General features: G+C 50.9%; 1 protein-coding gene across 1 annotated transcript; it reads right to left on the bottom strand.

The window, feature by feature from the left end:
• Positions 1–31,074: 31,074 nt before the first annotated feature.
• Positions 31,075–53,878, bottom strand: LHX2 (LIM homeobox 2). Its single transcript, XM_008006305.3, has 5 exons — positions 52,686–53,878; positions 50,988–51,190; positions 49,647–50,050; positions 43,745–43,950; positions 31,075–31,871 (listed from the first exon to the last, which is right to left on the bottom strand). Exons 1-5 carry the CDS (start codon positions 52,803–52,805, stop codon positions 31,584–31,586), a joined length of 1,221 nt encoding a protein of 406 aa, XP_008004496.1. The 5' UTR covers positions 52,806–53,878; the 3' UTR covers positions 31,075–31,583.
• Positions 53,879–70,861: the final 16,983 nt, after the last annotated feature.

The raw sequence follows: 70,861 nt of genomic DNA, 5'->3' as shown, positions 1-70,861 counted from the left end.
TCTCTGCCCTCAAGAAGCCCTCGGCCAGGCGCGGTGCTTCACGACTGTAATCCCAGCACTTTGGGAGGCTGAGGCGGGCAGATCACGAGGTCGGGAGATCGAGACCATCCTGGCTAACATGGTGAAACTCCATCTCCACTAAAAACACAAAAAATTAGCTGGGCGAGGTGGCGGGCTCCTGCAGTCCCAACTACTCGGGAGGCTGAGACAGAAGAATGACGCGAACCTGGGAGGCGGAGCTTGCAGTGAGCCAAGACCGCGCCACTGCACTCCAGCCTGAGAGACAGAGCAAGACTCTGTCTCAAAAACAAAAACAAAACAAACAAAAAAAGAAGCCCTCACAGGCCGGGGTGACAAGTGCTATGAAAATATGTGCAAGGGGCCTCGGATGCCTGGCAGTAGCATGAGCGGCAGGTCATTGCCGGCTGAGAGATGTAAGCTGTTTCTGATCCTCCCAGTAGCCTTGTGAGGTGGGTCCGGCGGGTGTTATCTTAACCAGCCTGCACTTAACCAACTCGCTGGACCAATGACTGCCCTCCATCCCCCTGCCAAGGCACATGGATGCTGCCCAGAAATGCTGATGGCTTAAGCTTCTAGAGCATTCTCGACCCTGCCCAAGCTCTCCTCCCACTGACTCAGCTGTCAGCTCCCAGAATCAGGAAAGTGTGTACTCAAAAAGCTTTGGCTAATTTGTATCTATTGTCGTAATTATATTTAGCTAAACAAACAAAAAGTAATGAAATCTGACTGCAAAAGAAAGTAATGTTTTGAGAAAAACTAAATCTAATGGTTTGGAAATATGCAATAGAGATGCATTGCTAAAAATAAATCTGTAGATTTAGTTTTGGGAGAGATTTGGGATGAGAGGAAGATAATAACAATGTGGAATTCCAGATTCAAACTGCTTTGCCAGTGTCCTTGCATTCCACTTACAAATGATTTTAAAAAGGACTGAAAATCGTCAGCAAGGCCAATGGGTACAGTCAAAACAAACAAAGCAGAACTCCAGTAAGGAGACTTGAACCCAAAGCAGTAGCTTTGGCCTGCACGGATTGTTTCATGTTACACCAAATGGTTAAGGTATTTGTGAATCTATTTTTTAAGATTCACCCCCAACCTTTTTTTTTTTTTTTTTTTTTAGACAGACTCTTGCTCTGTCACCCAGGCTGGAGTGCTATGGTGCTATCTCAGTTCACTGCAACCTCTGCCTCCTGGGTTCAAACGATTCTCCCACCTCAGCCCCTCAAGTAGCTGGGATTACAGGCATCCACCACCACGCCCGGCTAATTTTTGTATTTTTAGTAGAGACGGGGTTTCACCATGTTGACCTGGCTGGTCTTGAACTCCTGACCTCAAGTGACCCTCTCACCTCGGCCTCCCAAAGTAATGGGATTACAGGTGTGAGCCATGCACCTTGCTATCTTTTCTGCCAATCTTTTGATTACCTGATCAAGGACTTGGAACCAATCAGGTTCACTGAGAGGTTTCTAGTGGGTCATTATGCCCTATTTATTTATTTATTCATTTATTTATTTATTTTGATATGGAGTCTCATTCTGTCTCCAAGGCTGGCGTGGCACAATCTTGGCTCATTGCAGCTTCTGCCTTCCAGGTTCAAGCAATTCTCCTGCCTCAGCCTCCTGAATAGCTGGGATTACAGGCATGGGCCACCATGCCCAGCTAATTTTTTTTTTTTTTTTTTTTTTTTTTTTTGTAATTTTTAGTAGAGACAGGGTCATTTCAGCCCAAGAAGACAAGAGGTGGTCAGCCCTGCCGGATCCTAAGGAGGGGCCCATGTTGGCCAGGATGGTCTCAAACTCCTGACCTCAGATGACGCCCACCTCGGCCTCCCAAAGTGCTGGGATTACAGGTCTGAGCCACTGTGCCGGGCCTCATTATTCCCATTTTACAGATGAGAATAAGGCTGAGAGAGACCAAGTGTCTCGTCCAAGGCCACATAGATGAGAAGTCCTGGTGTTGAACCCTGGCCTGGGCGGCTCCTGAGCCAGGATCTTCCTGCCCCAGTAGTGGCCTCTAATAGTGGGTTTATGAATGTGAATCCAAGACTGAGGGTGAGGGTGTGCCAGTCGTGTGGTGACTGAGAGTGTCTGCGGATGACTGCATGAGAGTACGTGTGAGTTTGGGGATTGCGTATGAGGCTCAGAGGCCAGTCCTGGTCCCTCCAGCATGGCCGCCATCCCCATGGCCCTATGACATCTGCTCTCTGCAGAGACAGCTCTAAATAACCCTGTGGGAGGAGCTGCCGAGATCTGGGGTCCAAGGAGGAGGCTTGTGCCTAGACAAATAGGGCACAGCCCAGAAATGACCCCACCTCGCTTGCCCTTCTGGTCCAAGAGGGCAAGAGGTGGTCAGCCTGCCAGATCCTAAGGAGGGGCACAGCCACATTGGCAATCTCAGGCCCCGTTCCCTCCTCGGCCCCAAAAAGGCTGTCCACATGGGCCCCCCAGACATGTCCAACCTTCCAGGTGGCAGCCTCACCCTTTCCCAGAGGGCAGTGGGTCTGCATTGTGTCTGGTTCCTGCAATCTGGGGCCCCTGAGTCTGCAATTCTTCCCTAGAACATGAAGGGCCCAGGGCGAATTGGGATGGTGCCTAGGGAGAGGCAGGGTTGAACTCACCACCACCCACTCGTGGCCTGGGAGACATGGGCTCTTGTCCTCTCCAAGGCTCAGCCTCCCCATCTGTGAAATGGGAGTGGCAACACTGGCCTTATGAAAGGCAGGACAGGCTCACACTCAGGGCTACCTGGGTTCAAACCTTCATTCTGACATTTGCTAGCTGTGTGAGCTTGCGCAAGTGACTCACCCTCTCTGTGCTTTAGTTTTTCTCATCCACAAAATGGGGAACTAATAGTATCTACTTCTTAAGGTGCCTATGAGGGTTAAATGAGTTCATATGTGTAAAATCCTTGGAGGATGCATGCCCACAGGAGGTGGAAGGGTTTTGTGTATTTGTTATTACTCTTGTTCTTCTTCTTCTTATTTTTTACCTTGCAGGGTTCGAGTGAGCATGACACAGAATGGATGCAGCAGTGTCTGCTGGAGCCCAGGACATCTTGGCTGCCGCTTCCAGCCTCGGGGGGAAGGCAGGGAAGACACAATGAGGACAGACCCAGGAACCTCCCAGTCACTGTGCCAGCCTCTACACATGCATCCCTCCCACGGGCTCAGTGCCATCGGCTGACAGTGTGTTTTGTATCTCCTGTCTCCTTTAGTCTGACAGCGGCGTGGGAAGGCACAGAGAAGCCTCATCCCCATCTTCCAGATGAGGTAACTGAGGGCTACCAGGATCTTTTTCTGCTCCCAGGAGGTTACGGTGGAAAAGCGTTCAAGTCAGAAAGACCCTGAGTGCTCCTCGCTCTGCAGCCCAGGAAGGTTTCCCTCTTCCCTGAGGCCGTGGGGCAGGTCTCTGAGACCTGCTGGAGAAGGGCTTGGAAACTGCATGGAACCTCAGACAGAAAACGTGCTGTGATTGCTGAGCAATGCCTTCCACGGATGCAGGAGTGTGACGTGGCAACGTGAGACTTTGGTCAACCTGTTCCCAGTCATCTGCCTGACCTAGTGTGTGGCTTAGAGACGGGAGCCACTTGCTTATGGCCCCAAAGGAGACAGTGTTCGGCAAGGGCAGACCCTGCCCAGCCCAGCTTTCTCCCTGCCTGCCCCTGGATCGTTTCTGCTTTCTTAACTCGGTGCCTCTGCCATTGATGGTCTTGGCTGCTAGGAAGCCAGTCATTCAGAGGGGACTGAGGAGTTGGTCAAGAGGCAGCCCCTGGCCTTGCCTCTGCCCCCATGGCCTCTCACTGTGGTATTTGTGTTATCCAGGAAACTCAAGAGCTGCGCCAGAAAGAGGTAGGAAGAAAGCAGGCCTTTGGTACACCATCTAGCTCTACTCCTCACCCACGGTCTCTGGGTGCAGACCCAACAAGGCTGCTCCCACCTCACGTGGGGCACCACGCGAGTTTATACAGCCGATACCAACAAGACTGCCAGAGCCAGCAGGAACCCAGGAAATACACACAGATGCACACACCCATTGGGCAAATACTGGAAATTCACTTTTGTACACAGATACCTATATGGTCACAGACAAATATAGTAACAGAGAATCCAGAGAATAGAGTGTAACAAATGTCCATGCACCCACCACCGGAGTCAATACATGTTAACAATTTGTTAGTTTTGTTTTAGACGTTTTTAAATAAAAGAAACAGATGTTGAAGATTTTTTTTTCTTGAAACGGAATGTCCCGCTGCTACCCAGACTGCCATGGTGCAGTCTCAGCTCACTGTAACCTCTGCCTCCTGGGTTCAAGTGATTCTCCTGCCTCAGCCTCCTGAGTAGCTGGGACTACAGGCACACACCACCACATCTGGCTAATTTTTGTATTTTTAGTAGAGATGGGGTTTCACCACGTTGGCCAGGCTGGTCTCGAACTCCTGACCTCAGGTGATCCGCCTGCCTCGGCCTCCCAAAGTGCTGGGATTACTGGCATAAGCCATTGTGCCCTGCCGAAGATATTTTAATTGAAGTCCTTTTTATCCCTCTTCTGTTTCATTTCCCTTCTCTACACAGAGGCAGAGGCAGAGGCTGGAGTGCCATGGTGCGATCATGGCTCACTGCAGCCTCAATCTCCTGGGCTCAAGAGATCCTCCTGCTTCAGGCTCCAAAATAGCCGGGACAACAGGCACATACCACCGCGCCTGGCTAATTTTTTAATTTTTTGTAGAGACAGGAGTCTCACTATGTTGCCCAGGCTAATCTTGAACTCCTGGGCTCAAGCAATCCTCCCGCCTTCGCCATCTAAAGTGCTGGGATTACAAGCGTGAGCCACCACACCCAGCCTCTAAGTTCATTAAAACCATAAACAACATATAATACTGCTATTTGTGTGCTTTAAAATTTTACATAAATGGTGTCTGATATGGTTAGGCTTTGTGTCCTCACCCAAATCTCAGCTTGAACTGTAATCCCCACATGTCAAGGGAAAGACCAGGTGGAGATAACTGAATTGTAGGGGTGGTTCCCCCATGTTGTTCTCATGATAGGGAATGAGTTACCATGAGATCCAATGGCTTTATAAGGGGCTCTTCCTGCATCACTAGACACTTCTCCTTCCTGCCGCCTTGTGAAGAAGGTGCCTTGCTTCCCCGTCTGCCGTGACCGTAAGTTTCATGAGGCCTCTCCAGCCGTGCTGAACTGTGAGTCAACTAAACCACTTTCCTTTATAAGTTACCCAGTCTCGGGTATTTCCTTATAGCAATATGAGAACAGACTAATACAGTGTCAGATTATAATCTTTCAACTCACTTTTGTATTAGTGTCTTAGGGATGCCGTAACACAGTATCACAAACCAGGTGGCTTCAAATAACAGAAATTTATCCTGTCCCAGTTCGAGGAGTTAGAAGTCTGAAGGCAAGGTGTCACCGGGGCCATGTGCTCTCTGAGACTCTGGGTAAAATCCTTCCTAGCCTCTTCTGATTTCTGGTGGTGGCCGGCAATCCTCGTCATCCCTTGGCTTGGAGTTGCATCACTCCAATTCTTGCCTTTGTCATCACATAGCATTCTCCTCTCTGTGTGTGTCCGTCTCTAAACATCTCTCTTCTTATAAGGATATCAGTCGTATTGGATTAGGGTCTAATCCAATGACCTCCTCTTCACTTGAATACATCTAAAAAGACCCTCTTTCCACATAAGACCACATTCCTAGGTATCTGGAATTAGGACTTTAATATGCCTTTATAGAGGACATGGTTCAACTTGTAACACTTTTAAAAATCAAAATTATACTTTAAAATAATTAACCAGTGTTCAAATATGTAACTCAATTACAAAACTCAATGTAGCTCAATTTAGTTTACTATATGGTGTTCTACTTTATAAACAGATAACACAAGCCAGGTGCGGTGGCTTATGCCTGTAATCCCAGCACTTTGGGAGGCCAAGGCAAGTGATTTGCCTGAGGTCAGCCTAGCCAACATGGTGAAACCCCCATCTACTAAAAAAATACAAAAATTAGTTGGATGTGGTGGTGCACGCCTGTAATCCCAGTTTCTCATGATGCTGAGGCAGGAGAATCACTTGAACCTGGGAGGCAGAGGTTGCAGTGAGCTGAGATGACGCCACTGCACCCTAGCCTGGGCTACAGAGTAAAACTCCATCTCAAAAAGAAAAAAAGTAAAAATAAAAATAAATAAATAAATAAATAAATAGGTAACACAGATTTATTTAATTCCTCTGCTGATAGACATGTGGGTTATTCCAAGTTTAACATCCATAATGTTTCCTTGACCAATGTGCTAGGGTTTCTTTAGAGGTCATTCTTAGCAGCAGAACTACTGGTCACATGGTATGCATATTTGTGACTTTTATAGGTATTGTCAAATTGTAGTATCTTCAAATGTAGTAGTTCACCCTTCCCAGCATCTTCACCAACTCAATAGTGTCAAACCTTCCAACTTTTGTGAATCTGAGGGGTATAAAATGGAATATCTTTGTTGTTTTGTGGGAGTTTTTTGTTCGTTTTATTGAGACAGTGTCTCACTCTATCATCTGGGCTAGAGTGCAGGGGCATGGTCTCGGCTCAGAACAGCCTCAACCTCCTGGGCTCAAGTGATCCTCCCACCTTAGCCTCCGAAGCAGCTGAAATTACAGGCATGCACCACCATGTCTGGTTACTTTTTAAAAATTTTTTTGGAGACAAGGTCCCACTACGTTGCCTAGGCTGGTCTCAAACTCCTGGGCTCCAGTGGTCCTCCCACTTCGGCCTCCCAAAGTGTTGGGCCACCTCGCCTGGCCTCTCTTTGTTGTTTAATCATCAACGAAGAGGGGTTAAGCATCTTTGATTCTTATGCTTATTCACTCTCCCTGTTTCCTTTTTTGTGTTCAGGTCCTCTGCCCATTTTTCTACTGGGCTGTTTGTCTTTTTCTCATTGATTTATAGGAGTTCTTTGTATCTTTTGGATGTTAACCCTGTATCTGTTACATATGCTGCAAATGCCTTCCCACAGACTATTGTTGGAATTTTAACTTTGCAAGTAGTTTATCTATTGTATAGAAATATTTGATGTGGCTGAGCTTAAACTTCATATTTTCCCCTATGATGCCTAGCTTTTGTGACTTAAGGGCTCCTTCCGTATCCCAAGACATAAGGAAATTTTCCAACTTTTCTTCTGTAAGCTGTTTTTCACATTTAGGTCATTAATGTATCTCAAGTTTGTTTTTGTCTATGACGTGAGACAGGATCTAAGGTTAATTTTTCCATAGGGATAGCTACTTTTCTAAACCCCATTTTTGAATAGCCCATTCTTCCCCTCCACAGATTTGTAATGCCTTTTGATCATACATCAAGGTCCCATATAACTTAGATCAATTTCTGGGTTCCCTCTTCTGTTCCATTATTTGTCCATTGCTGTGTTAACAACCAGGATGTGTTTATTATCAAAGCTTTATCATAAATTAGTACATTGGCTAGGCGTGGTAGCTCATGCCTGTAATCCCAGCACTTTGGGAATCTGAGGCAGGTGGATCACCTGAGGCCAGGAGTTCGCAATCAGCCTAGCCAACATGGTGAAACCCCCCTCTCTACTAAAAGTACAAAACAATTAGCTGGTCGTGGTGGCAGGTGCCTATAATCCCAGCTGCTTGGGAGGCTGAGGCAGGAGAATCGCTTGAACCCAGGAGGTGGAGGTTGCAGTGAGCCGAGATCGTGCCATTGCACTCCAGCCTGGGCAACAAGAGCTAAAATCTATCTCAATAAATAAATAAATAAATAAATAAATAACCGGGTGTGGTGGCTCATGCCTGTAATCCCAGCACTTTGGGAGGCCGAGGTGGGCAGATCACGAGGTCAGGAGATCACGACCATCCTGGCTAACACGGTGAAGCCCTGTCTCTACTGAAAATACAAAAAATTAGCCAGGTGTGGTGGCGGGTGCCTGTAGTCCCAGCTACTTGGGAGGCTGAGGCAGGAGAATGGCATGAACCTGAGAGGTGGAGCTTGCAGTGAGCCTAGATTGCACCACTGCACTCCAGCCTGGGTGACAGAGCAAGACTCCATCTCAAATAAATAAATAAATAAATAAATAAATAAATAAATAAATAAATAGGGATATTGGTTTGGTGAAGACCCCTACCTTGTTCTAACTCAGATTGGCCTTCACTATTCTTGCCCTTTATCCTTCTGTGTTAATTTTAGAATCAGCTTAACAAGTTTGATGACAAATCTTATTGGAATTTTAGTTGATTGCACTGATTTTATGAATCAATCGGGGAAAAATTAAAGTATATTTGACAATATCGAGTCTTCTTTTCCATGAATATGGTACATACCTTCATTTATTCTTGAGTGTGTGTGTGTTCTTCAATAATACTTTGTATTTTATCCGTAGAGTTGTTACACACCTTTTGTTAGTTGATTATTAGGCCCTTACAGTTGTCATATCCTCTTTCTTGTTACATTTACATTTTCTAATTGGTCATTGCTGGTAGGACACTGTGGATTTTCTAGGTTGATTTCATACCCAGCAACCCTAATTTCCTCACTTTATAGTTTCAGACAGAAGGAGAGGGAGTTTTGAATTTGAGGAGTTTGTAGGGTTCCGAGGCAGAATGCAGTGTAGACAAGGGGTTTAGAGCATGGATTTTGCCATCTGACAGGTAAACCTGGGTTTGAATCCTGGATCTGCCACTGACTAGGTGGATAAGTTACTTAACCTCTGAATTAATAAGCATTCCCACCCTCAGGTTACTGTGAGGAGTCAGGGAGACAAAATGCATTCAAGTGCCTAGCATGGTGCATCACACAAAGAAAGTGTTTAATTGATGCTGGTTCTTGTAATTGCTACTAACTGGCTTCTCCTGCATAGCTGGGGAGATCATTATCCATAGTCAAAGAAATCAATGCCTACATCTACTCATCATTAAGAAGCTATCTGGAGTTGCCAGTCATCAGCAGCTTGATCACAACTTAACACCCATATTGTCTACCGATTTGGAGCTCACATTAAAAACCCACTTGTTTTCTTTGTCTATGCCATTTTAATATACACGGTCTCACAATCAACAAATAAATAGCCTGTCATCAGCCATCAATTTGAGAAACCCTGGAGGACCCCTGCCCATCTATTTGGCCCGCTCCCCTTATATCCTGAGCCACCAAGTCAGATCAAACTAAACATACCCTTCAAGTAATTCCTCCAGCTATTTGCTCACGATGTGGAACCAGACAAATGGGTGGACAGAAATTTATCTGTATTTATATTATCAGTAGACTCACTACATCTTCTAATGTGTTCTAATCACCTGTTTTCACAGGGTCCACGTCCAGTATCTCTGAAGCCCAGTATCCAGAAGAGAACTTGACAGTGGGTGAGGCTGAGAAGGGAAGAGTGGGAAGGCAGGAGGAATGAATCTGGCTGCGAATCAGGGCTTTCTAAAACACAGCTGACAGAGGGCCAGAGCGAACACTCTAAAAGGATTCTGAGCTGGGCGCGGTGGCTCACGCCTGTAATCCCTGCACTTTGGGAGGCCGAGGTGGGCGGATCACCTGAGGTTGAGAGTTCAAGACCAGCCTGGCCAAATGGCAAAACCCTGTCTCTACTAAAAATACAAAAATTAGCTGGGCGTGGTGGCAGGTGTCTGTAATTCCAGCTACTTGGGAGGCTGAGGCAGGGAGAATCACTTGAACCTGTGAGGTGGAGGTTACGGTGAGCCAAGATCATGCCATTGCACTCTAGCCTGGGTGACAGAGGGAGACTCCGTCTCAAAAAAAATAAATTAAATAAATAAATAAATCAAAGAATTCTGAAGGCACACATAATGTTTCAAGTCATGACTAAAGCTCATGCATTTTGTTCATAGAAACTGTCCCTGCCCAAAGCTCCGCCTCCCAGGACTGCCTCCCCAAGTACCGCAGTAATTGCAACAATAGGATCTGGCTTACAGCAGGCCCTCGGTAAATATCGCTGAAAGTCCACTGCGTGCCAACCACTACGAGAAGCCCTTTCTAGACATTAGCGCATGACTTATCCCAACAAACCACAAAGAGAGTGGACATCCCTACAAGGAAACCACAGCAAAGAAGGGCCAGGGCCAAGATAAGGACTCAGAACCATTCTGTGGTTATTGGTTTAGTTTTGGGGGTTTTTTTCCCCCCCAAATGAATGAATGCTACCCTAGACTGATAGGCATTACTCTAGTTTCAGTAAGTAACTTCGCTGGCCCTCTGAGTACTGCCGCTGGGCTGCTGAGTCATTTAAACACACTGCTGAGCATTTCCACCAGACTGAGAAGTATTCAATTGGGCTGCTAAGTGCTTCTGCTCAGCTACTAGGCATGGGGGCAAGCCCTGAGCTCACTGGGGGTGATTGGATCACCCGGCTGTGCTCAGGGCCCTGGCACTGGTATTTCCCTTGGGGAACCCCACTGGCAGAACAACAACTTCCCAAACTCTGGGCAGCAGCTGCTCCGGCTTCATGAAACAAGCTGAGCCTGGCCTCCCTTGTCTCCCCCCAGTTCTCAGAGAGCCTGAGGCACAGCTGGGGCCAGGCTGGGGGTGGGAGGAGGTTTCTGGAGCCCTGATCCACAGGGTTCTCCCTGGCAGAAACTTTGGGGCTCAAGGACCTTCCCCTGATCCTTAAAACCTGCCAGTGTCGGTATTGCCACAGACCGTAATGTAGGGGCTGAAAGAGGAGGCTGAAAGAGGAGGCTCCCAGGCAGATGCCCAAAGCCATTAGAGGCTCAGAAGCCATTGAGTCCACCATGCCCTAGCCCATTGCACAGGTGGGGAGAGTGAGGTCCCCAGTCAAACTCTTTATAGGAGCACCTATCAGATCTCACCCTGGTGAGAGCATCCTGGAAGACCTTACCCTCCCTTCCCTGGGAGGGGCCTGAAAGGGCCCAGGTGTAGCCCATTCCCTCCCTGCCCCATGCCCAACTTGACCTTCCCCTCAGTAATCCAAGTCACACACCCCAGAAGCTGCCACTGGGGCCCCAGAGAACTCTGGGCTCACCTCCCAGACAACTTTTTGTATGTACTCCTTTTAAAGTTATAACAAATCACTTGTTGATTTTTCCAAGTTTCTCTTATAATGAAAGTATAAGTGCAGGCTTTGTTAAATATACACCACAGCTATGACCTAGCAATTCCACTCCTGGGTATATACCCAAGATGTGAGTGCCACCAAAAGGCCTGACACACATGTTCATAGCAGCTTTGTTCATAATGGCCCCAAACTGGCAAACTGGAAACAACCCAAATGCCCATCAACAGGAGACTGGATCAATGATTCGTAACACATTTCTACAATGGAGAACTACACAGCAGTAAAAAAGGAACAAACCACTGATACATGCAACATCATGGGTGAATCACACCATTATAATGATGCTGTCTTTCTGCTCCTTAGCTCGGCTAGGTCCAGGGTCTTGTCTCACGACCAGGAGGAATTAGGCATGCAGACACCGGAGAGTGAGTGGAGTAGAGTTTATTAAGTGAAAGGAAAGCTCTCAGCAAAAAGAGGTAACAGGAGGGATGGTTCTTCTGCCCAAAGGCAGGGAAGTCCCCAGTATGGCTGAGCCCAGAGCTTTTTATGGGATCATAACAGGGAATGCATGATGACTGGTTTTTGAGTATGCAAAAAAAGGTTAAAGCAAAGACACCACTCAAAGGTGGGCATGACAGTGTAGAAAACCAATTAGGAAACGGTAGGTAAAATAAGTGAAGGACTGGGACCAATCAGAGGAAAGCATGCCAAATGGTAAGGTGGGCTTTCAATCCAGTCTGAGGATTTACCCAGGACTGTCTCTGGCTTGAAGGTCAGGTGTCACTGGAGACCCACCCCTATCTGCCTAGGCATTTGACTGCCTCCTGTCACTATCAATAACACGGAGTCAAAGACGCCAGGCACAAAAGAGCATTTGCTGTATTATTCTATGTCCACGAGGTTCAAGAACAGGCAAAACTATTCAAGATGATAAAAGACAGGACCATAGTTATCTCTGAGGGCAGATATAGACCAGGAACGGGTAAAAAGAAACTTCCTGGGGCGCTGGAAATGTCTATGCCTTGATGTGGGTGTGGTTACATGGATGTGTATATATATATATGTAAAAAATCATCAAATGTTATATGCTACTTTCAAAAATAATCCTGTAAAGTATATATCAGCCAAAGCAAAACAAAATACAAGCTCGCTGTTAGTCAACAAGTACAGAGGCCTTTAAATAAATTCCAGCTCTCCCCACCCCCAACTCCAGCCATTTCTCTCTCTTATTCCTATGTGTCCATCCCCAGCTGCAACCTGGAGAAACTTCAGGCCCTGATGAGACACCCTGCTGGGGACCTGCCCCCCGACCAGCCCTCCCCTGAGAGACTTGCCTATCCTGCTGCTGCGATCCCCGCCAGGAGAGTTCCAGGGCCTGTGCCGGGGACTCTGCTAAGCTTAAAGTCCACTTCGGGTACTGGGAGATGGACCAGGTGGGTTTTCCTGCCTCGGAGTGGCTCCTGTCCCCAGGTATCCACCGCTCAATTGATGGAGGTGGGCGACTCAAGCTTCTGCTCCCCAGCCTACCCCATCTCCTCATTCATCCCTCTGAGTCACAGTTTTCTGTTCCTCTTTCCTGGGTCCTTTCCTCAGGAGGGCTATTAGGAGGAGGAGCTCCTGGGCTTGGCAGGAGGTTCACATGACACACGTTGTCAACTCTTCCCACTTATACACCTCCTAGGCCATCCAGAGGAGCATTCAGCCACCAAATGGTGAGCAACTGGGCCTTCAGCCTGTCTCAGTCATTTCCAGGAACCCTCCAGCTTGGAACAAAGCAGAACCATTCTGGGAGCCCACACCCCAAGTTAAGATCACCCAGGAATTCCAAAGAGATGAGGGGGAAATATGAAAGTGAAAGTGTTCTCCTGTCCTGTTTTTATACCTTGCATGACAGGGAGCTCACTCTCTGCTAGGGCTGCCTCCCCCCTCCCTAGTTAGTCCTGACCATGAGAAGCCTTTGCTCACACAAACGGGAAATCCAGGGCTGATGGCTGCACCTCTTGCATGACCACCTCATCCAGGTTTGGCCAGGGCTTTTCTAACTTGAGCACTAGAAAGTCCAGTATTCCAGGAAAACCCTCAGTCCTGAGCAAACCAGATCAGATAGTCCCATTATCCCACCCCTGCCCCGACTTCTTGCCCCACCCTCTGGGTCACTTAAGAAACATCATCTCAGCTGGGAACGCTGGCTCACGCCTGTAATCCTAGTGCTTTGGGACACCAAGGTGGGTGGATCACCTGAGGTCAGGAGTTCGAGACCAGCCTGGCAAACATGGTGAAACCCCCATCTCTACTAAAATACAAAAATTTCCCGGGCAGAGTGGTGCATGCCTGTAGTCCCAACTACTCGAGAGGCTAAGGCAGGAGCATCGCTTGAACCAGGGAGGCGGAGGCTGCAGTGAGCTGAGATCGTGCCACCACACTCCAGCCTGGCAACAAAGCAAGACTCCATCTAAAAAGAAAAAAATTCATCATCTCATCATCAGACGTAGCAGAGCAGCTCCCTCACTGCAATCTATTGAAAGTCAGCCCTCGACACGAGGGTTTGTATTTAACAACAACAAGAAAAGAATCACCATCTCAGGGCTCCTTTCCATGGCACTTGGACAGGTGCCATGTCCAAGCCCAGCACCACTCCACTCCCCCAGGCCTCACTGTGTTCCATTTGTTCATTCATACATTTACCGTATTAGTGGCTATAAAAGCTAACATTTGTAGCCATTCAGAATGGCCTAGAGACTTAAATTCTCAGCCCTGGAGTCAGACCAACCTGAATTCACTTCCTGGCTGTGTGACCTTGCATATGTTCCTTAACCTCTCTGAGATTTAATTTGCTCATCTCAAGGTGGAGACAATACACCTCTACCTCACAGGGTGCTGTATTAAATGAGACAGTGAGTGGGAAGTGCTTACCCTGGAGCCTGGCACTTACTGAGTACTTGGTAAATGTTAGCTTTTATTTAGTATTCATTCATCCAAAACCACCGTGATGATGTATTTACTCTATCAGGGCCCTAATCCAAGCACACAGAAATAACCCAGACATGTCACCCCCATCCCCCCACACACACACACCAGGATGCTCACAAGCTGGTGTGAAGAGCGGAGGTGAACGCAGGCAATTATATAGAGGTCATCATGAGAAGGGCTCGGAGGAGACAAGGTCGAGGGAAGAACTGCCTGGGAAGCTTCCCAGAGGAGATGATATTTATCTGCACCTTGCCTGAGAGAAGCTTGGGAGAAGGGTATTTCATGAAGAGGGACTAGCAAGGGGTAATGGCTAGACAACACGGCGCACTGAGGAGGTGAGTGACTAACTCAGTACTGAAGGGTCTGGGTTGCACGTGGAGGAGGCCAGAGAAGGAGACAGCCTAGAAAGTTTAGAAAGAGCTTTTCTTTCTTAATAAAATAGGAAAATGTTTAAACACGATAAAATATTCATTTCAACCTAAAACCCAGCATCATGCTTAAAGAGGAAACACTGAAAGCATTCCCATTATGATCAAGAGTAAGGAAATGTGTCTGTATTTTTTGTTTTGTTTTGTGGTTTGTTTGTTTGTCTGAGATGGAGTCTCGCTGTCTTCGGCCTGGGCTGGAGTGCAATGGCGGGATCTCGTCTCACTGCAACCTCTGCCTCCCTGGTTCCAGCAATTCTCCTGCCTCAGCTTCCCGAGTAGCTGGGATTGCAGGCGCCCGCTATCATGACCGGCTAATTTTTGTATTTTTTAGTAGAGATGGAGTTTCACCATGTTGGCCAGGTTGGCCTTGAACTCCTGACCTCAGGTGATCCACCTGCCTCAGCCTCCTAAAGTGCTGGGATTACAGGCATGAGCCACCGTGCCTGGCCATCTGTTTTTAACACTATTACTTAACATTGTTCTGACAAAGTACCAGCCTACACATTTAGACAAGGAAAAGAAATAAGAAGTATAAGAATTAGAAAGGAGGAGAAAAATGGGTTATTATTTACAGAATCCACTGAAAAGCCATTATACATAATATAAGAGGCCTTGTATGGTAGCTCATGCCTGTAATCCTAGCACTTTGGGAGGCCAAGATAGAAGGATTGCTTGAGGCCTGGATTTCAAGACCAGCCTGGGCAACATAGCAAGACCCTATCTCCACAAACAATTAAAAAATTAGCGAGGAATGGTGGTGCACGCTTGTAGTTCCAGCTACTCAGGAGGCTGAGGCAGGAGGATTACTTGAGTCCATGAGTTCATGGCTGTGGGGAGTATGACCATGCCATTGCACTGCAGCCTGGGCAACAGAGTGAGACCCTGTCTCAAAAAATACATAATAATAATACAAGAACTCAGTATGGTGGTTGATTGCAAAATTAGTATATTGTAATTAATAGTCCTCATCAAAGTAAAGAACCAGTTAGAAGAGATAGTGAAAGAGAAGTTCCTATTTATGATAGCAGCCAAAAAGACAAAATATTTAGAAATCAATGCAACAAAAATAAAATGTATGAGATTTATTGGAAGTAAACACTAATAAATTGCTGAGGGGCACAAATGAAAACTTGAGCATATAAAATGGTTGTGTGTGTTGTGATAAAAACGCCAATAGGATTTTTAAAAATAAGCAAGCCAATAAGTTGATTCTAAACTCCATATAAACAAGGAATATGATATAAACAAGGAAAATATAAACAAGAAAATTTTGAAAGAAAAGAGTAATGACTGGGTACTAGTCTAACACATATTAGAACATAAGATCAATCTATGATATTTTAAATACTGGTATTGGCGCATTTTAGGCAGATGGATCAATGGAACAGAATAGAAAAATTGAAAGTGGCCAGGTACAGTGGCTCACTTCTGTAATCCCAGCACTTTGGAAGGCTGAGGCAGGCAGATCATCTGAGGCTGGAAGTTGGAGACCAAACTGGCAGCGAAACCCCATCCCCGCTAAAAATACAAAAATTAGCCAGGCGTGGTAGAGCATGCCTGTAATCCCAGCTACTCAGGAGGCTGAGGCAGGAGAATTGCTTGAACCCGGGAGGCGGAGGTTGCAGTGAGCAGAGACACTGCACTCCAGCCTGGGTGACAGAGCGAGACTCCATCTCAAAAGAAAAAAAAAAAAAAGAATACATAGTTGTAATATATAGAATTGTGCCCCTCCAATAAAAGATACATTTAAGTCCTAACCCCTGGTATTGCAAACATGCCCTTAACTAGAAACATCATTGTAGATGTAGTTAAAGCACGATGAGGCCATACTGGATGAAGGTCATATTGGATTAGACCTTAATCTAATGGTTGGTGTCCTCACAAAAGGAGTGAAATTTGGACACAGACATAAACACAGAGAGGAGGCCATGTGAAGTCAGAGGCAGAGATTAGAGTGAAGCTGCCACAACCTCAGGAATGCCAACAGCAACCGGCTGCTAGGAGAAATGCGTGGCATGGTCTGTTCACCAGCATTACCAGAAGAAACGTGGCCCTACAGACACCTTAATTTAGATTTACAGGGTCCTGAACTTCGAGAGAATGAATTTCTGTTGTTTTCAACTACACAGTTTGTGGGAATGTAGCCCACAAAAATAGCCCACGAAAACTGCTAAAGCACTCAAATGCTGCATACATTACAGGAATTTAGTATATGATAAAAGTGGCATTGCTAATCAATGACAAAAAGATAGATTATTTCATCAATAGTGTTGGGACAACCAGAGTCACCCAGAGAGGAAGAGCAGAATCCCTACCTCACATCTTCTACAAAAACAAATTCTAGAATGAAGAAAACCTAGGGGTACTTTACATTCATATAGTAAAGAAGGACTTTTAAAGTATGGATTTTAAAAAACTGAATCCAGCAATAAAAAGATTGATAAATTTAGCCACATAAAATTATTTTTAATTCTGCATACAAATAATATAAATAAAGTCAAAAGACACATATAGTATAGACATATCATATGTTATCAACAAAGGGCTGATATTAAGAGCTCCTGCATATCAGGAAGAAAAAAAAAACCAACCTAATTAAAAGATAGGCAAAGGATATAAACAAACAGTTCCCAGGAAAGGAAATGTAAATGATTCTCAGTCATATGAAAACATGGTCAACCTCTCTTGTAGTAGGAGAAATGAGATTACAGCTACGAGACATTATTTTATATCTAACAGATTGACAAAGATAAAAAGGTTCGATAACACGCTGTGTTGGCAAGAGTGTGGGAAACAGACATTCTCATTCATTGCAAGTGGGAGGGCAAATTGGTGCAACCTCCCTGAAGAGCGATTTGGCAATATCTAAGTAAATTCAAAATCCGCATACCCTTTAACCCAGCATTTCCATTTCTAGGAATTTACCATACAAATACACTTGCACACGTGCAAATTGATATAGGAATGTGGATATGTGTTGCAGTTTTGCTTATAATAACAATAGATTGGAAACAGCCTAATTTCCTGTCCATAGGGCACAGTGAAATCAATTATGGAACATCTGTTCAGTGGAACACTACGCACTGGTTTAAAAGAAAGGAGAATTTTATATTTCCAGTATGGAGAAGTCTCTGTGATACCATAGTTAAGAGGCAGGCAGCGGGGAAGCAAAGTACAGAAAAATCTGTCCAATGCGATATCATTTTGTAAGGCTGGCTACAGTGGCTCACACCTGTAATCCCAGCACTTTGGGAGGCTGAGACAGGAGGATTGTTTGAGCCCAGGAGTTCAAGACCAACCTGACACGTATAGCTAAACCCCGTTTCTACACAAAATAGAAAAGTTAGCCGGGCACGGTGGTGCACTCTCTGGTCCCAGCTACCAGGGAGGCTGAGGTGGGAGGATCGCCTGGAGCCTGGGAGGTGGAGGCTGCAGGGAGCCATGATGGTGTCACTGTACTCCAGCCTGGGAGTAAAGTGAGAAACCCTCTCTCAAAACGACAACAACAACAAACACACACACACACACACATACCATTTTGTGAAAAATACTTTATGGACATGTCTTCACAGGCATAGAATGTCTCTGGAAAGATGGGCAAGAAACAGGTAACAGGGCCTGCTTTTAAGTAAGGAACTAGGATGTCCGGCTAGGGAAACTGCGTATTTTACACATACTATGTGTATGTGGTAACCGCTCAGAAAAAGAGAGAGAGAGAAATGTATATAACTCAGAAAAATCACCAAGAAAGCAAAAGAGTAAAAGTTTTCATCTGAGATCTGAGATTATCTATGTCAGCTTCGATACTTTCTTGGACAAGTTATATTCGCTATCTAAACCTTAGTTTCCCCACCTGTAAAATGGGGACAAAAATATTGTCCACCTCAAGGATATACGTGGGGAGGGGATGGGGAGAGACAGCAAGCGTGCAAAAGCGTCAGAAGTTTGACACTTGGTGAATCTAACAAGGGCCTGTACCAGTTCATTGTACTATTGTGCACTTCCGGAATTTTGAAAAAAATTCAAAATAAAAAGTTTCTCCCGCCGCCCCCTTCCCCACCCCTACCGCGCTGATTCCTGGACCCTTTTTTCCAAGCACATTGTACTCTGAGCACCACTAGCCTAGCACAAAGCTGGAGTTGGAAGCCAGGGGACCCTGGTGACGAAGCCACCCCCGCGTCACTGCAGGCTCCTTACCCCTCTCTGTGGGCGAGGGTGAAGGGGGTCCTTTCCCTGCTGGACACCTGCAGATGGGAGGTTGAGGACCACTGCCCCTGGTTATGTCTTGCAGGGAGACGACCCAGCTGTCCCCTCTGGGACTGGGACGACGGACCCCCAGGGGTGCCAATCCCCGCCCCCAGCCCACCGCTGGGGCTCTCTCCGCGGGGCCTGTGCTGGGACACGCAGGGAACCCCGGCCCTGGCACAGCCCCTATCAGATTAGACCGCCTCCCCCGCGCTGGCAGCCCCGAGCCGGCGAGGAGTTTACGTAAGCCCGGTTGTTGATGGAAAAACAAAAGCAGCAACAGGCGTTTCCCGGCCTGCTAGTTGGGAGCCGCGGGCCCCAGACGCTGGCTCACCCCAGAGAGGACCCGTCCTGACAGCTCCCCGGGGGCTCGGGCTGAACTCTGGGGGTCCCATGTGTTGGAAGACCAGCTCTCAGGGGGCCACCCAAAGGCTCCCTGAACCCTAAGCCCAGACCACCCTGCACGTGCGCTCAGCAAGCAGGAGGCAGTTAATGAGTGCTTGTTCTTAACCCTTCTCCTGCCAGCCCCAGCCGCACCGCCTGCGCACCCCCAACCCGCACCCCCTGCGCCCCTCCCCTCCGCGCCCTCCCAACCCCCTGGGGCCCAGCTATGGACCCACCCCCGCCCCGGGCTCAGAGCCCAGGGGACCCGGTCCAGGCATCCATCAGCAGCACGCCATGAACGCCTGCTGCATGCCCGGCCCTGCTCAGGGGCGGCGGTGAGGGAGGGATGGGAACCAGGAAGGCACCGCGGACTGGGCCTGTGCTGAGAGAAAATTAGGGGAGAACTCCTCTTTACATGGAGCCTGCTTTCCTCATTTCAAATTAAGGAGAGGTAGCTACTCAGGAGGCTGAGGTGGGAGGATCGCTTGAATCCAGGAGGCGTAGGCTGCAGTGAGCCGAGATGGAGCCACTGCCCTCCAGCCTGGGCCACAAAGTGAGACTCTGTTTCAAAAAAAGAAAAAAATAAAAAATAGGAGAGCTAAGGCAGACCTTCACAGAATTGCAGGACGAATGAAAGGGGACAAGTGAGGGTGCATCTCACCCCCACCCCACACCCATCTTTGCTTGGAGGGAGGCGGATGGCCAGGGTTCAAATCCCAACTCTGCCAGCTGCATAATCTCACACCTTATACCTAAATCTCTTTATCTGTAAAAGGAGACTAATATTTGTACCAACCTCAAGTTTTGAGAATTAAGTGAGATGTTTCCAGGATTAAAAGAGATAAATACTACACCCTTAAATCATAACTAATGTCTGGCACAAAATATCCCACAGGACCGAGTCTCCATGAAATGTCAATAAGTCATGGCCACCTGACTTTCCGTCTCAGCACAGACATGTGCCTTTCAGGGTGGCCTCATGAACCTCCCACCCTGAGTCCACTGGTCCAGTGGTCCAGTTATATTCCCTCGCCAGTTCCCATCAACCCCCTCTTTTCTTCTTTTTCCTTTTTAGAGGCAGGGCCTCAGTCTGCCACCAGGCTAGAGCACCGTGGTGTAATCACAGCTCCCTGCAGCCTTGAAGTTCTACAAGTGATCCTCCTGCCTTGGCCTCCTAAAACTCTGGGATTACAGGTGTGAGCCACCACACCCAGCCTCCCATCAACCCACTTCTTTTGATAACCTCTCTTGCCTGTGGAACCATGTTTTCCCTGCCAGCCTGGGCACCTACTTTGTGCCAGGCCCAGTGCTGGCCCTAGGCACTCCATGGTAAATCACATTTTGGTCTGGTCCTCTGGAGGTCCAGGTTGAGAGGGGTGGAGATACATGTACACACAGAGCCAGGACCAGTGAAGAAACCCAGTAGAATTTGGAATGACTAGAGGATGTTATAAGAATCACAAAGGATCATGTGGGCACAGTGTTAGCAAGCAGCCCGACACACAGTAGCACAGTGGGCACACCCCCAAACCATAATTGCCTAAAATCATGCTGTTTATTAATGGAAAGACCTAGAATGCTGACTCTGCCATTTACTTGCTGTGTCACCTTGGAGAAGGCACTGTCCCTTTCTAGGCCTCAATTTCTCCCATTCACCCAAGGGAGATGCTAATATTAAATACTCATCTTAAGACTAATGAGAGTTGCCAGGTGCAGTGTCTCACGTCTGTAATCCCAGCACTTTGGAAGGCTGAGGTGGGCGGATCACCTGAGGTCAGGAGCTCAAGACCAGCCTGACCAACATGGAGAAACCCCATCTCTGCTAAAAATACAAAAATTATCCGGGTGTGGTGGCACATGCCTGTAATCCCAGCTACTCAGGAGGCTGAGGCAGGAGAATCGCTTGAACCCCAGGAGGCAGAGGTTTCGGCGAGCCGAGATTGCGCCACTGCACTCCAGTCTGGGCAACAAGAGAGAAGCTCAAAAAAAAAAAAAAAAAAGATTCTGATGAGAGACAAAGTCAATGCACATGGAAGTACTTTCTGGACTATTAGAGGGTTAATACTATCAGCAATGACCTAACCTATCAATGTCAGCGGGAGAATACAGCCTGGGATACAGGACCTGGCATCAGAATCCAGCCTGGACACCGCTTGTTTTGTGACCTATAGCAAATGGCTCAGCCTCAGTTTTCTCATCTGTAGAGTGGGGATAACAATACCTACCTCCCAGGTCACCACAGGAAGGGAGCCAAGAAGATCGCAAAAATAAGAGCAAATACTTGCTATACTTATTCAATGGCAGGAAGGGTTTTTAAGTATATACTTTAAAGTAAATACTTGACCGAGGTAACACAGCTGGATAACATTGCTGGGAAATAATCCTGGCTCTGGCTGACACTGTGGTCCAAGGTCCTAACCAGCATGCATCACTGCCTCCCGGAACTTAGCAACAGCACATAGTCAGGCCTCAGCAAACAGTAGCAATCATTCTGTTTCTTTTAATATGTTGTATTGATATCATCATGATCTTAATCAATCCTTTCCCAGAGCAGGACAAGCTGGAGCGCTTTGAGAGCTGGCGCCAGGATCATCAATCCCTTCCCAGAGCAGGACAAGCTGGAGCGCTTTGAGAGCTGGCGCCAGGATCCTAAAATGTGGCCAGAGCTTTGTTTCCTTGTCACACCCAACCAGAGTCAGCCCTTGGGACGGTGCAGGGCGCAGGTGGGTCCAGTCCTGGGGCTGGGTGCCCACGTGAGCATGAGTATCACGTGCCCCTCTTTGCCCAGTCTGGCGTTGGACACCCACCCGGCTCCTGGAGCAGGGCAGGGCCAGGAGGGGGAGGCAGGGGCAGACACTGGGCCTTTTGTGTCCTGCTCCCCACGCAGCCCAGCCCAAAAAGCTGTCCTCACCCCAGCCTCAGGCTGGGCGAAGGGTGCACAGGGCCCTCCTGGGAGAGGAAAGAATTCAGGCTGGAGTCGGGAGTCCAGCCAAGACCCTGGCTCCACTGCTTTCTGGCCAAGTGTTCCTGGGCCAGTGCCCCCGCACTTCAGCCTGGCTTTCTTGTCTCTAAAATGAGGCATAAAGAGCTGGCCTTTGGTGCAGGTGGGGGTCGGGGGAGGTAGGAAAGGAAAATATTGGGCCTGATGGGGTTGAGGGAAGCGGACAGGACAGGGGGTCCGCCACCCTTCTGGTGGGTGGAAACTGATTAGGGCTTTCACTCCCTCCTCAGAGAGGCCCAGCTCACCCCTCAGCCCCAACACACACTCCAACCTGCATCACACGAGCCCAAGCCACCCTGAACAGCTGTGTACACCTGAACAATGAGCACACGGACTCACACAAAACTCTGAACACAAACAGACACACATCTGAGTACACACACATCTGATTACACACACACACACCGCTGATCACAGACACACTCGCAGACATACTTGTACACATCCCCCTAAAAACCTACACAAAAACACACATCTCAACACATACAGATGCTCCCACACTAACACCGCAGCACAGCCACACTCAGATTCGCTGACAGCAGCACACACCACAGACCTCCACCCAGCCCCACAGCAGCCCCACCCCCACTCATCACAGGCCATACACAGGGTCCAGTCCTCCGAGGGCCCCGCAGGAAGAGTGAGCCCTGGGGGCACCCAGGATGGGGGTGTGGAACTGCACAACCCTCACCCCTTCCAAACCTCTCAGGTTTGAGCCTAACACCCCTGCCCAGAAGCCCAAGGAATGAGGCTAAAGGAGAGGAGGACCCTGGGGGACCCACCGCGCCAATGCCTGTGCCGTGGGCTGCCACCTGCTTAACGCACTACGCGGCACACATGAGGGCTCAAAAGCGTCACTCCCAGTTTTGGAGCCCAGGAAAGCGTCCGGAGCCCGAAACAGCTCTCCGGAGTCCCCGACACCCCTCCCTGAGGGGAATTTCCTCTGCGAAGACCCCACCCAGCCTGGAGAGGACGAGAGGGAGAGACCCCGGGCGATGCCGCGGTGCCCCGCCAGGGGGCGCCCTCATCCGGCCCCTGCGGCGGCTCTGTTGCCCCAGACCCGGCGTCCCAGCTCCGATGGCCGCGGTGCCCGGGCCGGCTCCCCCGGGACCGTGCGGTCCGGGCGGGGGTCGCCCCCGCAGGATGTCTGCTCTGCCCACCTCGCCGGATCCGACCTCGGCTCTGGCTTCCGCCCCTGCTCCCCAGTCCCCAGGGGCCTCCTCTGACAGCTCCAGGCCCGCGGCCACCCCCCTGCCCGGAACCACCCCAAGCTCTGAGAACCACTGCGGCCGTCCCAGAGTGGGAGCCCTCCCTCGCCTCTTTTCAAGGGGCAAACACGCTAGAGGTGCCTGAATGGAAAGACAGGAGCTGAATAAATAGCAACAGCTCCCAGGAACGGAGGACTGTGATGAGCCAGGCACTCTGCTAAACGCTATGGCTGCGTGAGTTACACCATTCAACGTTCACAAAACCCTAAGAAGTAGGTGGCATCACTACCCCCGTTTTACAGACGACAAATCCTGGAAGCTCAGTACTTTGCCCAGGATCCCACAGCAGTAAGTGGCAGGACAGAATCCAGCACCCAACCTCTAAGGACTAGATTTCAACCATAGTGAACGCTCAAGCTAACATTTACCCTCTCTAGGACTTAGGAACTATTTAGGAGGGATTTATCCGGGCCAGGAGTAATATGAAGATGGAGAGGCTGAGTCATGGAGCTTACAGTAGCAGGAAAGAGAGGGGATAAAATACTTTCAAAACATATGCACCCACAGATTCATACTGAGCCGGACAGTCACAGGCCAGCCCCATGTGACCCTGTTGATGTTGGGGTAGGGATGCGGGGAGAATAGACAAGTACCGCTGGGGTTATTCCCTCTGCCTCCACCTCACCAGATGTCCCGTTACCTGGTGGCTTTAGGAACCCCCTCACATCCACCCCTGCCCCCTTCAGCCCTGCATGGTGAGAAGGGAGGAGGTGACAGCAGAGAAGGTTCCAGAGAGGAGGGGACACTTGAGCAGAAGTTTTTGGGAAGACCCCCAGGTGGAGAGCCCACCCAGCACGCAAAGTATTGGTGAGTTTGGTGCACCTGGCTGGCTTTAAGCCCAAAGATGGGTAGGTGGGTCCCAAGTCCTGCACCAGAGAAGTGGGCAGGGACTAACTTGTGACCAAGCCTCAAATGCCAGTTTGAGGACACGCTTGCTCAGGAGAGCTGGGAAATTCAAAGAAGAGAAGCACTGGATAAGTGTCCCAGGTCCCTTTCAGGCCTCCTCCGTCTGACTGGGAGCCCCTTGAGGGGAAAGAACAGGCCAGCACTTGGATGTCTCAAAGCCGTCAAAAACTCAGCAAATCTAAACCACAAATCCCCAATCATCTTCCCCTTTCCTCTTGCTGATGACTTTCCTCATTGCAGTGAAGGGCCACAGCATCCACCTGGTTATGATCCTAATCCCTCCTGGCTCTCCCTCCCCCCATAGCTGGTCCATTCCCTCTGCCTCCACCTAGCCCGATGTCCCATTACTAGGCAGTTTTAAGAGGCCCCTCACATTCACCCCCTGCCCCCTCCTCCCCTGCCTTCATTTCTATCTTCCTGGTGCTCTTGGAATTGAGACCCAGACATACTGCCTGGAAAGCCCCTGGCTGTGTCCTCAGCCCCACCTCCCGCTACCTTGGCCCTTGCTGTGACAGCTCCCACCACACTGGCCACCTTTTAGAGCTGTGGACCTCTAGGCCTCAGGACCATTGCACATACTATTACTCCTTTCTCCCCTCCTCCCACTTGTGAGTTAATTTCCATACACTTAGCTCGTTATTGATAATTTTCTCCAAGAAGCTCTCCTTTTTCTTGCTGGTGTCTACACTCTCATGGTCTCACACAGGCCTCATCACAGACATCAGTAAGTACTTTTGAGGTTGTTTGGCATTTGTCTCCCTTGGTAGACTCTGAGTTCCATGAAGGCGGGGACCATCATATTCACTCATGACCCCACTGCCCAGCAGAGGGCCTGGCACTCACTAAGTGTCCTTCAGTCAGACAACCCCCTGTCTGCTGCATCCCAGCTAGGTGCCCATAGGTAAGCCCCTTCTCCTCTTTGAGCTTACCCTGATCATCCCTAAGATGAAGGATGTGCCTGTCGGAATCCTTGAGGGACTTTTAAAAAATGCACAGGTCATCGCCATCAATCATCATCATCAAGTTGGAAGCAGGGAGTGGGTGGAGTATAGAGGTTACAAGAGTGAGTGGATGTTGGCCAGGAGCGGTGGCTCACGCCAGTAATCCCAGCACTTTGGGAGGCCGAGGCGGGCAGATCACAAGGTCAGGAGTTCGAGACCAGCCTGGCCAACACAGTGAAACCCCGTCTCTACTAAAAATACAAAAAAATAGCCATGCGTGGTGGCAGACACTTGTCATCCCAGCTACACGGGAGGCTGAGGCAGGAGAATCCCTTGAACCCGGGAGGCAGAGGTTGCAGTGAGCCAAGATCATGCCACTGCACTCCAGCCAGGGTGACAGAGCAAGACTCAGTCTCAAAAAAAGAAAAAAAAAAAAAAAAGACTGAGTGAATGTTGATAACTGGAAGCTGAGCAGGGAGTACATGAAGGTTCATTGTACCCTTCTGTTTACTTTGTATATGTTTGAAATTTTCCACAATAACAAGTTTTTTATAAGACACACTAGCCTGCGCTCCTCCCCAGGAAGTGGTGGTGAGCCAGCAGGGGAATGTGGAAACGCCGCCGGAGTGGTTCTGATGAGCAGCGCCAGCCAGAGGCTCTTCTCGGCTGCTTCCAGTTCCAAAGAATTGGCAGTGATTCTCTTTCTCCTGTCCACAAGGGTGCTGTTCACTAGTGGAAAAATACCACACCCTGAGCATGTGCTTCTGCCCTCTCCCCTCTCCCCCCATCCCTCCTCCCGACTCAAACACTTCTAGGTCAATTGCTTGCTCTTCCAACTCTAAAAGTCCCCCCAAACCCCAGTCTGTGTTGGCAGCCTCTCCTGGGCTTCTTGATTTCTTGAATGCCCAGTCCCAGCTGTCCTCGCACCTAGTCTGCATCTGCCAGCCCCTAGCAAGGATTGCAATTGCCTAGGTACCCCTAGCCACCATGCGTGGCACCAGGGACAAATTGACTCATGCTGGCTGAATTCAATTGAATTGTCGTGGAAATGTCTCTGTGGGCCCTGAACTGTGTCATCCTGGGCAAGTGGCTTCTCCTTGGCTTCCTTCTGTGTGAAACAAAGTGCTCATCCCTGCCTCCCAGAGGCAAGGATTCAATGAGATAATGACTGTAAGAAATCATCGCCGGTTGCAGAGTGTTAGATAGGATTTCCACCATTTGCAGAATGAGACTCTCCAACCCTGGGCTTCCGTAACTCCCAGGCTTCCTTCCTGCTGTACCGTAGCTGGCTATTGTACCTGTCTCCCAGAGAGCCTGGGAGCCAGAGGGAAGGGCTGTTGGCCAAATCATCTCCACATCACCAGTCTCGGGTGCCCGGCACTGGGTTGAGGAGACAGGGAGGGACAAAGGCTAAAAAGGAAGGTATAAAGGGCCTGCTGGCAGGCCGGGCACAGTAGCTCACGCCTGTGATCCCAACATTTTGGGAGGCCGAGGCAGGCAGATCACTTGAGGTCAGGAATTCAAGACCAGCCCAGCCAAAATGGTGAAACTCCATCTCTACTAAAAATACAGAAATCAGCCAGGTGTGGTGGTGCATGCCTGTAATCCCAGCTACTGGGGAGGCTGAGACAGGACACTTGCTTGAACCCGGGAGGCAGAGGTTGCAGTGAGCTGAGGTCACACCACATAGAGTCTCCAGGAGCCAAAGAGCCCACAGTGGCCCTCCCTGGGGCAGCGGCTGGCAGGCGTAGCCTGGAGTTGTCCATCCTTGCCAGCAGGTCATGTAGTCCACAGCAGCAAACACTGCTCTCCAGGAAGCCAGTGCTGCCATGTGGGACTCCAGCATAAGTACGGGGAGGAGAAGGGGTTCTGTCACCCAAGAAAGAGCAGGAGAGTCCTGCTGGACCTCCAGGCCCCCGGCCTCATCACATCCCCCAGCCTTAGATAAGGTCCTCCTCGAGCTGAGCTTCACCAGCCTCTCCAGGGCATCCCCAGCTGGGAAGCTGCCCTCCACTCCTGAGCTTGCGGCACATCCTCTTGCCTGTGATCTGGCCTGCTCCTCAGCCAGGAATCCTCCCTTGCTCACTTCTCCATCTGATCACCTTCTGTTCATTCAAGAGCCCAACCCAACCCATCTCCTCCTTTGAGTCTCTTTCAGCTTTGAGACAGTGCCTCACACCATCACTGCGGCCCCCCTGGGAGTTAGTCACACCATGAATAAAGCAGGTGCACAGGCTTTCACTGAATCCCCACAGCATCCTGCAAGTGAACACCATTGGTCCCATTTTACAGATGACGAGACTGAGATTCAGAGTGGCTGAGTACCTTGCCAAAACTCTTTCAGAGCAGAGAAGAGTGCGAAGCTCTCTTCCCTCTGCTCCAGACCTGCCCGCCCTGGAGGAAGGCAGACTTGGCAGGGTGGGGTAGGGCTGGGGTGGAGACCCCCGGCCCTGAAGACTGCCTAATGCCAGGCCTGGGTGTGGGTCTCAAGAACAAGGTATTTCTCCATATTTATGGAGGGTTGGGTGGCCCCCAATCCCCACTGCAGTCAGTATGTGGGGAGGTTTGGATAGGTCCCCAGAGCTGCAGGTGGCTGTGGTGACGCTACTGTCTCCCTCCCTCCCATTATGGTGGACAGAGCTGGCCTACCAGCCTCAGCACCTGCCTCCCCTTACCTGCTGTCACTCAGTCTGAGTCGCTGCTGATTTATCTGTCTGGCATTTTTTTTTTTTTTTTTTTTTTTTTTTTTTTTTTTTTTTGAGACCTAGTCTCGCTCTGTCACCAGGCTGGAGTGCAGTGGCATGATCTCGGCTCACTGCAACCTCTGCCTCCTGGGTTCAAGTGATTCTCCTGCCTCAGCCTCCCGAGTAGCTGAGACTACAGGCGCTTGTCACCATGCCTAGCTAAGTTTTGTACTTTTAGTAGAGATAGGATTTCACCATGTTGGCCAGGATGGTCTCTATCTCTTGACCTCATGATCCGCCTACCTCAGCCTCCCAAAGCGCTGGGATTACAGGCGTGAGCCACTGCACTCCACCTCTGTCTGGCTTTTGAGCTCACCTCTCCCTCTCCCTCAGCGTCTCTCCTTCCCAGTCTCACAGGAGCCATCTCTGTTTCTCCTGCTGTCTCTCAGTCTTGGTTTCTCTCAGCCTCTGAGTCTGTCCCAGTGTCTTCCTTTACCAAGTCTTCCTTCTCAATCTCACTCTTTCTGTCTGTGTCTCACCATCTCTCCAGTGTCTCTGACACTCTCTTCATCTCTGTCTCCATCCCTGTGGGTCTCTGCCTCATCACTGTCTGTGTTGCTGTTTTATTCCCTTCCTCTCTCTCCCTCTCTATTGCCTTTCTGCCTCTCTCTCTGCCTATGTCTCTCTGTGCCTTTGTATCTCTGTCACTGTCCCTTTCTGTCTCTGCCTCCCAGTCTCTGTCCCTGCCTCTGTTCCGATCTTCCCAAGTCTGTGTGTGTCTTAGTCTCTGAGCCTGGGGAGAGCATTGCCCCCTCCAAGGCGTCCCCACCCCTGGCCCAACAGCAGCCCTGGCTTCTCAACGTGCTCTTATGCAGGGGTGGGAGACCCCCGGGCATCATTCCAGGGCCCTCTCCAAATGGGTGCCAGTGCTGACTGACAAGATAGGAATCAGACTCAGCTTTGTTGGGGCCTGAGCAAGGGGCACAGCGGGCTACGCGGGGGCGTCTGGGTGCCTGTGAGTATCTGCATGTGTGTACACCCAGGTTTATGAGCGGGGCTCCCTGTGTGGGGTGGTCTGGGTGTCTGTCTAGGTAGATTGGTGAGCGTCTGGGCCTGTTTATGTCTGTCTGCAAGCATCTGTGTGTGTGTGTGGCTTTGTGTGAGGACCTTAGCCTGTGGGTCTCTCCATCCATGAATGCCTCAAGAATGTGCATGCGTGCGTGTGTGTCTGTGGGCACCCGTATGAGTTGGTGGGGGTAACTGGCGTCACGGTGTCTGTCTGTCTGCAGTCTAGGCCCTCTGCTTGCATTCCCTCGCGGAGTCATCAGTGGGAGACAGATTCCATGACCCCATCTGGCAGGTAGAAAAGTTGAGGTTCTTAACCCCCTTGCTTGGATGAGTGACTATGAACACATGTCTGCTTGAGGGTAAGAGCCTTTGATCTGAGGGCACAGACCTGGCTCAAATCTTGGCTCTTCCACCACTAGCCGTAAGTTGGCTAATCTTGCTAAGTCTCCTGAATTCATTCAGCGAAAAATGTATTGATCAAAAACAGATTTTTAAAAATAGGAGCTATCTTGGGAGAGATTGAAGGAAGCGGCCCTGAGGGAGACTTCTGGGTGCTGAAAGTGTCCTACACCTTGGTCTGGGTGGTAGTTAAATGGGTGTGTTCGTTTGAAAGACACTAATCAGGCTGTTCATTACAAATGTGTGTACACTGTATATGCAATATAAAAGTTTACAAAAATGTTATTGGGGTCCTACTGTTTGCCAGACATTATAACAACAACAATAGTTTTTTTTTTTGTTTGTGTGTGTGTGTGTGTGTGCGCGCGCGCACGCAATGCGCTTGGGGTTTTTAAAAAACATTTCAGACAGTGAGTCAGTCTGGGCTTGAAGCACACTCAGCCCATTCCTGCCCCACTCCCTCCCTCCACCCTGTCCCAACAATGATGGCAGAGGGAGGAGAGAGAGACTCCAGTCCTGGACTGGATGGTGCCTCTGCCACTCTTGCCTGGCTCTTTCCTCCTGCCAGTGGCCATGATTTTCCATCTGGATGATCAAGTTGGTGGAGTCATTGCGGGGACATTTGGGTGGGTAACTGCTGACATCCAATGAAGCTGGTAGCAGAGTACTCCGAAGCAGGGCTCACGGTGAGAAATGAGGGGTGTCAGATGTCTGGGGGACAGACACCACACCTGCTTGGTGCATTCAGCAATGCCAGAGGATGCCTGGATACACACATTCCTGCTCTCCAGCTGCGGAGTCCTCACATCACCTATCTGTCATTTACTACAATGCATCGAGCCCTACTCTATGTCAGGCCTTCTGCTGGGCCCTTCAACACATCTTACCTTTGCCCCCACTACAACTGCCGTGCAAGGGTCATTCCTTCATCTCATAGCTGAGGAAACTGACGCCCAAAGAAATGAAATGACTTCCTTCAGCTCACCCGGCTCAATAGTACGAATTCCAACCTCATTCTGCCTGGCTCCAACCTTCCCTCCTCTCTGGGTGTGTCTTTTCTCTGGGTTTCTGAGGTTCCCTGAAACTTTAGGAAAGGAACAGAATTCATTTGCTTTTGCCCTCTCTGGCGATTTTCAGATTTTGTGTCATTAGGAAAACTGGAGCTTAAGGTGCCCTTTGGTAACTGCGTTCACTACTCATAGGGAAAAGCTGCAGGTTTTTCAGGAGGCCTGCCTCATGGCCTGACATGCCTTCCAGCCCAGCCAGGAGCAGAAAAGAGCCTCTGACCTCTGCATCATGAGCATCTGGCAGGGTGTGCTCATTAAATATTTGAAAGAATGAATGAATGAATGAATGAATGAATGAATGGGACTTTGCATATCCTCCACTTGAGGACATATCACACCCTGTTAAGGTATCTTTTGTCTGTCCTGTGTCACCACTCTGATTCCTTGAGAGCAGGAACTGGATCTTTGTCTCTGCATCTCCGTAATCTGTCCAAAGCCTGGCATAAGACAGGAGCCCCAAGAATATCTGATGAATATGTGAAGACCTAGAATTTATCTCTGGGCTTCGGTAAAGCTCTTAGGTCCTGTGAATTTCACACCCAACCAAATGGCAGCAGGACCAAGTAGTTTCGATAAGTGGTTTTATTACTGGTTAGATTTTACAAATTCTGATATTCGAACAGACTTCCACCTTAAAATTCTAAAACAACAAAGCGACCGTTGGAGGGGGTTTGATTTTTCCTTTTTTTTTTTTTCTTTTTTTTCTTTTTAGGACTATTCAAAGTAACAAACTTTTTTTTGTTGTTTTTTGTTTTTTACATTTTTGCTCTGGTCATAAATATACAGAGAAAAAGAGGGAGAGAAAAATGAACAAGTCATCCAAAGTATGGAGATAAAACAGTATTCCTAAGGCACGTGGCAGTCTTTGAAAATACAGAAGCTCTAGCCAACTTAAATTATTTGTTGTTTTTCCTCGCTCAGTCCACAAAACTGTACAGTGACACAAATGTTGTGTTGCAGGTAGATCTTCCAAGTTGTTCCTCGGTCCACACCGCTGCATTAGCTGGGTGCACACTTGGTTTTTTTTTCCTCTGTTTCCAGGCGAGATCCTAAAATGTGGTTAGTTAGTTGCTCAAAGCCTCTATTTTAAAATACACTTGGAATTCAACTAAAGATAATTTCTTTTTTAAAGAAATTGTGGGGTGGGAGGGTGCGAGTCATTAGAAAAGGTTGGTAAGAGTCGTTTGTGAGGGGCTGTGAGGCTCATGGCCCTCCAGGTTGCCAGGCACAGAAGTTAAGACGGACGTCACAGTTGGCAGGGTGGGGCTAGTCAAGTCTGTCAGGGTGGTGGGCGTGCTGGAGGGGCTGAGGGAGGCGTTGGAGAGCTCCGAGGCCGGGCCTGATGGCGTCCCTGTCTGCAGCGCCGTGTCTGTCGACTTGTCCACGCCCGTGTTTTCCTGCCGTAAGAGGTTGCGCCTGAACTTGGCTCGGGCGTTCTGGAACCAGACCTGCAGGGGACAACAGGGAAGGACTATTGAGCAGAAGGCAGGCAGAGCATACCCCCAACTGCTTCACTCAGAGCTCTGCTGCCTTTGGGGACACTAATCTGCGTTTTGCGAAGAAGATCCAAAAAGTCAGGTTGGCGATGTTTTGCTTTTTGGGTTTTTTTGTTTTTGTTTCTGTTTAGAGACAGGATCTGGCTCTGTCCCCTGTACTGAAGTGCAGTGACACAGTCTCAGCTCACTGCAGCTTCAAACTCCTGGGCTCAAACGATCCTCCCACCTCAGCCTCCTGGGTAGCTGGGGCTATACAGGTGAGCATCACCGGCCCCACTAACTTTTTAATTTATTTTTTGTAGAGACGGGGGTCTTGCAACGTTTCCCAAGCTGGTCTCAAACTCCAGGTTTCAAGCGATCCTCCTGCCTCAGCCTCCTAAAGGGTTGGGATTACAAGTGTGAGCCACTGCACCTGATCAATATTTTGCTGTTAATAAAATAAAACAAAAATTTCACTTTATCTAATGGGCTATGGCTGGGCTTCTCTTTCTGATAGGAGGTTCCAGAGCTGAGCTTTACTCCTGAATGTCACAGCCACGAGTCACGTATGGTGGCTGAGCACTTAAAATGGCATTAGACCAAATTCAACCAGTCTGCAGGTGAAAACACACAACCTATCTGGAGGCCGAATATGGAAAAAAAAGCAGGTAGAATGTCTCAATAATTTTTATATTGATTACATGTCGAAATGATAATAGTTTGGCTATACTGAGTTAAACAAAATACATTATTAAAATTAATTGTACTTGTCTCTCTTCATTTCTTCAAGGAGGCTACTAGAACATTTAAAACTTAAAATTAAATGTGTGCCTCAAGTTGCATTTCTATCAGACACACCAAACACACACACCAGACAAATCTTGATCCTTTTCCTAATGGTTGTTTGAGACATTCCTTTTTTTTTTTCTTTTTCCTTTTTTGGCAGTTGCCTTTCAGCAGACAATAAACCCCACAAGTTCTTGTTGGTAAAATGTTTTAAATGTTTCGTGGTCAGTAAGTCTGGGAATGGGATAAAGAACACATGAGAATCAGGCAATAATAATGAGTTACTAAGAGGAAGTGAAAGACACAGAACCTATTCCCCATCATCGGTTGGAGAAGTCACCAGGTACCCTGGGCCACTGGGTCTCAGGTCTTAGGGTGGAGGTGGGTGGAGGTAGGCAGCGTGGGAACAGCAGCCAAATTAAAGCAAGGCCAGGGAAATTGAAACCCGCAGAGTCTCTCTCCGACCTGCTGCATCCCCTATTGGCTTATGAGGGACATGCGGCAGGGCTCGGAGCTGGGGCTGAGCTTGGTGTGAAAAGAATGTCAGTGAGAGAACATGGGATTACTTTCATTTTTCCTTGGGCACAGACTCACACGCGTCCACTCCCATATCTTTGCACACACGCCTGTATGCGTTCAGGAAGACACACTGAAATTCATCTAAGGCCCAGCATGGTGGCTCAAGCCTGTAATCCCAGCACTTTGGGAGGCCGAGGCAGGTGGATCACTTGAGATCAGGAGTTCGAGACCAGCCTGGCCAACATGGTGAAAGCCCATCTCTACTAAAAATATTAAAAATTAGCTGGGTGTGATGGTGCACTCCTGTAATCTCAGCTACTTGGGAGGCTGAGACAGAAGAACTGCTTGAACCTGGGAGGCGGAGGATGCAGTGAGCCAAGATCACGCCACTGCACTCCAGCCTGGGCCACAGAGCAAGACTCCATCTCAAAAATAGAAAAAGAAAAAAGAAATTCATCTACACAGCCAGTACCCAAGTACAACCACCCATCTAACAGCACAAACACAGAGACCCGCTGTACCCAGAGGTCCATGCAGTACTTTGGGAGGGGCTTAGGAAATCCAGGCCACTGTTGGCGGGGGGTGTTGAACCTTCCAAGGAAAAAGGCCCGAAAGGCAGGGCCCCTTCACTTCCCTTTGCGTGAGGAAAACACCCGCCAGAAGCCTCCCCATAAAACAAAGGGCCTCAGGGCACTCTGCAGATTCTGGGGTGTCCAGTTGCGCGTTTCCAGATGTCCTGCATCTGCCTGTCTTCCCAGTGTCTCTGGCAGGAGAGGGAGGGCTGACTCCTGGCCCCACCCACCCCTTGGGACCACCCCGGCTGCAGGGGCCTGTGGCCTCAAATCCCCGTTTCTGGTGGCCTAACACAATTTGGGCTCAATTAAAAGCACATCCACGAGAATCTTGGAGTAAAGTGGGAGATCCACACCCTGTGACGTGGAAAAACCAAGCTCCCTCCTCAGCGCTGGATCTTCCCAGGAAGAAGGCACATTTTCCCTGGCTCTCTGCCCAAAGAAAGCCCATCACCCCTTCTGGGGGCTGGCAAGTAAGTACAGTGCTTCTCAGACCACCCTCGACATGCTCTCCCTGGGGTTGGGGGATCCTTCCCTTTCCCGGCCAGCAGAAATCTGTAGGGGAGAGACTGTGTCCTGGTGGCCTAAGGAATAGCTGATGAAGAAAATGGATGGGGAAAGCTCCCAGAGGCTCTCAGAGGGAGGAAGTGACTTCCTCAGAGTCATGCAGATTGGGGTGGAGAAGGCCGGAGCCTTTGTGCCGCCGCTTTGCCACTGTCCTGGCCTGCGTGCGTGTGACCCGTGGGCAACCTGTGCTCTGTGCGTCTGACTCTCTGAGCAGTAGCTGGAGCGGGGAGCCTGGGTCGAGGGTGGAGGGTGCTTTGCTGGATGCTCATTTGCTCATCCATCCGGGGCTGCAAGACCTCAGGCAGGGCTGGACCCGGTTGGTTGCTGGCTGTTTGCTATTTCTCAGGCTGTTGCCCCTAACAGTGGGCTTGTAAACAATGACACCATCGTCCACAACTGCCTTCTCTGCTTTCCAGAGCTGAGGCGCTGGGAATCTGGTGGATGAAAATTCAACAACTTGATTAAAAGCCGGTCTGCTCTGGGGTTGTGTGGGGTTTGTTCTTCGTGTTAAGGCAGGGCTTCATTAGAATTCTCTCCCAGGTATTTCAAAAAGCCCACTCCTGAGAGGTGGATGGGGGCAGGGACCCTGTCTATGCTATCTTCATATCCCCCGGCACATGGCAGACACTGGCAGAGATTAAGAACCAGTAATACGTAGTCATAGGAATGGCTGACATGTATGTACCTTTTACTACGTGCCAGGCCCTATGCCACCCTCCAGCATGCACTGTCACAGGTTATTCCCATGAAAAGCCAAGTAGGTGGGTTTGATTATTATTCTCATTTTATAGATTTATTTATTTACTGTTATTATTATTATTATTGTTTGAGACAGAGTCTTGCTCTGTCACCCAGGCTGGAGTGCAGTGGCGCGATCTCGGCTCATTTCAACCTCTGCCTCCCAGGTTCAAGTGATTCTCTCCTGCCTCAGTCTCCCGAGTGGCTGGGATTACAGGTGCCCACCACCACACCTGACTAATTTTGTTTTTTCTTTTCTTTTTTTTTTTTTTTTAAGATGGAGTCTTGCTCTGTCGCCCCCAAGCTGGAGTGCAGTGATATGATCTCGGCTCACTGCAATCTCCACCTCCCGAATTCAAGCGATTCTCCTGCTTCAGCCTCCCAAGTAGCTGGGATTACAGGCACCTGCCACCATGCCCAGCTAACTTTTCGTATTTTAAGTAGAGACGGAGTTTCACCATGTTAGCCAGGCTGGTCTCAAACTCCTGACCTCAGGTGATCCGCCCACCTCAGCCTCCCAAAGTTCTGGGATTATAGGCGTGAGCCACCGCGCCTGCCCTCACTGTATAGATTTAAAAAACAGAGAGGGTCAGAGTGGTGAAGTCACTCGCCAAAGGTCACACAAAGGGCAACCTGAGACTTAGGACCATTTGCCCTAAAAGAGTCCATGCTCTCCCTGCCACATGGTCCTGACGGAGCTAGCAAGCCCGTGAATGAGTGAATAAATGAATGAATAAACAGAGAAGCAACTATGGTGCAGTGGAAAGAGCAGCTTCCAGTCCTGGGACTGCCACGTGACCTCGGGTTTGTCCCTCACCTCTGGACCTGCCTCAGTTTCCTCACTTGTACAACAAGAGGGTTAGACCACATCATATAGCTCTCAGGGTTCTGACCAGCTGGGATTCTTAGGCAGCCACAAGCAACAAGGTGCGATCTGCCCCACCCACCCATCTTCTGAAACTGACAGCCCTCTCTTTTCACATGCCTCAAGTTCTTTGGACTGTGTGTCTGGGACAACAAGGCCAAGTTCACACAGAGAATCATCAGGACACAACTAACACCAGGCCAGGGGTGCCCCAGCCTGGTACACAGTAGACCTCCAATAAGTCCTGGGTAGATGAAGAAGCACATGTTGCTTCTTGCCCTCTTCCCAGGCACTACCTGGCCATGCAAGCTGTGTTTTGCCTCACAAACCTCCTTCCCCAGAATTCTTTCATCAAGAAAGCCAGGAGGGCCAGTGGGAAACCCATTTTGCCCCCAGCAAATCCCCACCTGGGATGCTAAGGAAATCAGCCAAAAGATGAAAGCTTCATGCCCATCATGGCATTTTAAATAACATCAAACTAATGGCTGCATCCAAAGTGTCCACTCAGATGCGGCAAGTGGGAGTCATGACACAGCCACTCCACGATGCCACAGGGGAAATGTCTTGTGATGGCTGTTAGGTGAAAAAAAAGGATAAAAAAACTATGTCCTCTGGTATTGTCCCTTCATAAAGAAAACAATAATGATGAATACTATTCCCCATGAAGTACCAGACATCTTTTTTTTTTTTTTTTTGTGATGAAGTCTCGCTCTGTCGCCCAGGCTGGAGTACAGTGGTACGATCTCAGCTCACTGCAACCTTTGCCTCCCAGGTTCAAGCTATTCTCCGGCCTCAGCCTCCCAAGTAGGTGGGAATACAGGCATGAGCCACCATGCCTGGCTAATTTTTTACATTTTTTAGTAGAGACAGGTTTCACCGTATTAGCCAGGATGGTCTCCATCCCCTGACCTTGTGATCTGCCCACCTTGGCCTCCCATAGTGCTGGGATTACAGGTGTGAGCCACCGCACCCGGCCTTTTTTTTTTTTTTTTCTCCCCAGACAGAGTCTAGCTCTGTTGCCCAACCCTGAGTTCGATGGCACGATCTGCCTCACTGCAACCTCCGCCTCCGGAGCTCAAGTGATTCTCCTGCCTCAGCCTCCTGAGTTGCTGGGATTACAGGCATGTGCCACCACATCTGGATAATTTTTGTATTTTTAGCAGAGATGGGGTTTCTCCATGTTGGCCAGGCTGGTCTCGAACTCCTGACCTCAAGTGATCCACCTGCCTTAGCCTCCCAAAGTGCTGGGATTACAGGCGTAAGCCACCGCGCCTGGCCTCTTTTCTTTTCTTTTTTTGAGACAGGGTCTCACTCTGTTGCCCAGGCTGGAGTGCAGTGTGGTGTGATTAAAGCTCGCTGCAGTCTCTACCTCCTGCCTCAGCTTCCTGAGTAGCTGGGACTATGGGAACATGCCATCACTCCTGGCTAATTCTTATATTTTTTGGTAGAGATGGAATATCACTATGTTGCCCATGCCGGTCTCAAACTCCTGGGCTCAAGCAATCTGCCCACCTCTGTCTCCCAAAGTGCTGGGATTACAGGCGGGAGACACCACACCCAGCCAGCACCAGGCATTTTATAAGCAAAGTCCTAAGCATTTTACACATTAAGTCATTTGGTCCTTATAATGACCCTATGAGGTAGATGTGAATATTATTGCAAATTTGCAGGAGTAGAGACCGTGTGCCTCTTACTGCACAGCCAGAATTGAGATGTGAATTCCAACAGACTGGTTCTATGCCCTTAGCCACTACTTAACCTCTAAATTACACACTTTAATTATTGGATTCCTGTGCTCTTAGAAGGGTAAGCCTTTTTTTTCTTTTTCTTTTTTTTTTTTTTTTTTCTGTTTTTCCTAGTTTTCTAAACTGTTGGTATGGCAGTTCTAGCATTTTGTAAACTTTTTTTTTTTTTTTTTTTTTTTTTTGAGACGGAGTCCTGCTCTGTCGCCCAGGCTGGAGTGCAGTGGCCGGCTCTCAGCTCACTGCAAGCTCCGCCTCCCAGGTTTACACCATTCTCCTGCCTCAGCCTCCTGAGTAGCTGGGACTACAGGCACCCGCCACCTCGCCCGGCTAGTTTTTTGTATTTTTTAGTAGAGACGGGGTTTCACCGTGTTAGCCAGGATGGTCTCAATCTCCTGACCTCGTGATCCGCCCATCTCGGCCTCCCAAAGTGCTGGGATTACAGGCATGAGCCACTGCGCCCGGCATTTTGTAAACTTTTAAAGAAGTTTTCTTTAAAGAACCAAAAGTAATAACCACTGAACTGGACATCAGAAACCCTTGGTTCCAGTCCCAGGCCTATAACCACTTTGCTGTGGTTCTTGGGAGAGTCACTCCACTTTTCTGATTCTTGATTTCCTCTCCTTTGAAATGAGAGGTTCAGGCCAAATCGTCTGTGAAACTCCATACAGCTTAGGCCATCCAGGACTAGACTGGACACTCATCACTGACCTGGGTGATGGACAGGCAAGAAAAAGATGACTTTACAGGTGGGGAAACGGAGGTTCAAAGTAATGAAGTGACTTGCCCTGATATAAACCACACCTCCTCCTCAGGGAAGCCTTCCCTGACTACCTCCTTCAGCAGGTCAGGTCTCTCGTTGTACCCTTGCATTTTTCCTACCTAGCACGTCCACCATTTTATTTCTTTTCAAGAGTTAAATAAGAATTCGATGGCCAAATAAAATTTGGGAAATGTTAGATTAGATGAAGTTGAGTCTGTTCCAGATTTCTCAAGGCCTGTATTAATGCTAACATGCTCTGATCTCCAAGAGAAAGACATAGTTAACCTTGAGCCTTTCCCAAACCTATATGATCTTAGAATCATTTAAAAGAAAAACACAGAGATTAATCTTAGTACCTTGTCAATTGTTTATCCCACACCTTGCTCCACAATGCCCTCTGGGTGGATGTTCCAATGGGGTTTTGTTCACCGTCTTTTTTTTTTTTTTTTTGACAGAGTCTTGCTCTGTCACCCCGGTTGGAGTGCAATGGTGCAATCTCGGCTCACTGCAACCTCTACCTCCTGGGCTCAAGCGATCCTACTGCCTCAGCCTCCCAAGTAGCTGGGATTACAGGCACGTGCCACTGTGCCCAGCTAATTTTTGTATTTTTAGTAGGGATGGGTTTTACCATGTTGGCCAGGCTGGTCTTGAACTCCCGACCTCAGGTGATCCACCTGCCTCGGCCTCCCAAAGTGATGGGATGACAGGTGTGAGCCACCGTGCCCGGCCAGTCTTGTTCATTGTCTTGTTCCCCGCTGAATCCTCAGTGCCTCCAGCCTGCCTGGCACATGGCAGTCAATATATCTGTCAAACAGGTGAGTGGCCAGAAGAAAGCTAGAGCTCTCAACTTCCAAATTCTCACACAGGTTAATTATAACTAACTAGTCACCTGAAAGATGCTATTTATTTATTTATCTTAGAGACAGAGTCTTGCTCTGTTGCCCAGGCTGGAGTGCAGTGGCACAATCTCAGCTTACTGCAACCTCCACCTCCCGGGTTGTTCAAGTGATTCTCCTGCTTCAGCCTCCTGAGTAGCTAGGACTACAGGTGTGTGCCACCACGCCTGGCTAATTTTTGTGTTTTTAGTAGGGAACGGGGTTTCACCATGTTGGCCAGGCTGGTCTCAAACGCCTGAACTCAAGTGATACGCCAACTTCAGCCTCCCAAAGTACTGGGATTACAGGTGTGAGCCACCACACCCAGCATGAAAGACGGTTTTTAAACTGTTGGTGGTTAAAATGTATTTTCTTCCAAAGGCACACCAGGGAACCCCTAGGGAGACCTCCACCCACCCAAATCAATCAGCTCATCACCCGCTTCCCCAAGCTTAGGGCATCTTAATATTCTGCCTCCCTGCCCCTTCCACAGGAAGGAAGAAAAGCAACTCAGAGTGACTTCTATGTGGTGAGAAATGATCTCCATGCATTTGTTAGGCTTAAAGTCTTATAGGACCTCCGTCTAAGTGGACATTCTGTCTCCTAGTCAACTCGCCCACTGATAGTGAGTATTGTGGCTGCCATGCTGCTGCTGATGGCAAATGTGAGCACCTTTTATGTGATGAGCACTTTACTAGAGGTTTCTGCTTCCCTACCAAGACATGGCATCTGTGACCTACGCCTTCCCTCCTCTCCCACTGTACTGCTGCACTCTGCAGCCAGATCCAATAGGAGAAAAGTCACAATCCGTCCATGTGCAATATTGGAAAGAGCTTGGGAATCAGATCAATCTGAACTTGACTCCTGGCTTCATGACTTACTAGCTGTGAGACTCAGGGCCAGGGTTCTAGACTCTCAGAACCTCAGTTTCATCATCTCCAAAACGAAGATAATCACATTTTTAAAATGTGTGTAAAGAGGGTTGCAGACTGAACTGTACCAAGTAAATAAGCGCATGAGACTGAACTGTACTGTGTAATGAGTGAATGAGATCAGCATGCCTGGGTCCTGACTCTCTAAATTACATAGTATGTCATCTTATTTACTCTGTGCAACCACCAGTAAGGTATCCTTCTCATCCCCATTTCACAGATAAGGAATCAGGTTCAGAGAGGAGAAATTAAAGCATCCAAATCTCACTGCTGGCAAGTCAGAGAGGATTAAAATCAGTCTGTTACCTTTCAAAGCCATACTACCAACTGCCTCACCTAAAACTGCTCCCATCCCATGTCCCCCAGATTCCCCATCAGCAGTCAGGGCACCTGGGGGCAAGCCCTACCCTGCCAATGCCTGGCTCCTGTAATCAGCAGCAAATCACCTCATCTTACTAGGTCTTAAGCTTCTCATCTGTAAAATGGGCAGAAAAATCTTAAGGTAAGGTAGACACGTGACTGGAAAGATAATGCTTTGTAAACTGCTGCATAACCATGTGCAATAAGGAATATTTGGGATTTGTGCAAATGTGGTCTGGGAAAAACGGAGAACAGTGCTACACGTATGCCTCACCCCCAATATACAGACCCTAAATGAAACTCACACTCAGACAGTCATTGCCAGATTGGCTCAAAGAAGAAAGAACTATGTCCATTGATCAGGCAGGCCTGGAGTTTGATCCAGCTCTGCAGGTAACTAGCAAAGTGTGATTTGGGGCAAGTGGAGATCATTTGGGCCTCTACCTTCTCATCTGGATGGTGGGGGAAGAGGGATCATCATGCCTGGCACACAGTGTAGTTGGTCCTTCCTCTAGGCTCCCTCAATAGGTGCCCCAACGGATCACACCATGAGGAAACTGTACATGGGTCTGTCTCTATACCTACCAGGTGAACTTCCTCAGGGCCAGGACCATGGTTTGTTCGTCTCTGTGTTCCCATGACCTGGTGCCAATACATATTTCATCAGATGAAAGAATAAGAGGTACCTCTCCTGGAAATCTGATTTGTTCCTAAGTCAGGTGATCAAGCCTCCTGCCTCCCCAAGGCCAACAAAGACTGGCTCTCACTGGAGATTCTGATTCAACTATGGGTACTTACTCTTCATTTCATTTAATCTGAATAACCGAGAGCGGTGTGTGCCCTAATGGTGCCCTTTCTACAGATAAGAAATCTATGGCTCAGAGAGGGTAACTAATTTGTCCAAGACACACAGCCAGAGAACCCAGCCCAGGTCTTCCTGAACCCGGTTCCATCCCCAGCTCAAGCATTAATTCGTAGAACTGCCCTCCCTCCCCTGGCGCCACTCCATAGAGCAAGCTTGTCTATACCCAGGAGGGCTTTGAATGTGGCCCAACACAAATTCGTAAACTTTCTTAAAATATTATTATTATTATTATTGTTATTATTATTATTTTAGCTCAACAACTATCGTTCATGTTAGTGTATTTTATGTGTGGCCCAGAACAGTTCTTCTTCCAACGTGGCCCAGGGAAGCCAAAAGATTGGACACCCCTGCCACAGAGCAACTGGATTGGGGAAGGAGGAAGGGTCCTACTAACCAGAGAAAAGGCAGCGCAACCCCAAGTCCTCAGTCCGAACTCACCCACGGCTGAAGGGAGGGGGCGCCAAAGAGGGTCCTTGACCTAACCCCAAGAAGGCAAAGAACTAAGGAAACAGACGAGAGAGACCTGCTACCCCAGCGAGTGTAGCCATGTCCTCCATTTCACCAGGAGCCCAGGCCAGTGGGACTCGAAAGCAAAACGGACCCTGAGGGAGGGGCGGGCCCAGAGAGGCGCATCAGCATCTCATTGGCCGGCGCTCCCTCCCTCTGCTACGTCATCCAGTCCTCCCTCGCCGGAAGCCCGTCGCCCGCTCCCCTTGGGCAGCGCTGCGCAAGGGGGCGCCTCGGCAGCCTGGGGGTCCCAACTCCTGGCTCCCCCCGCAGCTGCAGCTGCAGTTGCGCCGCGTCACAGCCTCAACCCGCCTCATAAAAGGCCTTTTTTTCTTTTTAAATATTTTTTAAGTTTCTGACAAACTCACAAGAACTGTCTTAGGACGGCTGCGCAGCCCTCCGTCTTCGTCATCCCCCCTCTGTCACCTCCCAGCCCTCAATCCCGGAGACTTGGGGCTGGAGGGTGGGTCAGACTGGCCTGGACTCGAATCCCACCACCTTCCCTCCTGTTGTACGACTGTCCGGTTACTTCCTCCCTCGGTTTTCTACCCTCAAAATGTGTGTCGCTGGCACTATAACCACACGTTCTGAAGAATAAATTGGTTAAACTTGCTATAAAGGGAGGAGGCATTGTTTTGCCTTCTCTTGTACGAATGGGGAAACTGAGGTCCAGCTACCAGAATAATTGCTCATACTAGTGAATTCATGCCAGCTAATGAATCTAGTTAATGCTATTATTGGCTACCATCCACTGAGCAAGCGTCAGGTCGCACCACAAGCACGTCATTTCAGTGGCTCCTTGGACAACTCCGCTGCATAATTTATTGTATCCATTTCATGTATGAGGAAACAGGCTACAAAAAGTCAAGTGACTTGCCTAAGGCCCTAAAATGAGTAAAAGGAGGAGCTGACGGTTTGAGGTGTGGCCCACGACTCTGCCACAACTTTGGGTCATGCAGAAGCCTGAGACCTCCTCCTGTGCCTCCAGACTAGGGTTCTTAACATCTCTGAGGGTGTGGAAATCTGGTGAAAGTTCTGGATCTTCTCTATTAAGAAGTTACCCACACATGTAAGTGCAGTTCTGCTCAGTTTCACAGGCACCCAGTCACTCCCCACCCCACCATGTCCTCTGGGCAGCCCCACCCCCACCTGCCCACCCGCGGAATCTGCCCACACACATCCCCACCACCAAACCTTGCTTCCAGGAGAGTCTGGGAGGCAGAAGATAAATCTAGAGAGATGCCTGAAGGAAGAGAGAGGGGGGAGTGAGACAGAGGCAGACAGCAAGAGAAGAGAAACTAGAGTGGGTGAGAAGCAAGAAGCAGGAGCTAACGATAGTCACCTTGGGTGGACGTCCTGGGATGGGGTGGGGCGGCCTCTAGATTTATCTGAAATGTTTGAATCTTTTATGACATGAACATGTGTAAAATGAGTGTCACTTGAATAACAAACAGAAACTAAGAATGGTCCACAAGAAAGAAAAGAGACCGAGTATGGAGACAAAGAGGATGGAGCCATACACAAACAGAAAAACAGAGAGGTAAAAACTGAGAAAGAGAAAAGCCAAAGTAAGGAATAAAGACTGAAATATAGATAGAAAGAGGCTGGAGAGGTGAAGAAAGAGAATGAGAAAGATAAACACACAGAGAAGCAAACACATGGTGGAAGGTCCTTCCGAGGCCCACGGTGGGGGGTGCAGGGTTCCACCCCGGTCCCGGGTGGTCACAGATGCCCCCACCCCTGGCCCTGGCTGACCTGGAGGACCCGCTTGGTGAGGCCCGTCTTTTGCGCGAGCTGCTTCAAGTCCTTGGCATCAGGGTTGTGGTTAATGGCAAAGTAAGACTTCATGGTCCGAAGCTGGTGGTGTTTGAAGGACGTGCGCATGCGCTTGGTCTTCTGGCTGCTCGGGTATGGCTGGTCACGGTCCAGGTGCTCTGCGTCGTTTTCGTTGCAACTTAGCGCTAGGGAGCAGACACAGAGCTGGTGGGTGAACTTCCTGGCCCGCCCCCCATGCCAAATCCACCCTCCTCCCACCCGCTGCCAAACATTTCTACCCTTAACCCTGCTGCACAACTGCGGCACAAGGAACTGGGGACATTACCCCCATTTTATAGATGGAGACACTGAGGCTCAGAGAGAGTGATCCACCCAGGATGGGGAAACTGAGGTCCAGCTACCAGAATAATTGCTCATACTAGTGAATTCATGCCAGTTAATGAATCTAGTTAATGCTATCATTGGCTACCATCCACTGAGCCAGCGTCAGGTCGCACCACAGGCACTGAACTGCAGCACTGAATCCCGGCTCTGGGAGAATCCAAAAATCATTCTGAGCCATTATGTTAGGATAATAAAAACAAAAGCAGCAGCAGCAGCAGCAACAACTGCTATGACTTGTTGATGGCTGAATGAACTCCAGGTGATGTGTTAAAGGGCTTTCCAGGCACATTTTCTTTAGGTACTTAAAACAATCCTAGGAGCACCAGGTAGTATTTTTCCCATTTTTACAGATGTTGAAACTGAGGCTCAGCAAGGGAAGTCACTTGACTTCGGACACAGCAGGACAAGGTCTCTGGGCCTGCACTCCTCCGGTTTCCCAAGGCACTCTAAGGATGAGTGCTTTCCGCCATCTCCCCCTACGGTGCCTGGGACTGGCATCTAGAAATTGCTGAGGCAGAGACTCACGCTCCTTTTGCCACATCCAAAAGTACTGAAAGACCCTGGGCCTCGGGCACTGGGCCAAAGGTTGGAAACTGCATTTTGCAGTTTAATCCTCATCGCTACCCTGTAAGATGGTTGTTTGCGCATTGAACAAACGGATCAAGTTAGGCTCGGGGAAGTTCAGAGATCTGTCCAGTCCACAGAGAGTGCCAGAGTGGAAGGCGAAGGAAGTCCGAGACAGAAATAAACATGTAGTAGACACCTGTGGTGTGTGTTTGGCTTTACAAATGTCACTGTACATCATTACCACTGAGAGAGGTGGCTAGTCCCATTTTAGAGATATGGAAACTAAAGCTAAGGGAAATGAAGCAACTTGCACACAGCCACACCACCGGTAACAGGCTAGATTGATCTTGATGTGTTGAGCCCAGATTGAGCACTGGAGTCCTCCTTGTTTTCTTCCACTACACCACGAAGGGAGGAGGGAGCCTGTCCCTATCCACAAGGGGCCTCATGGGGGCCAGGCTGCCAATGTCTGGCTGGCATTGGGGGTGGGGAATATGGGTAAAACCCTGGGTCTCAGAAAATTGCTCAGCCACTTGGCAGCTGATGGGGACCTGCAGGACCCCTCCAAGGTCCCCTCCTCACCTCCGGAGCCATGCCACACTTAAGATTTTGCCTTGGGGTAAGCCTCAAAAGGGGTGTACATTCAGTCCGCCTAAAGTGGGGAACTGAGAAGGTATCTTGTGTCCTTATTACATACCCATAACAGAGCTCTAGATTTAGTAAATTAAAATACAGGTTGCCCAGTTAAATATAAATTTCAGAAAAATAATAAATAATGTTTTAGTGTAAGCATGTCCTAAATATTGCAAGGGACATACCTATACTAAAAATGTATTTGTTGTTTACCTAAAATTCAAATACTACAAGTGACACAGCTATGCTAAAAAATTGTCATTTACCTAAAATTCAAATATTACACGGGACACTTATACTACACATTTCAAATTTATTCGTTATTTTTCCAAAATGCAAATATTGCCAGGAACACTTACACTACAAATGTATTTGTTATTTACCCAAAATTCAAATTTAGCTGGGGATCCTGCATTTTGTCTGGCCACACTACCTCCAAAGAACTTTTACTCTGCGGGTGACCTCCCCCTTCCCCTGCCCAGGTAGGGAACAGTCCCTTGCAGAGAGAATTTGCAAGATACAGGTCTTGCCCCTGCCTTTGGAGCTGTTAGCTAGGGGCTACACCTCCTAGGGGCCTCTTTCCACCCGCACTCAGGAACCCTCACCCCCGGGGCTGCATTCCCACAGAGAGCACGCCCAGAGTGAAGAGCAGGGGGTCCGGTAATTTAAAGGGGATCAGAGGATGCCTCTGAACCTGATCCACCAGAACTGCTTGGAACCCGCTGAGGTGAGCAACCCTTTTCTTTCCCCCAGTCCCCAGCTCCACTGGGGGTGGGGCAGGCCTCCCTACGGGGTATCTTTGGGCCCATCCCTCCACCGAGCCCCCGCCTGGGCCTGGCTGCTGTTAATGAGCTCCGTGGGGACCCCGGCGCCCCCATGGGCCCAAGGGACCTGCCCTGAGTGCCGCCTAGGTGGGGTAGTGGCGTGGGGGAGGGGGACAGAAAGGGCAGAGAAAGGAGAGAAAAGACAAACACAGAAAGGGAGAATGGAGGAAGAGAAAGAGAGAGGGGGTAGGGACGGAAGATGGACAGAGCCAGGAAAAAGAGAGGAGAGACAGAGGAAAAGAAAGCGAAGGAGCCGGGAGAACGGGAGAGCGACAGCTACAAAGACAGCAAGAAATAGACAGTGAGAGCGGAGGGGAAAGCGAGTCCCGGAAACAGGCGCAGCTTGTGGCGAGGGTCCGGTGGCCAAGCTGAATCCCGAGGCTCCAGGAGACCTGGTCCCTGCGGGAGAGGCCTTTTCTGAAGCCGTTACTGGCGGGGGAGTGGTGAAAAGGGGAAAGAAGGGGAGAGGAGAAAAAAGGAAAGGAGTCGGTCCTAAGTAGCGAGGCCGAGGCCGGCCAGAGGCGAGGGCAGGGGGCGGCGGCGGGGGAGGCAGCCGTGGGGCCCAGGTTTGGCCGGCGCCCCGAACCCCCTCACTCCCGCCTCCAGTGCCCGGGGGCGGGTCGAGATTCCCCAGGATCGGATCCGGGGAGGAGCGAGGGGCCGAGGGGAGGGGGAGGACCCGGGCTTTCTCTCTCCTTTTTTTTTTTTTTCCTCTCAATTAGGCCGATTCAATGGAGCTAAAGAGCTCGTAAAATCATGAATAATTTACTCGTGATCTGTTATTAACCCATCGGGTTTCGAGCTCTTGTCGCTGGGACTGAACCTGTAATCAAATCTGACTTCGCCTCATTTTACTAAAGACGAGATTGTAGGTTCAATTGTCTAAATAATGGATTGGAATCAAATCAGTAATTACGCCGCCAGGCACACACACACAAAAAGCTGGGGCTGGGGGAGGCCGGGCGTCCGGCCGGTCCGCGCGGGACTCCCGCGGCCGCGGCGCGCAAACCCAGGCGCAAAGTGCGCGGCCCAGGCCCCTCGTCCGCTCCTGCCACCGTTCCCGCGCCCCCAGCCCGCTGGCAGCGCCGCCCGGGGTGGGGGGAGGTTTCCGTTCCACACGGGCCCGGGCCCGAGGGGCTGCGGGAAGAGGCCGCCGCGGCCCCGCCCCGGAAGGACTTTCCGACCCCGCGGCCCGCGGCTCTGCTGTAAGCCCAGCGCTGGCCGCCCCGACGGCGCCCCCTCCCCACTAGGCCCCCAGCTCGCCGCCCTTCAGTAAGGTGACGCCGCGCCTTAGAGGGACTGTTCCCAGAGCAAGAGCCTTTGCAAGGGGTCCGCGTGACTGGGCCACTGGATGTGGGACACTGCCACAAACAAGCTCGTGTCCCCGCGGTCGGAACGCTGCACGCACACGCACACGACCCACGCCCGCACACCGTCCACGATCGCACCCTCCAGGGTCCCCGCTTTCCAGTCCTAACTGCCCCGCGGCCCACACTGCGGCTATTTCTCTCCTGCCAGTGCGGTAGGGGAGAGAAGGGCGGACGCCAGACCTAGGAAGGCTGGGCTGGGCCCCAAGAGGCCGGGGAGATCCCCCCTTTCCCCAGCGTAGTCCCGTGAGCCCCGGAAGAGTCAGCCGCATATCCACGGCTGGCGCACCGAACGCTGTTTCTCCCAGGACTAGGAGCCCCGGGCAAGGTCGGAGGGGAGGGCACGGAAACAAACAGGGACACACACAGAGACAGAGATAGAGAGAAAGGACGGAGGGAACGGAAAGGAAAAAAAGAGAGAGGGAGGCCAGAGAGAAAGTGAGATGGCTGAATGGAGGGTGTCTCTTGTAGAGGTTAAACAAGGCTTGAAATTCAGCCTCCAGCCCATCTCGCTGGGGGAAACAGCGGCTGAATAGCAAAAAGCAGAAATAACTCTCTGTACCTTCTACTCTCTTTTTGCACAATCCTAAACCTGGCGCCGAACCTGCGTGCCCAGGAAAACAATACAGCTCCCCAGCCACCAGGTGCCCTGGAGCCGAGCCCCGCGAGGTGCTTCCGAGTGGAAGTTGACCCCACTTGATAAATAGAAGCGGCTTGGTTTGGGGGGAGCCGGTCTGAACTCGGTTTTGTCTTTTTTTTTCGGGGTGGTAGGAGATTAGGGATGGAAGTTCCAGAGAGCCACATCTGTGCTAGTGCCGTCAGCAAATCTTAGATCCGCGCCACCGACCGGCCTACTGCTGCTTCACCATTTACCAAACTGGGGACTGCGTTTTCCTCCCAGTTCCGCACGCAGACACACGCCCCATGATCCTCCAACAAGCGATTTCGTTGGAGCGAACGGGGACACCCCCACCCGCCCCTCATTTCCCTCCATATTCAACTCAGATTCTTTAAGATGAAAATAACTGACTTCTTCCCGCCGTAGCCCCCTCTGGACAGTCTTGGGTTTGTTTTTGTTTTTGTTTTTTCCACTCGTGCATTAACTAAAGGGAAAAGGAGGAAGGACACAAAATCTCCAAATCTAATTCTGTTGCAAACGAAAGAAAGAAAATAATTGCAAATAAACTCTAGTTCGGAAGCCCGGAGAGTCATAAACCTTTCCGGGCCTTGCAGACTTCGGGCAGATGTTGACGGCTCATTTGCCGGGACTCAGAACCTCTGCAGCTGTCCTGAGCAGGGAGGGGCGCGGGAGGGGGCAGAGCTTCTCCGGGAATGGCCTGAGGTTCAAAGATGCCGGAAATCCGAACCGAGCCCCCCACCTCACCCCACCCCACTCCACCCCGGCGCGAGGCCAGGCCTGCTCGGGTCTCGTCCCGCCCGCGCCCGGGCGCCCGCTTCCAAGGGTCGCGGCCCTCACCCCAGCAGGCGCCAGGAAACTCGGAGGAAGGAGCCCGGGAAGGCTTTAAAGGAGGATCGGGCCGAGCAAAAGGACCCGCAGCCTTTGCTTTCCTGAGTTCTCCAAGCCCGAGATCCCCAAGCCTGCCGCCCTTGGGACATTTCACGCCGTCAGGCGGCACACCAGGCCGAGCTCGGCGCCCCTGGTCACAACCAGCCCTCTCTCGGGACCCTCGCCGCCCTGCCTTTTTCCTTCGGCGCCCTGCCTTGTTCTTCCGTCGCAGCTCCCCGCCTTCAGCCGCACCAACCCGAAGCCTGTTTGGTGTCAGCGCCGCCTTGCTTTCTCCATCCCTGCACTTCCTGCCCAGCAAAGTGGGGCAAAGGCCCAAACCAAAAAGCCATCTCCAAAAAAACAATGTATCAGAGACAAGGCCCTGCACCCGGGGCAGCAAGGGACCACTGCACCCTCTCCTCCCGCTCCAGCCGAGGACGCACAGGCTGGAAGCCCAGGGGGCTAACGTCCCTTCTGCAAGGCCTTCCGGTGCTTAAGGCTCGCTATTTGCCCAGCATACATTCACTCCAGCTCCCGGCCGTCGAGGCCGCGCACTTTCCCCCAACCCTACGGGGGCGTTCCACGCGCCACGCACTCACCAGCGTTGTAGGCCGCCAGATCTGCACCAGGGCCCGGGCTCTTGCGCTTCCTCGGCCGCCCCTTCTGCACAGTGCCCACACCATTGTAGTAGGGAAGACCCAGAGGGTTGGCCCCTGCTGCGCCTAGCCCCGCGCTCTTGGCTGCCGCGGCTGCAGCGGCCGCAGCTGCCACGTCAGCGTGGTTGAAGTGTGCGGGGTACTCGCCCTGCAGCAGCGCCTCGAAGTGCAAGCGGCAGTAGACCAGGCTGTCCTTCATGCCGAAGTGATCGCCCGTGGTCAGCATCTTGTTACACGTGGTGCACGTGAAGCAGTTGAGGTGATAAACCAAGTCCCGAGCGCGCATCACCATCTCCGAGGCCGAGATGCCCAGGTGGCAGCGGGCGCAGCGCTGCACAGAGAACCGCCTGTAGGGACCATGGAAGGAGGGGCTGTGGGAACACACGGTTGGGTACCCCCCTTTTCCTCCTCCAGGTGCCGCTGGTACTGCGGGGGGCAATCCCCTCCTCAAGATGGGCAACCCGGCCTTTATTTGGAGGATGGGGCGGGGGAGAGAGAACTAGATTTTGACCCAGGCCTGGTCCTGTCCTAAAATAGTTTCCCTTGACACACTCATGCCTACAAAGACTTCTACTTCACCCAGAGTCTCCACAAGCCCTAGGAAAGCCTTTACCTGGGAGTGGAGGGAGACACTTACCACTTATCCCTTTCTCAACCTTTACTCCTCCCTCCAAACCAGCGCCTGGGAATCCTACTGACTTTTGTAATTTGGAAGAAACACAGAGACAGGGAAAGAGAGACAACAGAGAGAATATACATAGACCTTAACCCTAAAACTGGGGAGAAGGAGAAACAGGGAACTTGGAGTCTGCTAGTGATTCTGGTTCTTTGATCTTGGCCAGCTTTCACTCCCATTTTCTTAAAAGACCTGGAAATGCACCCACTCCCACAGCTCTCCTTCCAACTGTGTTTCTGTCCAGCTTGGGCTGCCTAGGTTCAGGGGTGCCTGTTTCTATAACCTCAGATTAACTCAAGAAACTTCAAAGAGAGAGGGGAGCAAGGATCCCAACTCAAGCTTTTTTGTGGTCTAAGCTCCGAGGGGGCGGGCAGCTTCTGCTTTTCACGTTCTCTTACTTTGTAGACCTTTCCAAGAGCTCCCCAAATTGCTGCTTTAAAAGGTTATCACCCAATTTGTGCTGGCTTGGAGAAGCTGGGGCGGGGCGGGGGGGAGTCCTGAGTAGTGAACCCTCTCCTGGGACTAAAGGGAAAGGAGAGGGCCAAACTGTAAGATTGTGCCTGAGACTGGGGGGAGGGGTCTTGAGGGGCAGTTGGGTGGGGGGCTACCTGTAGTAGTCTTCCTTGCAGTAGATGCTACCGTCTTTGCTGAAACAGGTGAGCTCCGACTCCAGGTTGAGCTTGCACTCGCAGCACTTGAGGCAGCGCATGTGCCACTGCTTGTCCACCGCCAGCAGGTAGTAGCGGTCCGAGATCTTGCCCCCGCAGCCAGCGCACAGCGCTGCGCGGTCACTGCTGATGGACGGCATGGTCTGCGAAGGGAGGGAGGCGGAAGACGGCAGCGCCTGCGTCAGCCAGCGGCCCCTCCGCCGCCGCGAAACTGGCACCCACAGCTCCCTCTGTGGCCTCGGCTAGCCCTGAACGCTGAGGGGGCTGCCAGGGCATGCGGCGGGCTTCCCCCCAACCCAAAAGGCCCATTTTCATTTCTGGGCGGTTTAGAACCCAGGCCCGCCAGCGCAGCCCTAGCCTGCCACCGGCCCAGGCCGGGATCCTGGCCTAAATGGCTCTCCTGCTTACCTCTCTCCCTTCCAGTCCTCCCTGTCCTTTCCCCCAAACTGCTCGGGCTGTGTTTAGGGACCAGGACAGCTACTCCAGTCAAGCCCTCCAAGAGCTTTCCCCAAACTGTTTCTTAAATGAGCCGGGGGGCGGGGGTAATGTGACCATTAAGTTACCCTCCACACAGACTCCTCTTTGGAGAGAGAGCAGAGTTCCTGGTCCCCAGCTCCAGTGATCCCTGGATCCTTAGGCCAGAGGTTAAGGCCAGGACAAGTCAGCCAACTTCTGGCTCCTCTGCCACACAGGCTGGGGCCCTCTTGGGTCCAGGGATGAGGTGAATGGGGTGCAGGGACACCCTCAAAGTCCCTGGGTGAAGGACAGGTTCAACCCAAATCCTCCCCTATCCAAACTGACCAGCAGAGAAGGTCTAACCGAAGAAGGGCTCGAGGCTGGGAGGCCACTGGGGCCGCTGGTCCTGCTCCCGGAGCAGAGAAGCTTCTCCCGTGCTCCCCACCTCCGCGGCCTCCTAAAGGTCACTTCTGGGCCCGCTACTTGGGCAGTGTCTGCTCCTCTGGCCCCCAGGGAGGTCTGAGGCGAGGAACTGGCTATTTGGGGCTGGGCCCGCGGAGCCAGGTGTAGAGATCCGAATGGAGTCTCCTTCCGCAAGGGCCAGGCCAGAGCCTGAACTCCCAGCCCTGACCTGGCTAAGTCTGACCAGTCAAAGGTCTGGGGACGCGAACAACGACAAATGTTGGCCCCGAAGGCTTCGGTCTCCGAAACCGCGCAGGGGGTTGAGGGAGATCCCCGATTGCCGGAAAGCCGAGAGCGGCCCAAGCCGGCTGGAGCCCCAGTGCTCCCGGCTGGTTCGCCTTTCCCTGGCGCCGCCCGCGGCGCCGCCAGCAACCGGAGCCGAGAGGTGGAGGAGAGCGCGGGGCTGTCGACCCCGGCGCCCGGCAAGGTGAGAAGGAAGCTGCCCCGGGCCGCGGATGGGACTTCGCTTCCACTTCCGAAGAAACGCTCTCCTCTACCCGCCAGGGCGGAGATTTCGGTTTCAACCTTGTTTCCCTTCTCCATCCCAGCAGCCGGGTTTCCCCTGAACCGGGAGCCACCGGCCTTGCATTCTGACCGAGGATCCCCAGCACCCAGTCCCGTGCCGCACGAAGGACGCTCCCCAAACTTCGGGGAGCAGAGGCGCTGACTGGCCCGGCCCCATCCCAGCTCTCAGCCCCGACCCCACAACCGCGCGCCTACCGTCTCGGTGTCGCCGCGGTCGATGGCGGAGCTGATGGCGGGAGCCTCGCTCTTGGCCCTGCGGTCCATCTCGTCGATGACCCCGTGCACCTCGGGGCCCGACAGACTGTGGAACAGCATCGCGGCGGGACCGGCGGGGCCGGGGGCGCGGCTCCTCCGAGGGAGGGCTTGCCCCCCGCCTCAGCTGCCTGGCGCTCCTGGCGCTAACGGGCCCGGTGCATCGCCACCGCGGCCCCGGCCCCGCCCGAGCTCGGCTGCGCCCCCAGGCCGGGCTCCAGGCCCCGGGCGCCCGCGGGGCAGGACGCCTCCAGCCGAGGCGCGGGGGCAGCTACATTGCGGGGCGCCTGGGCGACGGCGCCAAAGCCAGGGTCACAAGGGCACGGGGCAAGCGGGGCGGGGGGAGCAGGAGACTAGGGCAGAGGTCGGCGCCCGCCGCGGGCGCTTTCACGCCGCGGGCATCGCCCGCCCGGCTTCGGCGCCCGGGGCGCAAAGCAGGGGCGCAAACTCTGCCCAAGGCGGCGACGGCTGGGGTCGGGGTTCACCCAGAAGCTGCTAGGTGCCCGCGGCGGCCCAGCTGCCTGGACCCCTCCCCTCCCTGGGGTGCGCCCCCAGCCCAAGGCGACCCTCTTGGGCGCTGAGTCGGCGACTGGAGTAGGGGTTTCTCTGAAGCCTGCGAGCCGAGCCGAGCCACCGGGAGAATTGAAGAGGAGGAGGAAGAGGAGGAGGAGGCGGCGGAGGAGGAGGTGGAGGAGGAGAAAAAAGAGGAGGAGCAGAGTGGGAGGAGGAGCCGCCGGCCGCGGGCCCAGCCGCGCGCAATGCTCTCCAAGCGCGCGCCTAGCCCAGCCCCGGCTCAGCAGTCCGCGCCAGCGCAAGCCTCCGCGCCTTTTCTACAGCCGCGCCTGACATCACGTCCTGCCGCCGTGCCATTGGCCGCTCGGCGCCCCAGGCCCTGGCAGCGCGTGCTCCGGGAAGGCGGGAGACCCCAGAGGGAGGGGAGAGGCAAGAGAAGCAGAGGAGAGTCGAGATGGTGGGAGCTGGTGGGCGAGGCTGGAGGGCGGAGTGGGGGGAAGGCAGGGAGGAGGGAGAGCGCGGGGTTTGGAGTTTTTAAGATACGAACAGCTTCCTGCGATATCTTCAGAAAGGAAAATTAAACCCTCTATCCTAAGAAGGCGCAGCAAGGGGATGCTCGTCTCACTGCGGTCTCCCCTCGGCCTGGAGCCGCGGCCTCCCGCACCCGCCTGGGAGGCCCGGGAAGGCAGGCCTGGGGCAGAGTTGCAAGAGCCTTCGGCCGTTTCCCATCGAGCTCCGCCTTCGGCCCGGGCTCTGCACAGCGGACTGCAGGCGGCCGCGCAAGCCTCCTGGGTATCTGGCTGAGCCTGAGAAGCGAGACCGGCGAGAGCTGGGACTCCAGGGGAGGGGGGCCAGCCAGCATATCCACGCTCCAAGCCCGCTAGGGCCCAGTCTGCAGCCCAGCGTGTAGTTTCTCGCTCTTCCCTTTCTCTCCCCAGCCTGGAAGAGTGGGGGCGAGCATGGCTTTAGGAACTCAGAAAGGCCAGGGTTCGAGTTCTAGCTCTGCCATTTACATGCACTGTAAACTTAGACAGTGACTTCTCCTCCCTTAGCCTGTTTCTGACCTTTATAATAGGAGACAAGAAGCTCTCCTCCGCATGGATGTGTTGAATGAAAGAGACTGTGGATGTAAAATGCCTGGACCATAGTAGGCACTTAGCAAATTATTTCATCACCCCCTCTCCTTTTCCATGAAAAACTTTCTCACTCCAAGATACATTCAATATCAGTGAGGTTCTTAAAAGCCACAGGCCCATTCTCTGCCCACTGGGCACACCTTGTCTCAGACCCCGCTGATGGCGCCAGTCCTCCTTATCCGCCTGGCTGCACCACCTCACCAGGTGCCAACAACCTAGCGTGCTGGGTAAATCCCAACTGCCACCCCCAGCCTCCAGGCTTCATGCTCACCCTAGAGTCTCCTGGGGACTGGAGGGAAATGCCCAGGTGTCTGGTGGGGAGGGATTTAGGAAATAAAATGATTGTAGACAAAAACTGAATAAACACATCAGTTACAGAGTCTCATCTGGGTCTGCTTCGGAGGCAGGCTTGGCTCTGTCTAATAGGGACAAGGCAGGTGTCAGTCTGAAATGACTTGTTGCCAGGACAGGTAAGGGGATAGTCAGAACCTGCGGTTTACCTCACAGGGTACAGAGTTGAGGATGAAATCATGTTTTTCGCGTGCGTAACTTTCACACACAAATATATGTGTGCACAAATATATGTATGCGTGTAATGCCCAAGCACATGAACTTGTGTTCATGTGTGCAAATATACATGTTCATCTCTGTTGGCAAAAACACAGCGAGCACGAATTTTATCTCTGTTGGCAAAATCACAGCCAGCACCACTATAGCGCTAGGGTCTTACACATGCGCATCAGGTGTAAGTGTCCAGAGCGGGGAAGAAGGATGCAACTGCAAAATGGTAAATTGCACGTTATACCTGCACTTGCGTGCTCAGGCGATTCTACTTAAATCACTGCAAGTGCTCCTACGAGGTCGTTTTGCATATTGGAAAAAACTTGAAGTTACAATTATATGTGTATGTGCTGCATGTGTACAGATGCCCCAACGCGAGGGAAGGACCACTAAACCCAAAGACGCGCGTGCCCGTGTGTTCACACAGACGTGTGCTTCGGCGCCTGCACATGGCCGGGGCGCAGGCACGCGGACGCCTACACGGATACATAGGCATGTTTTATTGACGCATCTGGGGCACTTTCTTTCAAAGAAAGTAAGGAATGAAAATCCAATCTAAGAGTCACCAGGGTTCATCTGGAGGTCGCCCAAGGGGTAGAAAAAATTTGTAACGACGCTAGAGTGTTTGTCCTTGGTGTAACTCCGCTCCCGGGAGGGCTGGATACAATACGTTTTGAAAGCTCGAGGGGCTGCCTTAGGATCTGGGGGCGGGGGGTGGGGTACTCAGCAACTCTTGTCGCGGGCTGCTCAAGAAACGTGGAAACACACTGTGCGACTTTCCACTCCCCCGTACACGCGATTCCGTCGCCACCTCTCGGACCAGCAGCCCACGTCCAACGCTGGGCCGACCCCAGATACTCAGGCAGTCGGTATTCCCGCCCGGTTCGCTTGTCTATTCATCCCTCTGCATCAGGCTGGGACGCGCTCCGTCTTTAAGAGGCTCAAACGCATCTCCTGCCGCGGGGCGGGATCTGGGCGCCTGGGCCCCGGGGTCCAGAGGCTGGTAACTTTGCTAATCTCCCCCAGAGGCGGGGAACGTCACGCAACCGCTGAACCCTGTCCGCGGAGACTAAACAAGGAGAGGAACAGGCTGTAAACACACATCCTGACACGTGAGTGACATTTACGCGGTGCGAGAAGCTGCAGCCAAGGGAAAGGCAGGGGGTGGGGGGAGCGGGCACCGACAGGTAAGGAACCTTCGCAGGCGCCGGAAACGGCAGCCCCTGGACCTCCCCCTGTCCCCGAAAGTGGCAACGAATCCCTAAGTCCCCCGAACCTGCCTTCTGTGGGAGGTGACAGGTGAACGGAATTTAGGTCTGGCCACTCTCGCCGCTGCCTACCTCCCCACCATCTGCTTCCTCGCAGACAAGCAGACCCGGCGCATAATGAGGTAGCAGCCTCCAGCCGGCCACCGTGACTAACTCAGAACAAAAGCGCTCCCTCCACGCCTCCTCCAACAAAGGGGCCACCAGCCCCGGCGCTCCCCGAAGGCTGCGGGGCTCCCGGCTGCCGGCTGCGGAGCTGCCGCGCGCAAACTTCCCGGGGTTCCCGGGGCTGCTGGCGCCACGGAGCCGGGGCCGCGAAGGGAGGAAGCGCAAGCCGCGCGGAGAAAGTGAGGCCAGACCGGGCGGGGGAGAAGGGAGGGAGCCGGGCGGCCGCGGAAGGAGGGTGATTGATCAGTGCGCGGTTCCCGGCGCTCTGTCCCGTTATTAGAGGCGGCCAAAGCAGGGCCACGCAATAACCTCAGAATCGCCAACTAATTGACGCTGCAGGCAACTACTTCATTGTGCGCGCTGGTTTTATGTCTTCATAGCCGGTGATTGACAAGGTGTAATTAGTCATCTCACTCGGTGATAAACATGGGCACCCTCCTCCCGCGGCATCAGGCCGTGTGTACCAGCAGAGGAAGCGATAGTTGACGCTGATATACCATTAAATCAAAATGAAGACGTTCAGAAGTGTGTGTTTGCTGTGACGCTGTGATGGTTTATTTCTCAAATACGGCACCAACAGATTTACTTGATTTGCAAGTTAACTACAACATTAACTGGTTTTATTTATTTTGCCTCTTCCTTCCTCTTCCTAGGCAGGGATGTTGCTCTTGGAGAATGTGAAGACAGTTTGCTTCTTGACAAGCGAGCGAGCGGGCGCCCAGATTTTTGCAGCCTTTCCGAGTCTCCCCCGAGGGAGAGGCGGCAGAGAAAACGCCGGATTTGGGAGCCACCAGGGAAGGATCCGCGCAGGGGAGCCGCCCTCCTTGGCCCCAGACCCGCCTGCCTGGGGCCCCCTTTGCTCACTGCCAATGTATGGTCTGAAGCTCTGAGGATTGTGCTAGGGACTGGGGTCGGGGGGAAGCCTCTTGAATAATAACTGCAAAGAAGAAAGAGGCGAGAATGTCCCCCTAACCTTGAAGCAGAAAGGACTGTGCTCTTAAAGCTGTTGGCTGCAGTCACAGGGCCAGTTGCCCGCCTCTATTCCCAGAGTGAAGTGTAGCATCTTCTGTCCTCCTGGCTTGCTTGCACCATTCAGCAAATTATACTCCTTCCTCACCAAAGTGGAAATGCTCAGGGCTGTGTGTGTGTGTGTGTGTGTGTGTGTGTGTGTGTGTGTGTGTTCCCTCTACACTGAGGCTGCTGTTAGAGATGTTACCGATTTAAACCTTCCAGAAACCTGGAGGTTTACATTTTGTAAAGGGAGGGGACAATCCTAGTCTGTCTCAACCCCAATTCTAGTTAGAGTGGCAGGGACTGAACAAAGCCACCAACATGCAAAAGTCCATCTCCCGAGTATCATACATTCCCCCAGGAACCCCCCAGTGGGATATGCTTCCTGCACTTTCCCCTTCTCTCTAACCTCTGTCTCCTGTTTGTAAGGCAGAGGAAGGGTGATTCCTTGCCACTGCACAGGAATGCGGTTATCTCCAAGAAAGGGTGGGGTGAGGCTGAGTCACAGGGAGAGCAGAAAAGCCCTGTATCTTCAATGAGGACCCCCCCCACACACCTTTCCCAGGCTTGTGGGCCTCATTCAGCAAAGCAGGGAGTGTTTTATATTGATGTGAGAGGCTGTCAGTCAGCAGCAAATCAGTTCAGGCATAGCTATCTCCTTCTTTATGAAATCAGCTCATTGCCTTGGTCACACTATACAGAAAATCTGCTTATCACTGCTATCGACAATAAAAATTAGTGGAGCCTTAGTTGTTTCCGAAGAGGAACCCCGTGTCTGTGACACTAGAATAGATAAGTAGCTTGGCCTGTTGCAGGCAGAGGGGAGCCCAATTCCTCCTCCTCTTCTCCCTGCAGCAATCTGAACAATTCTGAAACCGCCTCCCTGGGCGTCAGCTGAGCAGGTTGGGGAACTAACCAGGGCTCTCTCTCTAGGGCCCTGTTAAATGCACTGAACTTAAAATGAAACACGAAGTGTGAATTTCAGGTTTGAACATGATGCATCAGGAAACGTGGAGGTTGGCAGCCCTTTTCCTCCCTCCTGCTTTTCGGTAGCAGGTATTAATATTGTATTAAATGTTATGAGAAAGTAAAGGCTGTGGAGAGGAATGTGCTCAGATGCAATTTTGTCAAGGTTTTTATCTGTGATTATGATTCCAGATGTAGAAACTCCCGGAGGAGGGAAATGAGGGGCTGCTGGCATGTGACATGTGTTTTAAGGTGTTTGGCAGTGTTTCTCAAAGTGGTGACAAAATGTTCAATTTTATTACAAGGAATTGGTAAAAGAAATATGAATACTAGGTCAGAGATTGTTCACCTCAGCAAAAGGATTTACCATTATTGATTAGGGTGGGGAAAGTTTGTATCTAGGCCCTGCTTAAATCACATTGTCAACAGTATAAATCTGTCAGATCAGATTTTTCTTAAAGAACAATTGTAACAAAATACACTATAGCTAATTGCATCCCCTCACGGCTAATTTCCACGCAAGGATGTAAATTTCCCTGGAAGCAAAACCAAAAAAAGAGTAAATGTTGCAAAAGATGCCAATTTTTCCCCAACTGGTATAACTACAGTCATTTATTGACAGTCATTTCTTTTTAATCTAGCCCAGAGTAATATCCAGTCCTGGAAGGGTTATTTTGCTAACCTGGTTGCTCTGCAAGCCTTTCAGGTTGAAGCACACACACACACACACACACAAAACAAAAAACAAAAAAACCAAAACCAAACAAACAAACAAAACCCCGCAACAAATTTTCTCACAGAGGAAACCACATTTTGCTTAAAGGAGAATCCAAAAGATTTTGTATAGAAAAAGTGGGGACGGGGGTAGAAGAGGAAGCAGATGAACTCTTGACTGGCTGACAACTCATATTTCCAAGCACTTGAGACCAAGCATTTTTCCTATCACAGCCCTTCTTCATTCAAAGGCACCTCTGCCATCCTTTTCTGACAGCAGGACACTTCTAAACTCCATTTCTAAGCACAGGTTTCCCCATAAACCTTTTATGAGCTTCCCATACACTAACACCAATCGACTGGATTGCCCAGCCAGCACTGACTAGACAGGAGGTGGGTTTGGTAAACATCTCTACATAACAAAAAGGAGTTTTTAGCTAAAGATGCTGGACTTGGCTCCTCCTTGGCTTCTCAATCAGAGGACGAGGGTCTCTACCCACTTGCTTGAGCCACTGCTTTACAGATCACCCCATGTCTAGCACACCCATTCAGCCCCAGCCTCTCCTTAGTCCAGGCTAAAGAATGTGGATTTGAGCTTCCCAGCCACTGGCACTATTTTATCATCACAAAGCATACTAGGCTTCCAGCACAAAGTGCAACTTCCTAGGAAGTAAGACAATTCCTCTCCTAGAAGATGATGTAGGATGTGGTAGTTTTCTGAGGGCAACAGTGAGATTGCAGGGGAGGAAAAATGCCCAGTGTGGCCACCATCTCCCACCCTGCACTTTCAGCAGGACCCCTCCCGTGCCCGAGTCCAACTTTCCACTGGTTTGATTAGCAAATCTCTACTGCTTTTGGGAAGTTGGCATTGTCTCTTTAGGTGAGGAATGAGTCATTTCCCACATAGGCTTCAGCTGAAGCTCAGTCCCTTGGCACCCCTCCTCAACATTTTTATTCTTCCATTAATTAAAACAACTAATGTCCCATTGATTATCTTTGCAGGAATGAAAATCATTACAAGCCCTTGCAGGTATATGAGAAATTCTGTTTGCTTAAGTATTCACCCTTTGATTTCCTATAGGCTAATTTTCTCAGGCATAAAGAAATTCAAACAAAACAAAACAAAAACAAAAACAAAATCTCCTGACACTTTGCAATAAAATATGAATGCTAGTTGTAATGAGCTTGTGCCGATCTCTTGCAGGAAGAAACGCTCAGATGGCCCTGTTTCAGTGCTGAATTTTACTATCTGGTAATGGATTCTAGACAGTGAAGGCAAACACTGATAGGTCATCAGACTCAGGTTTTGAATTTGTGCTTGTGTTGAGTCACATGAGCTCACCCAAATTTACTTTTAAGTTACCGTGTCAGCCCTCGAAAGTAAAAAGGCAGGGGACAATCGACACTATTTGGAATTTCCCAGCTACTTGGCCATTTCAGCTTGCGTCTCCATTTCTGGGGGCTGCCATAATTAGAGCGATCTATTTTGCATTTACTTCTCTTTGCAAGCACTACATTATTCACTCTTTCCTGTGCTTATTAAACAGTGCCACCTGCACCAAATTCAACAAAGCTCTTCCATCAATCAGGCCCAGCGAAGGATCCCAGACCATATATTATCATTAATTGAAGCTCAGTTGAATTGTTGACGATAGAGTCAACAGCAAAAGCAACACATTTTCTAAGACCTGTTTATAAAAATATTTTAAACAAAAAAAAATGCATTCCCCAAATTGTCATCTTTTACAAACTCATTTCATTCTTTCTGTACAGTAATTCAAGCAGCAATTAGCAAGTCTTTTAATTAATGAACTATTCCCTGGGTGTCACCAACGTGCCTGCAGCACAAATGTCCTCCTTCATAGGTACCAGCAGATGCAGTCAATAGTTTGTCCCCCAAAGCCTTAGAAACTGACCACCTCGATAGCCCTAACACTATAAAAAGGATCTGAAGAGCCAAAGGCAAGGCTGGAAAGCAGAGGACAATTTTCAGGAAAGGAGCCATGGAGAGTATGAATCCAAAGAAAGGGAGAGACGGGAGAAAGGGAACCAGCAGCAGAGGGGAGAGGCAGAATATCAAGGTCTAAAGACATCCATGGCTAAAGAAAGGAACAGAAAGTTTCTAGTAAAGATGGGATAATCTCTGAGCTTCAGCTACGTTATAAAGGAACTCTACATCCTAATGCTGATGATTTACACATCTTTAAGAGGCTCAAACCTCACTGTGGCTTGTTCTTTTAAAAGCTTCCTGCTTTGTTCAAAATACTGCTTATCTTTGGTATTGTCAACAGCTCTGCTCTGGGAGAGATTAATTAAGTGATAGGTCAGACACAATGAGGTGAAAGGGCATGTCCACCCAATCAGGACTGATTCATCCGTTTCTAGGTGGATCAACTTTTTTGAGGGATGCCAATTTTGGTTCAATTTCCATGGGATTTTATCAATAGGGATGCCTCAGCTCCTCCAGTGAGGGGCACTTAGCTGGTAAAGACTGGTCTGCAGATAGAAAAATTAAAAATCTACACTTTGTTTTTTTAAGATGTGGAAACAAAACATAACTATTAATTGTCTGTATGCTTAAGTTTTACCGATCTGGGAGAAGGCTGATTTCTTGAATCCTTTTACAAAATACAAAATAGCTAATTGGGTGGTTGTAATTAAGATTGCCATGCACCACAAAAAAAAAAAATAAAAATAAAAAGTTCGCTTTCTCTCCTCTCACTCACTGTTTTTCATTGCTCCTTTCTTTCAAGTCCACTTTTAGTTTCTAGAAGGTAATATCAGAGAAAAATAGAAAAGGGATTGGGGGGCAGTGGAGAAAGAAAGAATGAAAAAGAAACAGAGACGTTTTCAAAGTGTCATCAGCCGAATTTTTCCAGACCAATTAGAGGTTACCTTTAAATCTCCATCCTTCACCCCCTCCACACCTTTCTAAATAGATCTTTAGACTGGTGAGAAATTAGTTCACTGGGAAGGGACATGTGGGTGGTTTACTAGGTTCCTAACCAGAAGGGTTTTAGGGACCTTAGATCCCACTCCTAGAAATGACACCCTCCCCATCTCTCTGGCAGTCTGGGTCAAAATTGTGGTTGCAAAATTTTGTGTGTGTGTATGTGTGTGTGTGTGTGAGAGAGAGAGAGAGAGAGTAAACTCCCAGCCTGTAAATAAGGCTAGGCTCACGTAAGGTGACTATTATTGGCAGACCCCAAACAAAACATTTGGAATATTTTTACCCTATTTTTGAACACTCTTGCAAATGAGTCTCACATTTGTAAAATACCTTTCCAAAGTATTTTGGGGGTAGGGAGGAAGTATGGGGGTGAACAATGGTTTGGGTTTATGTAACTGACCAGCCATTTCCCCTTCTCCAAAGAAATGTAGAAGGCTAGTTTCTTAACTATCCAATTGTTTAAATCATCTGGGATCCATCTATATTTATAAAACTGAACAGAAATACTTAACAGCCTGATCAATAGCCATTGACCGTTGGTGCACCTCGCACCCTAACATGCACAGCTTGATCATGTATATTTGATCATTGAAAAATTCAAAGCATCTTGCAGCAGTGTATCAAGCTTCCCATAAAATAGTCTGTCTCTTTCCGTGGTCTTAAAAGAGTGTGCTTTTCTCTCTCCTGCATTTATCTATCTATCCACCTATTTATCTACACACACACACACACACACACACACACACACACTTCCCTTCCTGGAGAATTTATTGCTCATATATTTGATGAAGAACGAGGTAATTAACTGCCTGTGAGGCTGTACATCTGGGCGGCACTTCATATCCATTGCAATAATAAAACACTTTTTTCACATTTTAGCAAAAGAAAGGCTAGTCCTGCCCACAGATTCAGAGGACCCCAGAGTCTCTCTCTGCAAAGTCTCCTTGTTATAAATCCTGCCTCCCTCTTAAGTGATGGCAAGCACAATTGCACCAAGGGGCACTAAGTTGATATGTGCAAAAGCATCACTGGAAAAGCTTGTCCCTTCTCAGAGCTTCAGCGTCAGCTTGTGGGGGTTTGAAACAGACACAGCTGGCTCCTCCATCCCCAGCCTGCTTGGCAGCAAACCGGGGCAAGAGTCCAAAGGACTTATCCTGTGAAGGGCCACAGGTAGAAGAGATATATTTTGGGATTCCCAAGGGTTGTTGTCTTGAGCATGTGTCACTAAGAACTAATTACTCCCAAAGGACCCGATCCTGCAGATTTTTCTGATATTCTGGGGTCAAAAAATGGATTCCAAGTTTCTCCAGAAGGTATCCCAGATCCATCCAAACTACTCCAAGATCCTGGCCAGAGGAATACAAGCTGGCATAAGCCTGCTCCAAGCCCCTAGCACAGTTCTTATAACCCCAACCTCAGAGGCCACCCCTACCCCCCAACCAAACAAATTACCTGCAGAACCTCCCATCTCGGGAGTCCCCTGCTCTGTATTCCTGACTGTTCCCGCACAAATTATTCGGGGCCCTTCCTTTTAAAAGCAGCAGCATCTGGGCTGAGGCTCCCTCCTTTAAAGGGTGGGGGGAGGCTTCATATGATAATATGTGTAATATGATATGGAATGACAGAATGCATGACAGTTGCCCATAATACAGAGAAGTCAGTCAAAGGACAGAGGGGACATTTGGATAATTACCATCTATTGGCTAGTCAATCACGCGAACAGAGAGAAACTGCACAAAACCCACAATGGAGTTGGGAAACAAAAGAGACCCGAGCCAGACTCAGGATTAACCGGTCTAAAGCGATCTAAATGCTTTTGTATCTGAAGAACTGAGGCTCCCGGGTTGCCCCCCCCCAACAATCCCAGGGAACTAATTGCGGGGATCAGAGTTAAAGCTCTCTCCCTCCTTTCCCATTTCTCTTTGTAGACTGCTCACCACGCAGAAAAAAAAATGATTTCTCTCTCTGTGTTCATTAAACTATTTTAAAGTTAAAGAGGTGGGGGAGGGGGATAGATGTAGCCCCTCAGTCCAGAAGCTGAGATTCCTCTGCCAACGAAGAGGCTGGGACAGTCTCGGTTGGTCTCAATTCTTTGTTTCAGGGTAAAATCTTCCTTCCTTGCCCCGTGGAAACAAATGCCCCATGCACCTGGGCTTCGGCTGGGCAGCTGCCCCTTTCCTGTGGGTTGCCAGGGATTGCTGGTGCCTTGCTTTGGGTGAGGAGTCCCCATAGCTGGCCCGTGCACTAGAAAAATACAAGGTAGATCCCTCCAGCTGAAGACAAATTGATCTGCACAGCCAGGATTGGGGGGGGTGAAGGGCAGCACAGGAATGGGTCTAGCCTTGGAAATGGGAAAGTGAGCCACAGAAGGTGCTTGCAAATTGTGGGACAGAGAATTTCCTTTGAAACTGGGGAGTGAGAAAGAGGAAGAAAATCCTTCTAAATTGGGGGAGGGAGAGGATGTGCTTAACTGGGAAAGAGGAATGAAAAGACTCCTGCTTGAGAAGAAGGGAGGCAAAGAGGTGATTCCTCAAAAGAGACACAGGAAAATAATGTCTATAAAATGTTAGGGATTCGAAGAGGATAGTGACAGAGGAAGAGAATTCCTTAAAAGAGAAAAAGACCTGGACAGAAGATCTCTGTACCTGAGAGTGACATTCCCCCACGCTCCAGACAGAGCGGCAACTGCCAGCCACTTCCCACCGGGTCCTCCCTTTGACAAGCCCAACTCGCCCAAAGCCCTCCCGGCCCCGACGGGGCCCTCGCGTGCTCCCGGCTCGGTGGCAGCGGTGGTTCCCGGTCCGGGTCCGCGGGTGCCTGCCGTGGCCCTGCAGGCACCCCGCGCAGCCCTCCAGGCCCCCGGGGCACGCCGAGGCGCTTCCTTACCTTGGCGAGTCCTCCGCAGCGGGTGTGGCCGGCTCTGCGGGCGGCCCCGGGCCAGGGCCGGGGGGCGGGGGGCGGGGGTGCCGGGCTGGGGGGGAGCGGCAGGGTGAGGGCTGGGGGCGCGGGCACGGTGCCCAGTGGGGGTGAGGGGGCCGTCGGCAGCCCCAGGGCCCTCGGGCGGGCCGGGCCGAGCCTGAGGAGGTGCGCGGAGGGCCGGGCCGGGGAGGGGCGCCGGGGCCCGGGCTGGGGGGTGGAGGGCTCCCTCCTGGGGCCGGCGGGGTGCTCCAGCCTGCGGGGCCTGCCCGGAGCCGGGCGAGGCGCGCAGGAGGGAGGCCCGGCGCCCGGGGAGCAGAGGACGGGGCGCGCGGATCAGAGGGGCCGTTTTCTCGCCTCGGCTGACAAATCAATCAGGGCCGGCCGGGAGCCGGGAGCTGCCACCCGGGCTGCGGCGCGCGGCTCCCCGCTCGCCCCGCGCTGCCAGCTGCCGGCCGCCTGCAGTGGGCGCGGGCCGCGGAGCGGGCTGGCTGCGGTCATTAGGCTGCGGGCGCGTGCGGCCGGGGGCGGGGGCGGGGGAGGCGGTGAGCGCCTGGAGGGGGCGGCGCGGCGTCCCCCGCGTCCCCGGCCCCCCCGCCCCTCCCGCCGCCGTCCCGCGCCCGCTAGCGCTCGGCGTCCCCCGCCCCCTGCTCCGTGGCTGTCACCAGCTCCGGCGGCCGGTACCCCCGGCCGTCCCCGCCCGCCTCCCCCTGTCTCTCTCCATCTCCCGGTCTCCGCGGCGTTTTTCTGCCTCCTTCCTCGCCTTTCCCGGCCTCTCTGGCTGTCCCTGGCTCTCTTCCTCACTGACTCTCTCTTTTTCTCTTACCCCTCTCTCCTCGGCTGCTCTCACCACTTCCTCCCTCCCTCTCCGGCTTCCTTCTACCTCCCCTCACTCTCCCCCCTTTCTCGCCTTGCTCTGGGGGACTTGCTATCTCTTTCTCTGTCTCTCCTTGGAACAGCGGCCCCCAGAATGCAACTGAAGCCATTTCCCGGCTTCAAGTCACTCCCCGCCGGGGCTGCAGTTTCCTATCTCTAAAAGGAGTTGCTGAGCAGCTCTAGGTGGGGTGGTGATGGGGGACGCAGGAGGGGCCCCATGCCTCTGGTGCCCTGTTGAAGTTCACGCCTCCTCAAATGTAGCGGCCACCCAGGGCTCGCTGGGTGCCATATATGCCCCACAAAACACCTTTCCTCAACCTCGAGGACAAGTATCAGAGGCCACTGCCAGAGGCCAGTTCCGCGGGAATAGTCAATGGTGGTTTCCTCCAGGATCCCTAAAGCCCCTCCTGAAAAGTGACTGTGGTTCCTCTCCCCCTGTCCTCAGGTTTTGACTGGGCACAACCTGAGTTGGATCTGATAGGCCCTGTCACTTGCTGGTTCCTCCCTGGTTGACACCAAGCAGAGGGGCAATGCTCTCTCCCTGTCCTTAGACCCAAGCAGGAGTAAAATCTGTCCTCCCTCCTTCCCTCCCCATTCCCCATCACACCATGATTGCCTTTTAAGCTTCAAAGATGTTTCGCTGGAAGAGTGTGGCTTCAGAGTCAGAGAGATGTGAGTTCAAGACCACTTACTTGGGTAAGTCACACTGCTCCAAGTTTCAGCTTCTTCATCTGTGAAATGGGAGCAATAACTACCTCCTTTTCAGGATTGCCATTGAGGTCATTCGTGGAATCCATAAAGTGCCCAGTCCATAAGTTATTTATTCTATCCAGCTTTTATTCAAGCTTCTTGCTTGGCACTGAGGAGACAGCAATTCACGAGGCAGGCATGGTCTCTGCCTTCATGCAACTTGCATTCTAGGTGGCAGACAGACTGTGGACAGCAATTACACAATTTCATGACAGTTATACAAGTGCCATGGAATATAGAGAGTACGATGAGACCAGCTATCCAGGGAAACTGACCTGGTCTGGGGCTCAGGAAGGCCTTTCCCAAAGTGTGATGACATCGAAACTGAGACCTGAAGTCAGTTGGGGCACCAGGATCACGGTTGGTAGGAAGTGGGCAGAGGGTGCTAAAAGAGGTGGTGGAGGGAGAGCGTTCCTGGCGTGAGGGAGCAAGGCCAGTGGGAAAGCCTGAGTGGCCGGTGTGGGGTGGGGAGCCGGATGAGGCTGCATAGTTGGGCGGGGCCAGGCGTGGGCACGCAGTGTCTTGTAGGCTGTGCTGGGAAGTCCCTGCCTCAGCGCATAGAAACTGCTCTTGTGAACTCTCAGTCACATGAGTCCCGATTTCTGAGCTGGAAGGAAGAAGCCAGGCCAACATGCAGACTCATTATTTGCTTTTGGTTATTCCTGGGGGCTGCCATCTCATACTCCCTCCTCTGCTATGTCCCAGCACTGTGCACCCAAAGGTGTCATTGTCTACTATGGCATCCATGCCCCCACCCGAGGGTGGCTTCCCTGGCAGCACATGCTCAGGCTTGGTTTCTCTCTGTGCCCTTAAATCAGGCCCACAGGAGGCATCATCCTTGGCCACTGAGCCCCTGCTGTGTGCCAGGCCCTGTGCTGGGCATGGCCCCCATCCTCGCAAAGCACTCCTTTTTCTGGGAAGACACATTTGAGCACACAGGGCTACAATGATCATGATGAAGGAGTCCCACAGGGGACCTGAGGCATGAGGCTGGAAGCTCTTTGAGGGCAGGTGCGTCGTGTGTTTTCTCACCTGGCACCGTCATTAGGGTGTCACACTGTGTGTGGCACCAAGGTGGACACTCGGAAACATGTATTTGGAGGATGAAAAAGAAAAGCGGAGTTTAAACACAGAGGGATGAAGACTCAGTAGGAGCTCAGAGAGCCACAGGAAAGGGGGAGGAGACCTGCCTCTGAAGCTCTGTGAGGAGGAGGCAAAGGGCTCTGTAGTGGGAGGGAGCTGATGCTTCTGAGGCTCCTCCTCCTGGGGCCAGGCGGGTGCTGGGCACTTTTGTGCAGTTCCCTGGGCCAGCCTCCACAGCGCTCTGCCTCGAGGGCACCATTGACCCCATTTTTCTGTTAAAGCGTTAGGGTCCAGAGGGGTTGTGTCACTGGCTTTAGGTCACACAGCCAGTAAGAGCCTGTGCCCGGATTTGAACCCCGGTCTGCCTGCTCCTCTTTGCTAAAAGGAGGGAGCAAAAGAGGAGGAGAAGGCAGAGGAAGGCAATGACTGAGAACAAAAGAAGAGCAGTGGCAAAGGAGTGAGCTCCACGAGTAATTTTTCAACTTAAAAACAATTCCCATTTCCCAGCCCTGCAGAGGCAGGCGCAACGGATCTGAGGCGAGGCCGGCCCTCTGACTCGCAGGAGCCTGCCGAGGGGCCCCGGCAAGCTGCTTCAAAGTCGGCCTCTTCAGCACAGGCGCTTTTAAACTTCACACGGGAAACTTTCCAGGGCTGACTTTTTGCACTTTGTTTCCAAATCAAGAGATGGGGAAGTCCCTCTCAGCCCAGCGGGGAGGAGATCCCACTGCGAGACTTGCCCTAGGGTTTTGGGCTTGGCACTGAGCTCCTCAATAGGGCAAATGGGCTGATCCCCCGATGTAGGGGTGGGGGGCCCTGTCCCCTGCCCGAAACGGGTTCCCAGGAAGAATTCAGGGTGTGGGCTTGGCAGCCAGTCCCCCCCACCCCCCGGCCCCAGGGGGGATAAGGCCTCTCTTCCTGTATCCTCCCAAGTCTGCTTCTACCTGGGTTCCGGGTGGCTTTTGTGGATAAGATGCGACCACCTCATGAGGATCATGATGTACTCCTTGCTCTTCTCTGCACAGCAGTCTCAAAACTAAGCCACACTGTCTGTCTCCTCTGATCACCGTTTCGAGAGGCAGCAAGGGTCTTCCTAACCCTCAGCTCCCTCTGATTTTTGGAATTCAGATTTGGATTTTGGATGTACATCAAGAGGCTGGCTCCATGCATTTTAATTAAGCTGTCTTTTTTCATTTATTACTAATACACTCCTCTTAACTATGATTTATTTGTTAAACAAAGCACCATAAGCCGTCACTTATTCATCTTAATTTCAACAAAATTAAAGTAGTCGCTGTTAGATTGCACCTAATTGCACTTGCAATGAAAAGAACGGAGATGTTAATCAAAATAAATTGAAGATAAACAATAAAATCATTACATCTTTGCGGCGGTAAGTGTAACTAATCAGTTTTGACTCGAAGCGACCGAACAGGAATAATGAATGTGTCACCAAAGGCACGCTCATTAAGGGAGGCTGCCAAGACCTGGTCCTCGGGGCAGCAAACAACCACCCTGCCCATGTGGCTCTGAGGGTTCCTGCCTCCTGGGCTGGGCAGAGGGACCCCAAAGAGTAAAGGGATCCAGGAGGAGGCTCAGAGAATGGAAGAAAGTCATGGATGGGGGTCTCTGAGGCTGCCCTGCTACGGAGGGGTCCTCTCACTCTGATGGGAAAGAGGTCCCAGGCTCGTTACTGGACAGCCCAGGTAACCAAGGATGTTGTGAAGGCAGCTGGAAGACAGACAGACAGCCCGATATCCAGGGAACATAAACAGGCAGACGCACTGCAGGGGGCACAGTAGAGAAGAGTCAAGCATTAAGAGACAACGAGAGCTGGGTGTAGTGGCTCACGCCTGTAATCCCAGCACTTAGGGAGGCTGAGGAGGGTGGATAACCTGAGGTCAGGAGTTCGAGATCAGCCTGGCTAACATGGTGAAACGCTGTCTCTATTAAAAATACAAAAGAATTAGCCAGGCATGGTGGCGCACACCTGTAGTACCAGCTACTCAAGAGGCTGAGGCAGGAGAATCGCTTGAACCTAGGAGGCAGAGGTTGCAGTGAGCCAAGATCGGTACCACTGCACTGCCTGTGTAACAAAGTGAGACTCCATCTCAAAAAAAAAAAGAGAGAGAGAGAGGGAGAGAGAGGGAGAGAGAAGGAGAGTTGGGCGCAGTGGCTCACACCTATAATCCCAGCACTTTGGGAGGCCAAGGCAGGTGAAACACTTGAGGTTAGGAGTTCGAGAACAGCCTGGCTAACATGGTGAAACCCCGTGTCTACTAAAAATACAAAAATTAGCTGGGTGTGATAGCGCACGCCTACAATCCCAGCTACTCGGGAGGCTGAGGCAGGAGAATTGCTTGAACCCAGGAGGCGGAGGTTGCAGTGAGCCAAGATCACGCCATTGCACTCCAGCCTGGGCAACAGAACAAGACTCTATCTCAAAATAGAAGAAAAGAAAGGAAGAAAGGAAAGAAAGAAAAAGAAAGAAAGAAAGAAAGAAAGAAAGAAAGAAAGAAAGAAAGAAAGAAAGAAAGAAAGAAAGGAAAGAAAGAAAAAGAAGAAAGAAAGAAAGAAAGAAAGAAAGAAAGAAAGAAAGAAAGAAAGAAAGAAAGAAAGAAAGAAAGGAAGGAAGGAAGGAAGGAAGGAAAGAAAAGAAAAGAAAAGAAAAGAAAAGAAAAGAAAAGAGAAAAGAAAAAAGAAAAGAGACAGGCAGAAGAGAAGTGAGGGAGAGGAATCTGGCTAAGGCCAGAGATGGACAGTCAGACAGGGACAGACAGAGAAAGGAACTGCTGAGGGAGGGAAAGCGAGGCAGCTCTGACAGTGATGGAGGAGGGACAGGAAACCAGCTGAGTGAGGAGAGGGAGGCAGAAGAGAGAGTCAGGCCAATCTGCAGAAGTGGAGGCTGTGGGTAGTCGTCATTCAGTCATCGCTCCTGTGAGGACTATACATGCACATTTTCATCTGGAACCAGTTAAAGCTTGGGAGCTTTCAGGTTAGGATTCTGAGGACACAGCGGTCCTCAGCAGTCTGCAGGTAATTGACTGTCGGAATGGGATCCCTGGACTGGGCTCAGGAACACAGCGGGAGTGATCATGAGTACTGAGGCAGAGGGCCACCTGGAGGGCTCCTGGGCTCATCCTCCCACAACAGGGCTTTCATAGGCCTAAAGGGTCCAGATGGGGCTCCTTCCTAATGTCACAGGCCTCTGTA

The sequence above is a fragment of the Chlorocebus sabaeus genome, chromosome 12 (assembly GCF_047675955.1).
Source record: "Chlorocebus sabaeus isolate Y175 chromosome 12, mChlSab1.0.hap1, whole genome shotgun sequence".
NCBI lineage: Eukaryota > Metazoa > Chordata > Mammalia > Primates > Cercopithecidae > Chlorocebus > Chlorocebus sabaeus.
Note: the sequence above shows the minus strand (reverse complement) of the source record. Positions and strands in the feature narration are given on the sequence as shown.

What these genes read in the sequence shown, in the direction of transcription:
- LHX2 (XM_008006305.3), bottom strand. Translation starts at nt 52,805, where the DNA reads ATGCTGTTCCACAGTCTGTCGGGCCCCGAGGTGCACGGGGTCATCGAC. An exon ending in TGCAAGGAAGACTACTACAG is followed by an intron (nt 50,051 to 50,987) that starts GTAGCCCCCCAC and finishes TGGTCCCTACAG; the next exon opens with GCGGTTCTCTGTGCAGCGCT. An exon ending in TCTGGCGGCCTACAACGCTG is followed by an intron (nt 43,951 to 49,646) that starts GTGAGTGCGTGG and finishes TCTGCTCCCTAG; the next exon opens with CGCTAAGTTGCAACGAAAAC.